At 38.1% G+C, this 72,089-nt stretch overlaps 1 protein-coding gene across 2 annotated transcripts; it reads right to left on the reverse strand.

Annotated features, from left to right (window-relative positions):
• Positions 1–20,580: 20,580 nt before the first annotated feature.
• On the reverse strand, positions 20,581–53,008 carry BEND3 (BEN domain containing 3). 2 transcript variants are annotated; one of them, XM_053710595.1, is made up of 4 exons: positions 52,761–53,008; positions 38,220–38,271; positions 32,345–32,547; positions 20,581–24,194 (listed from the first exon to the last, which is right to left on the reverse strand). In XM_053710595.1, exons 2-4 carry the CDS (start codon positions 38,257–38,259, stop codon positions 21,954–21,956), a joined length of 2,484 nt encoding a protein of 827 aa, XP_053566570.1. In that variant the 5' UTR covers positions 38,260–38,271; positions 52,761–53,008; the 3' UTR covers positions 20,581–21,953. The 2 variants fall into 2 exon arrangements, with proteins under 2 accessions (XP_053566570.1, XP_053566571.1); XM_053710596.1 differs by lacking the exons at positions 38,220–38,271; positions 52,761–53,008 and having other exon boundaries at positions 32,316–32,446.
• Between the last annotated feature and the right edge of the window lie 19,081 nt (positions 53,009–72,089).

Consider the following 72,089-nt stretch of genomic DNA (forward strand, 5'->3'; position numbering starts at 1 on the left):
TTTGTCCACCCCCGGAATGTAGATCGAAGACAGAGAGCAGTTGTGAGCCTCCGCCCACTGAATGATCCTGGCTACCTCTGTCATGGCCAAGGAACTCTGAGTTCCTCCCTGATGATTGATATAAGCCACTGACGTTATGTTGTCCGACTGAAACCTGATAAACTGGGCTGCAGCTAGCTGAGGCCAGGCCAGGCGAGCATCGAAGATTGCCCTCAGCTCTAAAATATTTATGGGAAGAATCGACTCCTCCCGAGTACATAGACCCTAAACCTTTAAAGAGCCGCAGACAGCTCCCCATCCCAGCAGACTGGCATCTGTGGTCACAATCACCCAGGTAGGTCTGCGAAAGCAGGTTCCCTGGGAGAGAAGATCCTGAGACAACCACCACGAAAGAGAATCTCTTGTCTCCTGATCCAGAACAATCTTTGGAGACAGATCCACATAATTTCCGTTCCATTGTCTGAGCATGCAGAAGCCTGAGATGAAACCAAGCAAACAGAATGATGTCCATGACTGACACCATCAGACCAATTACCTCCATACACTGAGCCACTGACGGCAGCGAAGAGGCCTGAAGAGCAAAACCTGAGTTGAAGATCTTTGTTCTTCTTGCTTCTGTCAGAAAAATCTTCATTTATAGATAATCTATAATGGATCCCAAGAATACCACCCTTGTAGCTGGAATCAAGAAACTTTTTCCTATATTCACCTTCCAACCGTGGGAGCACACAAAAGACAACAACTCAGTTTGGGAGTTTTCTAGTTAAAAAGATGGCGCCTGAACCAGAATGTCGTCCAGATAAGGCGCCACTGCAACACCCCTCAACCGGTGCACTGCCAACAACGTTCCCAGGACCTTTGAGAAAATTCTGGGAGCTGTTGCAAGACCGAATGGAAGAGCCACAAACTGAAAATGTTTGTCTAGAAATGCAAACCTCAGAAACCTGTGATGGTCCCTGTGAATGGGAATATGCAGATACGCATCTTTTAGATCCAGTGTGGTCATGAACTGACCCTCCTGAACCAAAGGAAGAATGGAACGAATAGTTTCCATCTTGAAAGACGGAACTCTGAGAAACTTGTTTACACTCTTGAGATCTAGAATAGGTCTGAAAGTTCCCTCTTTTTTGGGAAAAACTAACAGATTGGTATAGAATCCCAGACCCTGCTCCTGAACTGGAACAGGAACTATCACTCCCATGTTGGAAAGATCCTGAACACAATGTAAGAACGCCTCTCTTTTTATCTGCTCTACAGATAACCTGGAGAAAAGGAACCTTGAACTCTAGACTGTATCCCTGGGTCACAATGTCTACCGCCCAGGGAGCTGGAACATCCCGATCCCAAGCCTGTATGAAAAAAGAAAGTCTGCCCCCACAAGATCCATTCCCGGATCGGGGGCAGACCCTTCATGCTGACTTTGAGTCAGCAACAGGCTTCTTAGACTGTTCCTGCTTGGAGGAGGAGGAAGACTTACTAGAGTAGTTACGAAAGGAATGAAAATTACTCTGACGACGTTTCTGTTTATTTCTCTTATCCTGAGGGAGGGAATGCCCCTTCCCTCCCGTAATATCAGAAATAATCTCAGCCAAACCCGGCCCAAACAAGGTCTTACCCTTGTAAGGAATGGACAAAAGCTTAGATTTAGAGGATACATCCGCAGACCAGGACTTCAACCATAAGGCTCTGCGCGCCAGAACAGCAAAGCCAGAAATCTTTGCTCCCAACTTGATGACCTGTAAAGAAGCATCCGCAATAAAAGAATTGGCCAACTTCAGAGCCTTGATTCTATACTGAATCTCAAGGGGAGTATCCTGATGAATAGAATCAGACAACGCATCAAACCAATATTCTGCCGCACTGGTAACAGTAGCAATACACACAGCAGGCTGCCATTGGAACCCCTGGTGAGCATACATCCTTTTAAGCAAAGCCTTCAACTTCTTATTCATAGGATCCTTAAAAGAACAACTATCCTCAATAGGAATAGTGGTTCTCTTAGCCAAGGTGGAAATTGCTCCCTCCACCTTAGGAACCGACTGCCAAGATTCCTTGATAGAATCAGCAATAGGAAACATTTTCCTAAAAATTGGAGAAAGGGAAAAAGGAATCCCAGGCTTCTCCCATTTCCGTGCAATAATCTCTGAAACACGATCTGGAACAGGAAAAACTTCCGCCATGGAAGGAACTTAAAAAAATCTATTAAGCCTACTAGACTTCTTAGGAGTAACTATGACAGTCGCGTCAGAATTATCCAAGGTAGCCAAAACCTCCTTGAGTAACAAACGGAGGTGCTCAAGCTTAAAGTGAATGTAAATTTTGATGCTAAAGTGCCCGGTTTTTAAAAATTCGATTAAAAACAGGGGCACTTTAATTCATCAAAATTTACATTTCACTCCTGTTGTTTACATTTCACTCCTTTTTATCTTGACAGCAGCTCCAGCTTCCTCCACCCGTCGCAAAGCCTCTTCCTGGGTCTAAAATGAGGATTCAGGCTTCCTCCAATCACGGCTTTGAATCAGACACTGATTCCCCCGGGGGGAAGCCTTGATTGGAGGATGACCTATCCATCATTTCTGACATCAGAAATGGCTTGCGACGACCGGAGGAATCTGGAGCTGCTGTCAAGTTTAAAAGTTAAGTTTTTTTTCACAAAAGGAGTGAAATGTAAATTTTGATGAATTAAAGTGCCCCTGTTTTTAATCAGATTTTTAAAAACCGGGCACTTTAGCATCAAAATTTACATTCACTTTAAACCTGAAAGAAACAACCTCAGAATCAGAAGAATTAATTACACTGTCAGAATCTGAAATTTCACCCTCAGATGCCATAGAAGTATCTTCCTCCTCAGACCTATGGGAAGAAACATTTGACATAACTGCAACAGAGTCAGAAACCTTACACTTCCTTTTGCGCTTCCCCTGCAACACAGGAAAAGCAGACAAAGCCTCAGATACTGCAGAAGATATATGGGTAGCCATATCCTGCAAAGAAAAACTAACCTGAGACAAAACGCAGGGCACTGCATGAGAAGAGGATAAGGAATGAGATGATTGGGGAGAAAGCTGCGATATAGCTTGAACAAGAGACTCCTGAACAACATCCGCCCTAGACAATGAAGGCTTCCTATCCCTGTAATGCAATGTTCTCTCAATACATGAGGAACAAAAAGGGATAGGTGGCTCCACATTTGCATCTAAACATAAAGAGCAAGTAACAGCTTGCAGGTCCTCTTGGTCCATCTTCCACAATAATTCAGAAAAAAATGCATAAAAAATGATCCCAAAATAAAACATTACTATCCCTTTAAGCAATAACGTTAACAAAAAAATGCCCAATATTAAAACGAACCCTGAGCCCTAATTAAGCACCTCTACACTTCAATAAGCCCTGCTGAGGTGCTTACCTAACCTCCTAAAGACCGGAGGATAAACCGAAGCCAAAAACAATCCGGACTCCACGCTCTCAGAAACCGCTCTGATCGTAACTCCAGAGAAGAAGCCGACAACTTCTTACTTCCGCTATTATGAAGCCACTGAAGTAAACTCCGCCCATCGTGGGCGTACACAACCACCTCCCGGCCGGCATGACACTAAACTCAGCAGTCGCCGGGAGTAAAAGAAACTGCGAGCATCATGCGGATTCAAAAGTATATATGTAAAAAAAAAAAAAAAAAAAAAAACACCACACACCTTCATAGAGCCGTAACAAGGAGTAAAAATGAACACTCCTAAACAAAAAGACAGAGCCATACAACTAAATCCTCTAACAGTGCCCCACAAAAACTGCCAAAGTAAAAACCTGCACACAAGCAGGAATAATATCCCAAGAAATTATTCCAATAAGTGCCAAACTTTCTGCTACCAGAAAATAAAAACAGCACTTAGCTCCATAACAATCTGCCTGGCAGCAGGGCAGCTCACAAAGTTTGAAAGGCATCACTCCTCACATGGACCTGTGGAAACAAAAAAGACTGAGTAATCTACTCAGGCTTTTAAAGATGGGCAGCACAAACTACTTGGGAGGCACAGTGGGGATTATAACCCACAAGTTCCTAAATGCTTAAAAGCCACCACTGCTCTACTGAAGAGACTGACATGGACTACGGCTAAACCCCAAAAGACCAGAGCAAACCTGCTCTGCCTAACAAAAAAACACAATTTATACTTACCTGATAAATTTATTTCTCTTGTGGTGTATCCAGTCCACGGATCATCCATTACTTGTGGGATATTCTCATTCCCAACAGGAAGTTGCAAGAAGAAACCCACAGCAGAGCTGTAATATAGCTCCTCCCCTAACTGTCATAGCCAGTCATTCGACCGAAAACAAGCCGAGAAAGGAGGGGTGCAGTGGTTACTGTAGTTTAAATTTAAAAATTACCTGCCTTAAAATGACAGGGCGGGCCGTGGACTGGATACACCACAAGATAAATAAATTTATCAGGTAAGTATAAATTGTGTTTTCTCTTGTAAGGTGTATCCAGTCCACGGATCATCCATTACTTGTGGGATACCAATACCAAAGCTAAAGTACACGGATGAAGGGAGGGACAAGGCAGGAACTTAAATGGAAGGAAACCCTGCCTGTAAAACCTTTCTCCCAAATATAGCCTCCGAAGAAGCAAAAGTATCAAATTTGCAAAATTTTGAAAGAGTATGAAGCGAAGACCAAGTCACCGCCTTGCAAATCTGTTCAAAAGAAGCCTCATTTTTAAAGGCCCAAATGGAAGCCACAGCTCTAGTGGAATGAGCTGTAATCCTTTCAGGAGGCTGCTGTCCAGCAGTCTCATAGGCTAAGCGGATTAAGCTTCCTAGCCAAAAAGAAGGAGAGGTTGCCGAAGCCTTTTGACCTCTCCTCTGTCCAGAGTAGACAACAAACCAAGCAGATGTTTGACGAAAATCTTTAGTAGCTTGTAAGTAAAACTTTAAAGCACGGACCACGTCCAGATTGTGTAACAAGGATGGAACAACAATCTCTTGATTGATATTCTTATTAGATACCACCTTAGGTAAGAACCCAGATTTGGTACGCAGGACTACCTTATCCGTATGAAAAATCAGATAAGGAGAATCACATTGTAAGGCAGATAACTCGGAGACTCTACGAGCCGAGGAAATTGCTACCAAAAAAAAAAAGGACTTTCCAAGATAAAAGTTTGATATCTATGGAATGAAGAGGTTCAAACGGAACTTCTTGAAGAACCTTAAGAACCAAGTTTAAGCTCCATGGTGGAGCAACCGGTTTAAACACAGGCTTGATTCTAACTAAAACCTGACAAAAAGCCTGAACGTCTGGAACATCTACTAGACGCTTAACTAGCTGACAATCCTTTTTCCAAACCTTCTTGGAGAAAAGATAATATCCTAGGAATCCTGACCTTACTCCATGAGTAACCCTTGGATTCACACCAATAAAGATATCCACGCCATACCTTATGGTAAATTTTCCTGGTGACAGGCTTTCGTGCCTGTATTAAGGTATCAATAACTGACTCGGATAAGCCACGCTTTGATAAAATCAAGCGTTCAATCTCTAGGCAGTCAGCAGCAGAGAAATTAGATTTGGATGGTTGGAAGGACCCTGAAGTAGAAGGTCCTGTCTCAGAAGCAGAGACCATGGTGGAAAGGATGACATGTCCACTAGATCTGCATACCAGGTCCTGCGTGGCCACGCAGGTGCTATCAGAATCACCGATGCTCTCTCCTGCTTGATCTTGGCAATCAGTCTAGGGAGCAGAGGAAACGGTGGAAACACAGAAGCCAGGTTGAAAGACCAGGGCGCTGCTAGAGCATCTATCAGTATCGCCTTGGGATCCCTGGACCTGGATCCGTAACACGGAAGCTTGGCGTTCTGGCGAGACGCCATGAGATCCAGTTCTGGTTTTCCCCAACGATGAAATAGTTGTGCAAATACCTCCGGATGGAGTTCTCACTCTCCCGGATGAAAAGTCTGACGACTTAGAAAATCCGCCTCCCAGTGCTCTACACCTGGGATATGGATAGCTGATAGGTGGCAAGAGTGAATCTCTGCCCAGCAAATTATTTTTGAAACTTCTAACATCTCTAGGGAACTTCTTGTTCCCCCTTGATGGTTGATGTAAGCTACAGTCGTGATGTTGTCCGACTGAAATCTGATGTACCTCAGAGTTGCTAACTGAGGCCAAGCCTGAAGAGCCTTGAATATCGCTCTTAGTTCCAGAATATTTATTGGAAGGAGAGACTCCTCCTGAGTCCACGATCCCTGAGCCTTCAGGGAGTTCCAGACTGCACCCCAACCTAGAAGGCTGGCATTTGTTGTTACAATTGTCCAATCTGGCCTGCGAAAGGTCATACCTTTGGACAGATGGACCCGAGATAGCTACCAGGGAAAAGAATCCCTGGTCTCTTGGTCCAGATTCAGTTGAGGGGACAAATCTGTGTAATCCCCACTCCACTGACTGAGCATGCATAGTTGCAGCGGTCTGAGATGTAAGCGTGCAGACGGCACTGTCCATTGCCGCTACCATTAAGCCGATAACTTCCATACACTGAGCCACCGAAGGGCGCGGAATGGAAAGAAGAACCCGGCAGGAATTTAGAAGCTTTGATAACCCGGACTCCGTCAGGTGAATTTTCATTTCTACAGAACCTATCAGAGTCCCTAGAAAGGAAACTCTTGTGAGTGGGGATAGAGAACTCTTTTCCTCGTTCACTTTCCACCCATGCGACCTTAGAAATGCCAGTACTACGTCCGTATGAGACTTGGCAATTTGGAAGTTTGACGCCTGTATCAGGATGTCGTCTAAATAAGGGGCTACTGCTATGCCCCGCGGCCTTAGGACCGCCATAAGCGATCCTAGAACCTTTGTAAAGATTCTTGGGGCTGTAGCTAATCCAAAGGGAAGAGCTACAACTGGTAATGCCTGTCTTGAAAGGCAAACCTGAGAAACCGATGATGATCTTTGTGTATCGGAATGTGAAGATAAGCATCCTTTAGATCCACTGTAGTCATATATTGACCCTCCTGGATCAGTGGTAGGATGGTACGAATAGTTTCCATCTTGAACGACGGAACTTTGAGGAATTTGTTTAAGATCTTTAGATCCAAAATTGGTCTGAAGGCTCCCACTTTTTTGGGAACCACAAACAGATTTGAGTAAAAACCCTGTTCCTGTTCACTCCCATAACTAGGAGGTCTCGTACACAGTGTAAGAATGCCTCTCTCTTTATCTGGTGTGCAGATAATTGTGAAAGGTGAAATCTCCCTTTTGGGGGGGAAGCTTTGAAGTCCAGAAGATATCCCTGGGATATAATTTCCAATGCCCAGGGATCCTGAACATCACTTGCCCACGCCTGGGCGAAGAGTGAAAGTCTGCCCCCTACTAGATCCGTTACCGGATAGGGGGCCGTTCCTTCATGCTGTCTTAGAGGCAGCAGCAGGCTTTTTTGACCTGCTTACCTTTTTTCCAGGTCTGGTTTGGTCTCCAGACCATCTTGGATTGAGAAAAAGTTCCCTCTTGTTTATTATTAGAGGTAGTTGATGCCTTGAAGTTTTGAAAGGCACGAAAATTAGACTGTTTGGCCCTAGATTTGGACCTGTCCTGAGGGAAGGGCATGACCTTTTCCTCCAGTGATATCAGCAATAATCTCCTTCAAACCAGGCCCGAATAGGGTCTGCCCCTTGAAGGGAATGTTAAGTAGCTTAGATTTTGAAGTCACGTCAGCTGACCATGATTTAAGCCATAGCGCTCTGCGCGCCTGTATAGCAAAACCAGAATTCTTAGCCATTAGTTTAGTCAAATGAACAATGGCATCAGAAAGAAAAGAATTGGCTAGCTTAAGTGCTCTAAGTTTGCCAAGTATGTCATCCAATGGAGTCGCTACCTGTAAAGCCTCTTCCAGAGACTCAAACCAGTACGCCGCAGCAGCAGTGACAGGGGCAATGCATGCAAGGGGCTGTAGGATAAAACCTTGTTGAATAAATATTTTCTTAAGGTAACCTTCTAATTTTTTATCCATTGGATCTAAAAAAGCACAACTGTCCTCGACAGGGATAGTAGTACGCTTTGCTAGAGTAGAAACTGTTCCCTCCACCTTAGGGACTGTCTGCCATAAGTCCCGTGTGGTGGCGTCTATTGGAAACATTTTTCTAAAAATAGGAGGGGAAGAGAACGGCACACCTGGTCTATCCCATTCCTTATTAATAATTTTTGTAAACCTTTAAGGTATTGGAAAAACATCAGTACACACCGGCACTGCAAGTATTTATCCAGTCTACACAATTTCCCTGGCACTGCAATGGAATCGCAGTCATTCAGAGCAGCTAAAACCTCCCTAAACAACACGCGGAGGTGTTCAAGCTTAAATTTAAATGTAGAAATATTAGAATCAGGTATCTCCCTGAGTCATTAACATCACCCACTGACTGAAGCTCTCTTTCCTCAGCTTCTGCATATTGTGAGGCAGTATCAGACATGGTTCTTAAAGCGTCAGTATGCTCTGCATTTTGTCTCACCCCAGAGCTATCTCGCTTACCTCTAAGTTCAGGTAGTCTGGCTAATACCGCTGACAGTGTATTATCCATGACTGCCGCCATGTCTTGTAAAGTAAACGCTATGGGCGCCCTAGATGTACTTGGCGCCATTTGAGCGGGAGTCCCTTAAGCGGCAGTCAAAGGGTCTGATACGTGGGGAAAGTTAGTCGGCATAACTTCCCCCTCGTCAGATTCCTCTGGTGATAACATTTTTTAAAAGACAGAAAATGATCTTTATTGCCTAAAATTAAATCAGTACATTTGGTACACATTCTAAGAGGGGGTTCCACCATGGCTTTTAAACATAATGAACAAGGAGTTTCTTCTATGTCAGACATGTTTATACAGACTAGCAATGAGACTAGCAAGCTTGGAAAACACTTTAAATCAAGTTAACAAGCAAATATAAAAAACGGTACTGTGCCTTTAAGAGAAACAAATTTTGTCAGAATTTGAAAAACAGTGAAAAAATGCAGTAAATCAAACGAAATTTTTACAGTGTATGTAATAGACTAGCAGAGCATTGCACCCACTTGCAAATGGATGATTAACCCCTTAGTGCAAAAACGGATCAAAAAAACGAAAGACGTTTTTTAACAGTCACAACCAACTGCCACAGCAAGCTGTAGCCCTACCTTCCCCAATAAACAACTTTGGAAAGCCTTTGGGCCCTTTAGAGATGTCCTATAGCATACAGGGGACTCCTGAGGGAAGCTGGATGTCACAGTTTGTAATTTTAACTGCACAAAAAAAAACGTTAAAATAGGCCCCTCCCACTCATAGTAACACAGTGGAAAGCCTCAGGAAACTGTTTCTAGGCAAAATTTAAGCCAGCCATGTGGAAAAAACTAGGCCCCAATAAAGTTTTATCACCAAAGCATATATAAAAACGATTAAACATGCCAGCAAACGTTTTATATTGCAATATCATAAGGGTATTACCCCTGAGAGTAAGCATGATACCAGTCGTTATTAAATCACTGTATTCAGGCTTAACTTAGCAGCATTTTCTAGTGTTTTCCATCTCTAGAAAAAATTATAACTGCACATACCTGATAGCAGAATAAACTGCACGCCATTCTCTCGCTGAAGTTTTACCTCATCTGTGTAATCCCCTCAGACATATGTGAGAACAGCAATGGATCTTAGTTACAACCTGCTAAGATCATAGAAACCTCAGGCAAATTCTTCTTCTATTTACTGCCTGGGGAAAAAAAGCACAACTCCGGTACTATTTAAAAATAAACTTTTGATTGAAGAAAATAAACTAGCTATATTTAACCACTCTCTCCTACAACGTCCTTGCTTGTTGAGAGTTGCAAGAGAATGACTGGCTATGACAGTTAGGGGAGGAGCTATATTACAGCTCTGCTGTGGGTTTCCTCTTGCAACTTCCTGTTGGGAATGAGAATATCCCACAAGTAATGGATGATCTGTGGACTGGATACACCTTACAAGAGAAATAACAAACTCTTGATTGAAGAATCAGACACCTAACTGTACCCCTCCTTGCAATTGATACAAGCAAAGAGAATGACTGGGGATTGTGGGTAGGGGGGTGGTATTTAACAGCTTTGCTGTGGTACTCTTTGCCTCCTCCTGCTGGTCAGGAGTGATATTCCCAACAGTAATTATGATGATCCGTGGACTCACCGTGTCATTAGAAAGAAAGATACATCCTGAAGAGCAGCTCCGATATCTTTCAAGGGTTCTGGTGCCTATAAAATTCTTGCTGGCCAGCAGATTTACTGTCTGCATAATGCAGAGTTGCAGTGCTGTCATTGTCTGGGCTAACCAGAATTTAGATCTTAGAAAATCTGGGCAAAAGAGGAAGGTTAAAATGTTTAGATTTTTATTTACATTTTCTGGGGACTTGGGTATCAGACTGAACAGAAGACATAAAAGATGACATTGTATTGTCCATTATAGTCATAAAATGTAATGAGGTATTAATCATATTATTGACAGATTGTTCTTTCAAAGAATGACTATTACCATCAGTATTTTGCATAATAGGATTTATTTAAGTGGTGAAAATAAAGTATATGGGCAAAATATAAAAGAAGAAAAAATATATTTAGTGTAGAAAAAGTATGTCAAATGAACTTTAAAAAGTGGGCAGTCTGCAGAGGCTTAGATACAATGTAACCACAGAGGTAAAAGGGTATATGAAAATATCATTGTTAGTTATTCAAAACTAGATAATGGGTAATAAAGGTGTTATCTATCTTTTTTAAACAATACACATTCTGGAGTAGTCTGTCCCTTTAAGATTGTATTTTGTCCCTGAAGCCACAGATTTCAGCTGGGACACACCATTTATATAAAATACAGACATTTCTCTAATCAGTGAGAGTGATTTTCTCTTGGAATAGTTCAAGAGGATGTTTTGGTTGAAAAAAAATATTAAGGATACACTATGCTGTCACAGGTGTTGTAATATAGCTAATCATTGTACTCTCATAGGTAAGATATGAAATCTCAAATAAAGATTATTATAAAGATTTACAAATCTCTAAAAACAAAGATAGATGTTAAAAGAAAAGTTGATAACTGTATTTAAAAGTATTTTGTCCTGAATTTACTTCAGTTCTGTGGCTAATTGATCAATTTGGAGAAAAGTCATGTCTCTAAAGTAGGTTAGTTATTTTGGTCTTTTGGAAGGAAGGAATTATTTCTATTGCCAGAATGTTCCACAAATTCATGACAGACAATGTCTGAATTTGCTAAGAAAGATGTGATTACTCATGTATGTATGGGTGTAGTGGTTTAAGATTTATTTCTTAAAGGTATACTAAACCCAATTTTTTTCTTTCATGATTCAGATAGAGCATGCAATTTTAAGCAACTAAGTTATTATTATTATTTATTTATAAAGCGCCAACAGATTCGGCAGCGCTGTCCATGGGTAACAAAGATAAAAGGACAGTACAAAATGAGACACAAGACAAAATTTAACAAACAAATACAGGGGGAATTGGGAGCCCTGTTCCCGTGGGATCTTACAATCTAAATGGGTAGGAGGGTGAGAAACAGTAGGTGGGGACTGCAAAGGTGGTAATGATGTTAGTGTGGAGTTAGATGAGGGCAACTATTAGGCAAGTGGAATTCATTAGTTACTGATTTGGTGTTAGGCTTCCCTGAACCAGAAGGTATTTAGGAATTTACTCCTATTATTAATTTTTCTTCATTCTCTTGCTATCTTTATTTGAAAAAGAAGGCATCTAAGCTAAGGAGCCAGCCAATTTTTGGTTCAGACAACTGGACCGTATTTGCTTATTGGTGAGTGCATTTAGCCACAAATCAGCAAGCACAACCCAGGTTGTGAACCAAGAATGGGACGGCTTCTAAACTTACAGTCTTGCTTTTCAAATAAAGATAGCAAGAGAATGAAGAAAAATTGACAATAGGAGTAAATTAGAAAGTTGCTTAAAATTGCATGCTGTATCTAAATCACGAAAGAAAAAAATTTCCTCTGCTTTATTAGTTCACATAGATGACTGCGCTAAATATTATTTGTAACATGTAAATAATAAATTTACATTTAAAAAAATATTATTTTAATTGGGGTTAAGATTATATTTATTTTATCCACTTGATTTTTTATTGCACTAAAGTTTGCATATGTGTTTAATTCATGCAACAGTGTTAAACACATAGTGAAAGTGCTAGAGCAGCAATGCTGTACTGGTGAGCAAATGACAAAAAGAATATGAGTTGGGCAACTAATCACCAGCTAGCTCCCAGTAGTGCAGTGCTGCTCCTGAGCCCATGCTTTTTCAACAAAGGATACATTTGATAATAGAAAAAAAAAGTACATTTGATAATAGAAGTCATTTAAAGTCTCATATGTTAAACAAATTGTATATGAATATTTTTTCAGAAGTATTTTTCTTACCCAAACTTCAAAGAAAAACATGAATTCAAAATAATTTTCATAAAAAAAACTTTTATTTAATTAACCCTAATTTAGGTTGATAAGATTTTAGCTCTAAGGTGACAAAAGGAGCTTTGTAAAAATGATTCTAATAATAAAGACAAAGTCATGAAATTACACACTAAAACATTTTACAAAAATAATAGTGTCAACCACCTAACCTGAGATGTAAAATAGTATTTTATACACAATGTAAGTACATTAAATATTGCCAATTTTAAAACAAGTGCCCATTTATATTGGATATCCAATAGGCAGTAAACGTCATGCAGCTGCGAAAATTCAGTAATCGAAATGTTTTATTTAAATAATAATAATATTTTCCTTTCTTTTTTCACTAGAAACTATGGCTAATTTATGACATGTTAAATAGAAATAGTTTAATAGCTGTGACAACTTAAAAATGGTATTTAACATACAGGTGAGTTGTTCTTTTCCAATTAAAACATTTTTTCCTTCAAAATTCTCCACTTAATTATTTGGGTATAAAATCTATTGTATTTTTTTTCTCCCTGGAATAAATAGTACACTGTCGGATAGGGAAGCAATTAGTTAAACATTTTGAATTATAAAATTACACAATATTTACCTATATTTGAATCATTCATATTTTAGGCTAAAATTAAAACTAAGACATGTATTTAAGTAGTAACAAAATATCTTAATATAAAATAACATTATATAACAATACATATGTCAGTTTCAATTAAAATACAGTGTCCAGAGATTATCTTAATACTTAAAGGGACATAAAACCTTTTTCTTTATTTTTTCAATAAAATGTTTGATACACAACACAAAAACGTTTGTCTTCTTGTATTGTAATTAAACTCTCATGAGAACTGGAAGTGCGCATATATATATATATATATATATATATATATATATATATATATATATATATATATATATATACATATATATATATACATACACATACATATATTTATGCCTCTAATATTTTCAGTAAAAGAAAACCTACAACAAATGCCAGGTTATTTCTGTACCACAATGACTGATAAATTTAGAGTTATCCATAAACTATTGTTTGTGTAATGTTAAATGCAGTAGTGTTAAAGCTTAAAAACTACAATTTAACCCGCTGTGGCTTCACTATGAAGCAAGTGTGTTTCCACTATGCACTTTACTTTTAACTTGACTTGAAGTTCAGTTAAAGTTCAATCTTTTTTTAGATACAAGAAGTTAAAAAAAAAAAAAAAATCCTATATATTAACTCATTCTGTTGCAGTGTGTGGTGGGACCATGCTTATCACTAAAACAGTAGTGCAAAGTACACTTTAACTGTGGATAGTTCTCACTTCTCATGTAGATTTCAGAAGAATTAAAGCACACATTAAATATACAAAATGACCAGTAACTCAGTATGCACCCTACTTAACTGGTATGATAGTATCAACCGCTCGAGCGGTAGCGTTAATTTGTGCTCCACTTGTAATCTGGCCCTTAATGTGCAGAATTGAACATAAGAAAAATACGCAGAAATGCTGGAGAAACTATAGTTACAATACCAACTAGGGACTAGATCTCATGTGAGCCATTATACAAACGTAGTAACAACAGTTTTGCATATTGGCTCCATTTCAACAGCACCTTCATTGGCTCTAAGACAGACAGGCACATTTTCAGCAACACCAAGCTGTGCCCTGGTTATTAAAACGTGAATGCTACTTATAAAGAGCTACTGTCCCTCTCCCATTATAATGATGATACCTATTTTATATATAGCCCTGTATCCTTATCCACAACCACAATTACAGATGATGTAGACCATTAAACCGGCATTTACTCAATCACTGACATGTACCCCACTTCTATAAACCAACTGAAATGATCCCCCAAACAAAATTAACCTTAAAGGTAACCAGCCTGACCCACCCCACTACATGATCCTTCTTTCATAGGTAAACACTCATTACACCCAAATGAACATGTGAAGGGAAAAAAAACAACAACTTTTAAATGGCCTTACCTGATTTATACACACACACAGATGTGGAAACATAATGGTGGCCCAAACCGTGTGAGGGACCAATGACAATGGAATTGTTACTTATGATAAAGCTGAGTAAAGAAGATTCTTCAATTGGACTTGAGTTAATGCCATTTAAAGTTTTTTATTTGTTTTCATAATTTTGTAATATGTAGGTTTAGTGGTATATACCTGTGAAAGGATGTTGCACAGGGGTAAATGTGTAGAGAGGTTTACTACAGGAAGGCATTGTATAGAGTTGTATCAGGAGTTTTTGTTGGGTTGAGTCATATAGGAGAGCCAAGGGTGATGTAATCTTAATACTGGTGGATTGGATCACACTTAAAATAGATTGAGGATTGATGGGTCAGGTTAACCTGGATTACAATTTATTGAGGTGTAAGGTAAACTCAATTTTGCTGATCACTTATTTTCTATTGCCTGCATTATGAGTTTGAGGCAGCCTTGTGCCCGCTGTAAATTTATGTCAGATCAAGGCAGTCACATAGTAGTGATAGGTATAGGATATTACTATGTTGTAGCAGATCCCTTACAAAATTTTACTTGGGAGCTGTCATAATGTTGGAGCAAACTTAGATTTATCCATATTGCTCTGAGTCACCTGGGGCTAGATCTCATTTGATTTGCACTTTACTAGTGACAGCCCGGTCACTACAATGTGCAGCCTACAAGTGAAACAAAAGAGATCACAACAGAATTTTATATGACAGTTCTAAAAACTCATCTTTACATCATAAAGTGATAGCAAATCCTAGCATTTCTGAAAAGCTAGGATTTACCAGTGCAACAAATAAAGGGGGCTTTCAGTCATGAAGTATTTAATACTTCATGCTGAAATTTCCTTTATTTGTCTCCAGAGTTCGCAATGCTGAGCTCCTCAGGCCGCCTGCACCAGAACGCTATTTTTCAACGAGGTGACGTCTACACCTCTTAGCAAATAGCCAGGTGGGCCAGATGGCATTATGCCAGATAGCTAGCACGTTATTGGCTAAGGTCATCTCGGTGATAAAATAGCGTTCTGAAGTGGGCGGGCCTGAGGCACTCAGCGCGGCGAATGCTGCAGAGTGCAGACAAATAAAGAAACTTTCAGCATGAAGTATTTTATACTTGCCTGAATGTCCCCTCTATTTGTTGCATTGGTAAATCCTAACGTTTCACAAACGCTAGAATTTACTATCACTTTAACAAAGATTACAGAAGGATAAAATAAAAGTAAATAAAAAAAATATATATATATATAAATAACATCTTTAGATGGTCTAAGGCAGCGGTTCCCAACCTGGGGTATGTGTACCCCTGGGGGTACTTGGCAGGCCGGTTGGGGGTACGCAAAAATATTGTTGGTAATGGCGGAAGAGGAGAGGGTCGGGGGGGGGGGGCACTCTCAATAGGTCATCAACTAATAAGCATCGTGGAACTGTGGACGGAAGGAGCATTTAACCGGAAAGTGACAAATGAAGTCCTGGCCTGGCATATAGGCAGATGGGAGCCCCTGCACCTGAAATATGTGGACCGGGTGTGGATGACTCCGGTCCACATATTAATGATCACCCTGTGTCGCCAGACAGCTTAGCCTCCTGCTCCACCCACCTCTGTCCCATGCACACAATTTTGACTGCAAGCGCTCAAATAGAAGCGGCACTGCAGCAGCATAGCTACGTGGACACGTGTGATAGAGCCGTTGAGATTGCGAGTCACACAGGCGAGGCAGGTCTAAGTCAGTGCCGGTAAGTAAAGTACTGCTTCTAGTGCTTGCTTGATTCAGATTGCTTCACTTCCAACTAAAAACGTTCATAGTGGCTGGGTGGTTAATATCGATCTGATCTCACAAATTTAAATATTTATTTTTATGATCATTACACTTTGACTCCCCCCCAGGGCCTTGTTTAGGAGCAACCAGGCAGCTGCCAGGGGCACCAGCCACACAGCAGGACTCCTGAGAATAAGATCTGAGCTTTAATCCTGTTGATACACGTACAGTCGTATGCAATTCAGGTATAGCTTACCTCCCCTATAAAAAAGTACTTCCTTTATTTTGAGGGATGGGTGGGGGTAATGAAGAGAGGGGGTACTCATAAATGAAAAGCCTAATCAAGGGGTACAGGAGAGAAAAAAGGTTGGGAACCGCTGGTCTAAGGTATTGCAACAAAATTACATCTATAGATTATTGCAACAAAACGTTTGTCAAAGTAAACTTTCTAAACAAAGTTTCAAAATGTTGAAACTTAAATGTGTTTAAATTGCTTGGTATGGTGCTTTTTGGGTACAATTACTCATAAAATATGTTTTAGTCAAGCCCTGTGCTATACTTCCCTATAAGAATAAGGTAAAATGTATAAATATAACTCAAAAGAATGTCTAAAATTTGAGATCTAAAAATAGAGTTGCATCTCAGTAGACGTGTACCAGATTTGAGTACATTTCAGATTCTAAAACCCAGAATGAATTATAAGAATGGAGCATAAGTTTAAAATGGTGGCACTTTGGCTGGGATGTTCTCTACAAGTCATAATTTAAGTGGGGTTCTAAGCAGATGTGTTTATTGGGTTCAAATAGGGGTAAATTAGCACTAAAACAGCAAAGGCATGTTCCTATGCTATTTACTCCTAAGGCTATTTGCATGCCAGGACAGCAGAGGAGAGCTCAGACCAGAAATAAAGAGGCTCTAATTCAGTAAATGATAAATTATGTAAATTTTAACAGCTTTCAACAAACACTAAACATACGAAGCAAGATTTCCCGACATTAAAAGGATATGAAACCCAATTTTTTTCTTTCACGATTCAGATAGAGCATGCAATTTTAAACAACTTTCTTATTTACTCCCATTATGAATTTTTCTTCGTTCTCTTAATATCTTTATGTGAAAAGCAGGAATGTAAGCTTAGGAGCCGCCCCATTTTTGGTTCAGAACCTGGGAGCGCTTTCTGATTGGTGGCTAAATGTAGCCACCAATCAGCAAGCTTTATCGAGGGTGTTGAACCAAAAACCGACCAGCTCCTACGCTTACATGCCTGCTTTTTCAAATAAAAATACCAAGAGAATAAAAAAAAAAAGATAAAAGGAGTAAATAAGAAAGTTGCTTAAAATTACATGCTCTATCTGAACCGTGAAAGTTTAATTTTGACTTTAGTGTCTCTTTAAAGGGACAGTATACTCAAAAAATGTCTCCCCTTTAATTTGTTTCCAATGATCCACTTTACCTGCTGGAGTGTTTCCATTAACCTTATATTGGCATTTGGCACAGCCAGTAGAATAAATTACACTCCCAGTGGGGTATAGAATAGATAAGGCAATAAAATGTTAATTTTCCATTGTTCTCTCCAAGTATTGATTGGTTTATGGACTGATATAAGATAAAGAAGCAGGCATATTTACACAATGTGAAAGTCATGAGATCAAATTATACCTACAAGCTCAACCCATTTTATTAGGTTGTGGCTTCAAAACACAAAATCAGCTAATTCAAACCTGATCGCATTTTCTCAAGTGCGCTATCCGTATTTTTAAATATCTATTTACAAATACTTAGAAAATATTCCCCTGTGTGAAGAACATTTGCAGTACAAACACAAACACTTATTAAATATGAATATTGCATAAAAATGATTTCATATGTTATCAGTTACTTAATTGCAAAGGGCTATTAATTTGACTGTATGGATAGTGCTGGCATAGGGGATACTGATTTTTTCATTTCTGTCCGTTTTCTTTCTGCACTTCTTCTAATTAACTATATTGATTCAATTAGACCATATATGCACCCTTGGATACACCGCTTCTAGCTATCCTGGGTTATCTACAATCAAATATTAGATTGGATTAGATTACATTTTGTCTTGAATCTCTCTCTCTCTCTATATATATATATATATAAATAAAAAAAATATATATTTTAAAGCCTTTTGTATGCAATTTTTAAAAGAATTATTATTCGTTATTATGAGTATAACTGTACTTTTAAATGTTTATTTTTTCATGTTTTTTGTGCAACTTTTTATTTGAGCACAACAGTTAACTATAGCTCTGAAGTCGCAGTTACCAGAGGTGTGTTAAATACAATTGCGCTTGAGCTAATGCGTTAACTTTAAACGTGTAATACGAGCGCTACTTCTGATATATGCTAGAAGCAGCGATAAACCTGATAAGGCTTGTGCACAACTGTTAGCATGCCACTCGGAATCTAGCGCTTAATTGCATAAAATTTGGTCATATGTACAAGTATATTGTTGAAAACCTATAAACCTGGAAAATATCTTAACTGTAAAAAAATCTCTAATGAAAATATAGGGCCAGATTACGAGTAGAGTGCTTAAAGTTATGCGCAAGCAAAAAGAGGTTTATCGCAGGCGTTTGCGTGCTTCAGGTTTTTGGCTTGTATTACAAGTTGAAAGTCATCGCGATTGCTTGAGCGCATTTGAAGTTAACGCTCGCTGGGATAACGCATCCTCAAAGCTCTAGTTAACTGTTCCGTGAAAAAAAAGTATCACAAAACACGAGAAATACATTACAAAGTACAATTACACTCATAACAACACTAACTAATACAAAAAACTTTGTAAAAAAAATTGCACAAAAAAATTATGAGGGTTCAAATATATGAGGTCTCAGATGTTAGAATAAAAAAGGCAGGCAAAAAACTTTAATATAGAGATACATACATATACATGTCTAAATATGAATATGTATGTGTATATGTGAGTACATATGTATTTACAGACATATATACACATATTAACACATAAATACATATGTACACATATATAGACATATATAAGTGCATTGGAGCCTTTTGCAGTTAAGTAGATGAAAACATGTAAGAACATATTTATGCAATTTTCATATTTAATAGTGTTATACTGTGTATTTACTGTAAATATTGTACATTTCAATGTTCTGCACATAGTAGGATATGTTCTATGTATTTTTAAATAGAAGGTATTTTTAAATTTAAATATATATATATATATATATATATATATATATACACATATACATACACACACACACAAATATATCAATATATATATATAGATATATATATATTCCATTTACTTTTATGGGGGAATACGTTATCGCATGTGCAATATTCTAAGCTCGGCTTTTTACAAGAGGCGGGTTAGCACGCAATCGAAAACATTTTACTTTCAACTTGTAATACAAGCATTAAATAGCGCTCCACTTGTAATCTGGCCCTGAGTGTTTAATTACAGTAAAAGGCAAATGCCTAAAGAAATGTTTTCCAAACTGCCTTGTGTTTGTATTGGGAAATGGTGTACCTGCAGTTGTAAGTGTACCGGTTTGGGTATATTAAAGGGATGGGTTTTTTTGTGAAGTACTGGATGTCATTAATAAGAAAATTCTGGTACTTGGATGCTGGTTTGGGGTTTTAGAGACCCATTTAACTTGTGTTGCCCTAAATGTTTCTAAAACTGAATTAGTCTTAGCCAACAGTAGTCAAAGTGGAGGAAAAAAAAAGGTTTATCCAAGTAAGCTACAAAATGTCACTTTTTAGTTTAAAACTATGAAGACAAAATATTAAAGCAAAACAGTATTGGCCACAAGTAAATTCATATAAAAATGAGCAATGTACTGCACAATTATGATCACTGTGAACTATACAACTTACCCCAGGGTGCGACAAATTTCTAAGAAATCTGGAAATTATCCAGGCATAAAAATAAGGAGGTAGCTTCATCACAAAAATAATGACAAGCTGCACTTTACTATACAGGTGACCTTGTATAAATAAACAAACAATCACCCTTTACATTGTACAGTTCAGCGAGACCTATTCTTAATGCAAAACAAACCCATGAGTTAATAGGCACAAATCTAAGCCAAAAAGTCTAAAAATAAGACAACATAAATACAGCAGGGTTTGGAACTTTACTAGGAAAAAAAACTATTTATTGCCCTGAGCTATATTTTCATGGTAAGATTCAAATTTTAAGAAGCCTCCTTTGATTTTAAGTAAACAGTTAAAACTATACATTTGTTTTTAGAGACTTCCTGACCTGCACTAATATATTTGTTTTTAGCGCAACAGAAAAACAAACAAAGCTAAATACATAGAAATTGCTCTGCAATAAACGTAGCTTATAGGGAAATTACCATGTACCTTTAACATGTACTTTATTTTTTCTTGCATAGTTAAAATATTTCTGACCACCTAAAAAATACTTGATTAACCATTTTTTTTTTCCTATAGCTAGGAGAGGTTGTATTTATATTTATAAATATGTGAATAACAACAAGTAAAAACCAAAATGTAACATTTAGAAGCTGTGGGTACCCTGGTATATAAAATTTGATTAAACATGCTGTGCTAGACAACTTTGTATTATCATCCACTAGCAGCATTTTTTAATTCAAGACCTCACGTCACTCCCTGGGCTGTTCAGTAGCTCTGACATTGTGACTGACTTACCCACTTGACTTTCTGGTAGTGAAATCTTTTATCTGTCTGCTAGGTTTTTCTGAGAACATGAATTGAAGCATAGCAGCATGGACATACTATTTTGTGGAATATCAATTTATTTAGTACTGTGTGGTGATTTTCTCAACATTGGAAAAGAAATAAAATGTCTACACCAATGTATAATCTATGACACAAAGACATGGCAGAATCTTCCTACCATCTTAACACCAGTAAATATACTGGGATATGGTAAGTGCATAAACTAGGGAGTCTCAGTTAGCTCAAGATGCCCTTCAAATTTAGCACCAAGGGTAAAGGTTTAAAAACAAAAAAACATATCATAACACTAATATTACCTATATTTGAGAAAGGTTCTAGTGGATATTGTCTATAGACAGACATCTTAGCCCATATTATATTCATCAATCAAGGACACGATGGGGTCTCAAAGGCATATGAATCTAGTGTCATACACGGTATGTCGTTTTAATTGACTGGATAAACTTGTTACTATGGACAAAGCTGTATTAAAGAAAAAGAAATTCCACAAGATAATGCACCCAATGTTGCTCAGAACTGCTGAAAAGACAACATATTCTGAAAATCCTATACAAGCAGCACATAAACTGTACACTTGTTAAAGACATGTTAGAGTGCCTTTAATGCAGAAATAAAGGTGTGTTTTATAATATGATATCCATCACATAACACTAACTCTGTTTGTTTTTATACTGTATAACTCAAAACATTTTTATAAGATAAGGAAAACATTAATTATATATTAACACTGACAAACTGAGAACATGGTCAATTAATAGTTTAAAAACAAATAAAACACATAACAGTGTCCAAGATAAAAAAGTAATAATACAGTTACTACCAGTGAATAAAAACAGGTTTGTTTCCCAGGTGAGTGCAAATCTGCTATCATTCTAACATTCCTGAATACTATTCATACAGACTTCATATGCAAGTAATAATCATTAAAAACAGATAAAGCAGCTCTATAAAAAAATCTCTCTCTAAATTATACAAATAATTTACTAACCAAAAAGTTTTTTCAGCAGGTTCTACTTTTTTGCTTTCTTTGCTTTTTTAAGTATATCACATTTTTTTCTATTTGGGCGCCTACACCTTTCATCAATGCTAGGAATACATTCGTAATGCCACACTTCTTCCATTTTATCAACTGGATAGACTGCCTCCACGTAATGCCGAATCAGCCTTAGCCGTACAGGATCGAGCTGCTTCTTGTTGCAAGCACCTGAGTGGTTGTATTGAAGACGAAGGTTTTCTTGGGTAAACAGCTCTGGGAAGAGTCTTACTAGCAGCCTGGCTGCAAAATTACCAACGGAGAGACTCTGTTGTACAATGTCCCTCACTTCTTTGTCACTCAGCACATACATTGAAGGCACTGGGAAGTCAGGAGGTGGAACTACAATCTTATCCAGGGGTATTTTGCAGAAGTCCTTTGTACTACGTTCTGGAGGCAGTGGTGGTCCTTCTATTAACTCTCTAAATCTCTCTGGATTCATTTCAAAAGACATAAAGTCTCTTTTTTCAGGTACAAAAACTTTTCGTTGTTGCTGATAGGAGCGTCTCTGCTCTGTATCCCTACGTCGACACCTCTCATCTAACTTCCCCACAAATTCTAGGGTCCATACTCTGTCATTCTTTGCCCTTGGATATAACATTTGCACATAGTGCCGAATAAGTTTTAACCGGACAGGATCTAGAGGTTTCTTGCCAAGAGAACCACTACAGTTGAATTGTTTCCTCAAATTTTCATGAGTGAACAGTTCTGGAAATAAGTGAACTAAAAGACGTGAGGCAAAATTTCCAATGGACAAACTGCTTTCATAAATATTTTTAATTTGTTCCTTGCTCAAAAGGAAGTGTGGAAAAGGGACCTCAAAGTCAGGCGCAGGAATGTCAAATTTTTCAAAGTCAAATGGAACAAGCCATACTTTTTTGGACCTTCTTCCTGATTTATCAAGATCAGTGGAATCTTCCACCTTTACAACAGATAGATCATCTGGCAGGCTACATGAGTCATAACAGTCATCCCTCATGTCATCGCACTCACTACCATCCATAAACACACTTTCCAACTCATCATTAATCTTTTGCACACACTGCTCCAACCAAGCCTCATCTTCTTGTACATCTGGAAAATAAATCTCTGTGTACTGTCGGATCAGTTGTAGTCGATGTGGGTCCAAAGCAATGGTCTCAGGTTCTACAGTTCTAGTGCATCTTTCAGCAAGCTTTCTTTGGTCAAATATTTCTGGAAATAACTTGTGCAGAAGAAAAACAGCAAATTCACCTGGAGAAGAAGCTTCATCTAAAAATTCATTAAGATCATTTGAATTAAGTGCATATTCTGAGACAACAGGGTTGGTTCTATCAAGAGAAATGTCATCTTCATCCTCCTTGCTTTCTTCAAAATTAGAATTCTGCTCTGATTGAGTTTCAAAGAAACTAGATGACTGAATACCTTGGTGGCTACTTTCCATCTCTCTCTGAGCCCAAAATCGATTAAAAAAGTCATTTATTTGAGGCAGGCACTCAACTTGCCAGATAGCAGTGTTCTTGACAGAAGGATAGCAAACTTCCACATAGTTTCGTATAAGCTGTAGATGAAGAGACTCAAGTTTATTTTTGTTGAAGAATCCACAGGTGCTACAGTTTCTCGAAAACTCATCTCTTCCAAAAAGCTCAGGAAAAAGTTGAACTAACAACCGGCATGACATGTCACCAGCAGAAGAGCTCTGATCCATCACCTGCTTTAATTCTGCACTAGTAAGCTGATATTCAGGGGGTGGCTGAAACTCAGCCACCAACTCAGAAGGACTGACCTTTTTCTTTATTCTACTTACCTCAAGAGACAAGAGATCAACTTTACTATGCAGCTGTGACATGTTAGAATTAAGTGTGTTGAGGGTGAAAAACATTTTTTGTATCAAAGAGTAAATGTTTGAGTCATCACTGACTGATGATAATATGGAGCTTACCGAAGATTCACGTTTGCGCGAGTCATTAAACATATGCAAACTTGCTGAACTGCCCTGATTTGTTTTGTCATAATGCTCAAAAGAAGCAAGAAGATCTGACGCAATGGGATTTTTCTTCTCTGTTATCTTGTGGGAAATTCCATATAATGGTTTCTTATAAGAGGTAGCATATTCATTAACCTTTTCATCTTCTTCACATGAAGATATTTTGTTGTAGTCTGAGTTTATGTTTGATAACTCCATATTCATCAGAGCAGATGTTCCAGAATCTCTGTTTCTCGTGCATACAGACAGGTTCTGAAAAACAAAATGTATAGGATGCTTATAAATATAATATGCATCACTATAAATACATTAATATATCACAAACTGTTACAATATTTCTAGGGAACATAAAAAAAACAATTGCCATTGTATGGCTTTGTTGGTTCAACTAGCAAATAAATACAGAAATCTATCTTTTCTTAGTTCTGTGTCTCGATATTGGACTATCAAATATAGTCATTCAGGGTCACAAACCAGGATTTCATGATCACACTGCCTTTATAACTGCATTTGCTCACATGCTAATGATTCTACAGTCCTGATAAATAACATACTCTCTAGTTTTGCTTTGTTTTTAGTTGTTTTTTTTTTGGAGGTTTAAGCGGAAGAAAAAGCAAGAAATGCAAACAACATACAGGGGATATAAAAAGTCTACACACCCCTGTTAAAATGTCATGTTTCTGTGATGTAAAAAAATGAGACAAAGATAAATCATTTCAGAACTTTTCCCACCTTTAATGTGACCTATAAACTGTACAACTAAATTGAATAACAAACTGAAATCTTTTAGGTGGAGGGAAGTAAAAATAAAAACTAAAATAATATGGTTGCATAAGTGTGCACACCCTTAAACTAATACTTTGTTGAAGCACCTTTTGATTTTATTACAGCACTCAGTCTTTTTGGGTATGATATTTTCAGCATGGCACATCTTGACTTGCCAAGATTTGCCCACTTTTCTTTGCAAAAACACTCCAAATATGTCAGATTGCGAGGGCATCTCCTGTGCACAGCCCTCTTTAGATCACCCCACAGATTTTCGATTGGATTCAGGTCTGGGCTCTGGCTGGGCCATTCCAAAACTTTAATCTTCTCCTAGTGAAGCCATTCCTTTGTTGATTTGGATGTATGCTTTGGGTCGTTGTCATGCTGAAAGATGAAGTTCCTCTTCATGTTCAGCTTTCTAGCAGAAGCCTAAAGGTTTTGTGCCAATATTGTCTGGTATTTGGAACTGTTCATAATTCCCTCTACCTTGACTAAGGCTCCAGATGAAGAGAAACAGTCCCAAAGCATGATGCTGCCACCACAATGCTTCACTGTGGGTTTGGTGTTCTTTTGGTGAATTGCAGTGTTGTTTTTGCGCCAAACATATCTTTTGGAATTATGGCCAAAAAGTTCAATCATGGTTTCATCAGACCAGAAGACCTTCTGTGACATGCTTTTGGGAGACTTCAGATGTGTTTTTGCAAAATTTAGCCGGGCTTAAGAATAGGCTTCCATCTTGCCACTCTACCCCATAACCCAGACATATGAAGAATACGGGCGATTGTTGTCACATGTACCACACAGCCAGTACTTGGCAGATATTCCTGCAGCTCCTTTAATAGTGCTGTAGGCCTCTTGGCAGCCTCCCAGACTAGTTTTCTTCTCGTCTTTTCATCAATTTTAGAGGGATGTCCAGTTCTTGGTAATGTCACTGTTGCGCCATATTTTCTCCACTTGATGATGACCGTCTTCACTGTGTTCCATGGTATATCTAATGCCTTGGAAATTCTTTTGTACCCTTCTCTTGACTAATACCTTTTAACAATGAGATCCCTCTGATGCTTTGGAAGCTCTCTGCGGACCATGACTTTTGCTGTAGGATACAACTAAGAAAATGTCAGGAAAGATCTACTAGAACAGCTGAACTTTATTTGGGGTTAATCAGAGGCACTTTAAACGATGGCAGGTGTGTACTGACTCCTATTTAACATGATTTTGAATATGACTGCTTAATTCTGAACATAGCTACAACCCCAGTTATAAGGTGTGCACACTTATGCAACCATATTGTTTTTTTTATTTTTTTACTTCCCTCCACCTAGAAGATTTCAGTTTGTTTTTCAATTGAGTTGTACAGTTTATAGGTCACATTAAATGTAGAAAAAGTTTTGAAATTATTTATCTTTGTCTCATTTTTTTATATCACAGAAACCTGACATTTTAACAGGGGTGTGTAGACTTTATGGACCATATTTATCAAGCTCCAAACGGAGCTTGAAGGGCCGTGTTTCTGGCGAGTCTTCAGACTCGCCAGAAACACGTTATGAAACAGCGGTCTAAAGACCGCTGCTCCATAACCCTGTCCGCCTGTTCTGATGAGGCGGACAGGAATCGCCGGAAATCAACCCGACCGAGTACGATCGGGTTGACACCTCCCTGCTCGTGGCCCATTGGCCGCGAGTCAGCAGGGGGCGGTGTTGCACCAGCAGCTCTTGTGAGCTGCTGGTGCAATGTTAAATGCGGAGAGCGTATTGCTCTCCGCATTTAGCGAGGTCTTGCGGACCTGATCCGCACTGTCGGATCAGGTCCGCAAGACCTTTGATAAATATGGGCCTTTATATCCACTGTATGTCACAAGCGATCAGTCAAATAGTTACAGAAAGTTAAATAAATAATGATCCAAACATTTTGTTATCATCAAGACAAAAAACTACAACATAAAGAGATAGAAAAAAACAACATAATTACCTGGTCATATGTATCATGTCAACAATATTATACAGAATTTTCAGTTGTTATGCTATAAATGAGCATATGATTTCCATCTATCTGTAACCGGTCTCTTTTGCACCATGTACTTTATACTAAATTTAACCAAAAAAAGATCGAAATATATAAAGCCCATCAGAATCTTATAGAACTATAACAAGCCAAATGGACAATTACCCCACTAGGAAGGGTGGATAAAAAAAAAAATCAATCTAAAAAAATCTAAAGGTTATTCATCCTGAAAAGTAGATTATTTTTTTTAATAATATGACATGTTGTATATCAATGGCTGTAATTTTTAAAGTGATGGTAAATCCAAGCATATAACAAACGCTAGGATTTAATTCACTGAAAATCAAGTGGAGTTTAAAACTAATCGTCATAATCGATAATCGATTATGAAAATAGTTGTCAACGAATCTTATAATCGATTAGTTGGTTTACAATTAGTTGGTCTGTGCACAACCCAGCTGCTTCACTCCACTGAGTTCCTGCACTTGGTATTGTGTTTTATGGTTATGTCCTTAGCCTAAAGGACGTCTACAGATGTATACTTTTCACTTTTTCAGAACAGTTTAAGTACCCCTGGCTTATGTGCAACCCAGAAATAATAGTCATCATTTGGATTGTTTATATTAAATCAGGTGATTTGGAACTATGCTTTGCATGATATAGTGCCAAGCTTGTTATTTACACCTAGCCCCTAGATTGATGGAAGTTATTTAAATTGACGTGCACTATTATCTGTTTGCACAATTATTAGCGGATTGCTTGCTATTGCTGATTATATGTATTGTATAAATAAATGTGTAAGGCTTTGTCCTGTTATTGATAGTCTTTAGCACTTTTGATTTTGTTTTTTATAGTTTTTTTTATATTTTTAATCAATATGTACCAGATTCATCCTTTAAAAGTATATATCTGTTATTTTTAGAGCGGACTAGATATTTTCCCCTAACCTTATAGCTGGTTATTTACCATTGCATATAGATATTCAAGATATGTTTTATGTTAGAATGAAGTCAAGGGTTACTTTATTGAGAGGCCCCTTGCCAAGCTGGAAGTTCTACCTCTTTTCAAACAGTTTTTGTTTTGCTTAATTATAAAACTGTGCTCTGCTGCTTAAACATTGAACAAACAGTTGTGCTAATGTAAAGTTTTAGTCTGAAGTTTATATTTGTAACACTCAGAATGTGGATTCTATTTAAAATAAAGGAAACAATGATTGATTCTTTTTTTATCAGATTAGTCGATTAATCGAAAAAATAATCGTCCGATTAATCGATTATGAAAATAATCGTTAGTTGCAGCCCTAATCATATATGAAAACAAGGGTGCTAAACTCACCTGAATGTGCCGTTGAACAATTGCTAAACCGCCTACGGCACATCACTCTCCTTCAATGAGGTGACGTTTGCACCTCTAAACCAATAGCCGTGTGTGTCAACTGACAGTGTTCTGTATGCACGCACTGCTATTGGTTTAGAGGTGGAAGCGTCACCTCATTGGTAGAAGAGCGATGGTCCGTGAGTGGCCGGAGCCGCTGAGTTTAGCACATTCAGGGTGAGTTAAGCACCCTTTTTTTTACATATATGATCACTAAAAGGGATACTAAACTCAATGTTTTCTTTCATGATTTGGATAGAGCATGCAATTTTAAGCAACTTTCTAATTTACTCCTATTATAAATTTTTCTTTGCTCTCTTGGTATCTTTATTTGAAAAGCAGGGAATGAAAGCTTAGGAGCCAACACATTTTAGGTTCAGCACCTGGGTAGCTCTTGCTGATTGGTGACTAAATGTAGCCACCAATCAAGCAAGCACTATCCAGGGTGCTGAACTAAAAATGGGTCGACTCCTAAGCTTACATGCCTGCTTTTTCAAATAAAGATACCAAGAGAACAAAGGGGAAAAAAAATCGATAATAGGAGTAGATTAGAAAGTTGTTCAAAATTGCATTTTCTATCTGAATCATGAAAGAAAATATTTGGGTTTAGTATCCCTTTAAACTCCACTTGATTTTTAGTGATAGTAAATCCTAGCGTTTGTTAAACCCTCGGCTTACCATCACTTTAATTGCTTTGGTAAATTAATTATATTAATTTATTCACAATGTCATGCTCTTCCAGAGGTTTCTGTCAAATTATTTTGGGCAAATATCACATATTATTGGTTTTGTAGTTCTCAGAACTGTGAATCTGTGTATACAGAAATAACATGCACCTTCTTCACAGCAAAATTTTTTATAAAATAAACATACAAAAGTTGAGAAATAGACCTTAAAGGGACATAATTATATAAGAAAACTTTTAAGTTTCAGATAGAGCATACAATTTTACGATTTCTTTCTATTATCAAATGTGCTTCATTTTCTTGATATCCTTTGTTGAAGGAGAACAATGCTCTACTGGGGCCTAGTTGAATACATCAGGTGAGACAGTGACAAGCAGCTAGCTCACATTAGTGCATTGCTTTTGAACCTACCTATGTATGCTTTTCAACAATAGATACCAAGAGAACAAAGCAAATTAGATAATAGAAGTAAATTGGAAAATTGTTACAAATTGCATGTTCTTTCTGAATCATGAAAGATTAATTTTGACTTTACTGTCTCATTAATGCAATTGCTCCTCTGCAAATCTATGTATACAAAATCAACCCATACTAAGTTCCAAGATGCTCACTGAGGAGGGAGAAGCAATACAAATGAAATATGTTATTTTTTTAAATAAATAAAACTACTTAAATTGTTATTAAGGTAATGGATATTTTTCTTAAGTTAAATAAAACTATTTAAATTGTTAAAGGTAATCATTATTTTTCTCCTTCCAATAAAGTACAGCTGAAAAGTTGATCAAATATGAATGAATAACCTATTAAACTGGAGATAGTTCAGCTCCCAATAATTTCATTAATTTCAATGATCTATCTATGGATATCTAATGATATATTTACCAAATCAGTAATGGTATGATATAACCTGACAAATAGTCTGAAAAGTTACATAAAGTTCATAAAACTATGAGTATATAGTGACTCTAGAGTCCCCTTTTAAAAAAAATCACATAATAATAATAATAATAATAATAATAATAATAATATCTCTCAATAAACTAGATCCTTAACAATTGTTGTGGTCTCCAAATGTTCTAAGCATTTGAAGCAATGCCCAAAGTAGGGCCGAAAATACAATAAGCATATAAAATTAAGAAGAGACAAGGCATCTCTAGGAGATCATATTATATATTATAATAGGAAAGTGGTGCCCATAATACTAATATGTTGGGAATTAATATATGTCTACATATGAGATTGATGTATAGTTCTCAGAATATGACAATACTTTTGATGATTAAAATGGGCCCATACAGAGATACAGCAATTCCATATAATTTTTCAATGATTTAAGCAAAAACTAAACAGGAATGAGATGCTTCTCACCTACAGTTGGAGATCCTATCGAGGGATAAGATATAAGTAGGGGTAAACACTTCTCAGTTAGTATGTAGTATCACAGGGCAACACCACCTGATCTAATTTATTACACCATAAACTGTTGGTACCATAGCCAACAAAATCTGAGGCTGAGAGAAATTTTCACATGAAGAATAAAATGATAAAACCAAAAAGGACATATTTTAAACTGTCTTCTACATTAAGAAATACTACTAGAGATTATGGAAGGCTTATTACGAGAACATGCATAAACAGCAAGTGGGAATATGTTCATACAGCAGTAACAATTGTGATGATCTCAAGACGGAGAGCACAGTATTCAAGAAATAAAATATTTATATAGCACGAGTATGTATAACCGAAACACACTGGTAACAATTATAACTCTACCTGGCATGTCAATAAAATAAAGCAGTTTGTACCATGTCTTACAGGTTATCATCCTGCTAAAAACAATTTAAACACTAATGCAGAGTATCTACAACATCACAAGGGCTTCCTAAATGGCAATATTCTTCTAGTAACAAGTCCCTTCAGCCGATCCCTCGCTTTCCTAGCAGTGACAATATCTCAAGATGAATCCCCTCCATCGTAGAATGTTCACGGATCCTTGGCCTGGCATCGTTAGTCTCACCTGCCCATGTGATGTCTTGCAGTGAGACCAGAGTCAGCCACTCTCACTCTGATATTGGCTAAATATCAGAGACAATACAAAATGAGGCAACAATATCTGTGCCAGTCTTGAGCATGGGTCCCTTGTTCACATGGGGCAGTGAATCAGAAGTGAGATCCTGCTGTGCCTGGCGCCTTGTAAAATATAAGCAGGACTTATCTGAGCTTGGTGATAGCGGTGCAAGCTCGGCTAGCTCTCCCTGTACATTGACAAGGGTTAACTTCTCTCTGTGATTGATGCAGATTCCCTCCATAACGATGCAGGGAGCCAATTGCCAACTTAATTATATCCAAACACATGTATGTAGTATCTGTAGTAAAATATTTATACATAAGCTGACTTCCAAGCCTGGGAGGTGGGGTTGAAGTCTTGTGGAAGGCCGCTGCCAAAACTTCAACGGTCCAGACCAGTGTGCAAGTGAATGAAGTGCAGACATTTTCATATAAATCGGCTCAGCAAGATCTCATGAAATCAAAATGGACACTATCATGGTCGATATTATAAGTTCCTTTTGCTACTTTTCATTGCCTCTACCCAGACGCGCTCCTCATAATCAAAAAAGTACAATGAGAGAGGATGCACTGTAACCTGAACGTCAAACACTGTGTTCTTGATCATTAGCTGCTAATAAGCACAATACTATCTGCTCTATGAATCCAATACATATTGGAGGTGAACGGGTATGAGATTTTTCTGCAGGGCTCAGATTTGTAAGTGGAAAAGGATCACTTTCTTGTGGCATTAATTAAATTACTGGATTTAGGAAGTTAATGAATAATTTACATTCCTGCATAATTTTTACCCATAATCAACATGAATAATAGCAGCAACTTAAAGTGCTGGGCTCTCCCTCTCTCTCTCCCCTTTTCATCCACTGGTACAGAAAAAAACTAAAACATCTTCACCTGGAAATACAAATACATTGAGGTATTATTATCACATGCTCCCTTTATATTGTATGCACATAACACTGAACCCACAATTTTTAAAACACAGAATAAGAATTAGAACATGAAAAATATTCAAACGTACAAATATTTATTTTATTTAAGTTTACTTAAAGGGACATTAAATTAATGTATTCTTTGTTGCGTCGCAGAGAGGGCATTGTAAAACCTTTTTTTTTTTCTACAAGAAGTTCCTGTTCTGAGAGGAAAAAAAACATTTGTATTTACTCGTGTGAGCTATGATACTTTCCACCTAGAATACTGCTTACCAGTCGCTTCCTCTAAGCTTCAAAACAAAAATTAAACAGCTTTAACTAAACTTTTTTTTCAGCCAAAAGATTTTTAATATGTTTAAATAGTGTTCATTTATAAAAATGATATCATTTTTTAGACTGATAGACTGATTTTTTAGACTAATAAGAACTCGCACAATGATTGAAAAATGCTTCAGTATGTTATTCTTCAAAGCATCGCTTGCCTTCTGTGATCGAATACGATTATAGGCTCGTACACAGAGCTAAAGAAAAATGAGAACAAAACTTACTTTTGCGATTATTAGCAGATGGTTCTCACCTCTGTAATAAGCCGCCGTTTCTTAAAGGTTGTTATAAATTCCTGTTCCCCGCTTGACCCATTGCATATAAGTGAGTTTTGTTTTCGCTTGTTGGACTCCGGCTGATAAATAAATGTGCAATCTGGCATACGTCTCTCTACAGATCTAGACCTCAAGCAGTTCAATGAATCCTTTTCAAATGACTCTTCATTTTTTACTCTGACTGTAAAAACAAAGCAAAAAATATCTATTCAGACAAATTTAAACCTTAAAAACAGAATTTATGCTTACCTGATAAATTACTTTCTCTTACGGTGTATCCAGTCCACGGATTCATCCTTACTTGTGGGATATTCTCATTCCCTACAGGAAGTGCAAAGAGAGCACACAGCAGAGCTGTCCATATAGCTCCCCCTCAGGCTCCGCCCCCCCCAGTCATTCGACCGACGGTTAGGAGAAAAAGGAGAAACCATAGGGTGCAGTGGTGACTGTAGTTTGACAAGAATAAATTTAAACCTGACTTAATTGCCAGGGCAGGCCGTGGACTGGATACTCTGTAAGAGAAAGTAATTTATCAGGTAAGCATAAATTCTGTTTTCTCTTACATGGTGTATCCAGTCCACGGATTCATCCTTACTTGTGGGATACCAATACCAAAGCTTTAGGAAAAGCTTTACACATGGAACACCAGATAGGGTGAATTACACTGCAAAGCAGACAATTCTGAAACTCTTTGAGCAGAAGAAATAGCTACCAAAAACAAAACTTTCCAAGATAATAACTTAATATCTATGGAATGTAAAGGTTCAAACGGAACCCCTTGAAGAACTGAAAGAACTAAATCTAGACTCCATGGAGGAGCCACAGGTTTATAGACAGGCTTGATTCTAACTAAAGCCTGTGCAAACGCTTGAACGTCTGGTACTTCTGCCAGACGCTTGTGTAACAGGATAGACAGAGCAGATATCTGTCCCTTTAAGAAACTAGCTGACAATCCTTTCTCCAATCCTTCTTGGAGAAAAGACAAAATCCTAGGAATCCTAATCTTACTCCACGAGTAACCCTTGGATTCACACCAACAAAGATATTTCCACCATATCTTATGGTAAATTTTCCTGGTGACAGGCTTTCTAGCCTGGATCAAAGTATCTATAACTGATTCAGAGAACCCACGCTTAGATAGAATTAAGCGTTAAATCTCCAAGCAGTCAGTTGAAGAGAAACTAGATTTGGATGCTTGAATGGACCTTGTATTAGAAGATCCTGCTTCGATGGCAGAGTCCATGGTGGAACAGATGACATGTCCACTTGGTCTGCATACCAAGTCCTGCGTGGCCACGCAGGCGCTATCAAAATTACCGAAGCCTTCTCCTGTTTGATTCTGGTTACCAGACGAGGGAGAAGGGGAAACGGTGGAAAGACATAAGCCAGATTGAAGGACCAAGGCGCTACTAAAGCATCTATCAATGCCGCCTTGGGGTCCCTGGACCTGGATCCATAAAGAGGAAGTTTGGTGTTCTGACGTGACTCCATCAGATCCAACTCTGGAATGCCCCATAGCTGGGTCAGCTGAGCAAAAACCTCCGGATGGAGTTCCCACTCCCCCGGGTGCAAAGTCTGACGACTCAGAAAATCCGCCTCCCAGTTGTCTACTCCTGGGATATGAATTGCAGATAGATGGCAGGAGTGATCCTCCGCCCATTTGATTATCTTGGATACTTCCTTCATCGCTAGGGAACTCTTTGTTCCTCCCTGATGATTGATGTACGCTACAGTCGTGATGTTGTCCGACTGAAATCTGATGAACTTGGCCGCCGCTAGTTGAGGCCATGCCTGGAGCGTGTTGAATATCGCTCTCAGTTCCAAAATGTTTATCGAGAGAAGAGACTCTTCCCGAGACCATAGGCCCTGAGCTTTCAGGGAGTCCCAGACCGCACCCCAGCCTAACAGACTGGCATTGGTCGTGACAATGATCCACTCTGGTCTGCAGAAGCACATTCCCTGAGACAGGTAATCCTGAGACAACCACCAGAGAAGAGAATCTCTGGTTTTCTGGTCCATTTGTATTTGAGGAGACAAATCTGCATAATCCCCATTCCACTGTTTGAGCATGAACAGTTGCAGTGGTCTGAGATGAATTCGGGCAAAGGGGACAACGTCCATTGCCGCAACCATTAACCCGATTACCTCCATGCACTGAGCTACAGAAGGCCGAAGGAATGGAATGAAGAACTCGGCAAGTAGTTAAAAGTTTTAACTTCCTGACCTCCGTCAGAAATATTTTCATTTCTACCGAGTCTATTAGCGTTCCCAGGAAAGGAACCCTTGTGAGCGGAGACAGAGAATTTTTTTCGACGTTCACCTTCCACCCGTGAGATCTTAGAAAGGCCAGAACGATTTCTGTATGAGCCTTGGCTCCTTGAAAAGACGACGCCTGAATTAATATGTCGTCCAGGTAAGGTGCTACTGCAATGCCCCGCGGTCTTAGTACCGCTAGAAGGGACCATAGCACCTTTGTGAAAATTCTTTGAGCAGTGGCCAACCCTAAAGGAAGGGCCACGAACTGGTAATGCTTGTCCAGAAAGGCGAACCTTAGGAACTGATGGTGATCTTTGTGAATATGAATATGAAGGTACGCATCCTTTAAATCCACGGTAGTCATATATTGACCTTCCTGGATCATCGGTAAGATTGTCCGAATGGTTTCCATCTTGAATGATGGAACTCTGAGGAATTTGTTTAGAATTTTTCAATCCAGGATTGGCCTGAAAGTTCCTTCCTTTTTGGGAACTACAAACAGGTTTGAGTAAAAACCCAGTCCTTGATCTGCAATTGGAACTGGGTGTATCACTCCCATCTTTAGAAGATCTTCAACACAGCCTAAGAACGTCTGTTTTTTTGTCTGGTCTGAAGACAAACGAGAAATGTGGAACCTTCCCCTTGGAGGAGAGTCCTTGAATTCTAGAAGCAACAATTTCTAATGCCCAAGGATCTGGAACATCTCTTGCCCAAGCCTGAGCAAAGAGAGAAATTCTGCCCCCTACTAGATCCGGTCCCGGATCGGGGGTTACCCTTTCATGCTGTCTTGGTAGCAGCAGTAGGCTTCTTGGCCTGTTTACCGTTGTTCCAGCCCTGCAAAGGCTTCCATGTTGCTTTGGGCTGGGAAGCGTTACCCTCTTGCTTTGCTGTTTCAGAGGTTGAAGCAGGTCCGCTCCTGAAGTTGCAAAAGGAGCGAAATTAGCCTTGTTTTTAAGCCTTAAAAGGTCTATCTTGTGGGAGGGCATGGCCCTTTCCCCCAGTGATATCTGAAATAATTTCTTTAAACTCTGGCCCGAATAGGGTCTTTCCCTTGAAAGGAATATTAAGTAATTTTGTTTTGGACGACACGTCAGCCGACCATGATTTGAGCCAAAGCGCTCTTCGCGTCACAATGGCAAAACCAGAATTTTTCGCCGCTAACTTAGCTAATTGTAAAGCGGCATCTGTGATGAAGAATTAGCCAGCTTTAGAGCATGAATTCGATCCAAGACTTCGTCATATAAAGTCTCCCTCTGGAGCGACTCCTCCAGCGCCTCAAACCAAAAAGCCGCTGCAGTAGTTACAGGAATAATGCAGGCAATTGGTTGAAGAAGGAAACCTTGTTGAACAAATATTTTCTTTAGTAAACCTAATTTTTTATCCATAGGATCTTTGAAAACACAACTGTCTTCTATTGGTATAGTTGTGCGCTTAGCTGGTGTTGAAACTGCTCCCTCTACCTTAGGGACCGCCTGCCACTCGTCCCGCCTGGGGTCAGTTATGGGGAACATTTTCTTAAAGATAGGGGGGGGAACAAAAGGTACGCCTGGTCTCTCCCACTCCCTAGTCACATATATCCGCCACCCTCTTCGGGGTCGGAAACGCATCAGTGTATACAGGGACTTCTAGAAACTTGTCCATTTTACACAATTTTTCTGGGACCACCATGGGGTCACAATCATCTAGCGTAGCTAAAACCTCCTTAAGCAGTACGCTGAGGTGTTCCAGCTTAAATTTAAACGCTAAGGAATCTGATTCTGCCCGCTGAGAAATTTTACCTGCGTCAGAAATTTCTCCCTCAGACAGTACATCCCTCACCGCCACGTCAGAGGGTTGTGAGGGTACAACAGATAAATCATCCAACACTTCTGATTGCTCATCCTCTGTTCTTACTGAGCTATCACGTTTTTTAGGAAAAAACTGGCAGTTTGGATAGAAATGCCGTAAGGGAATTATCCATGACTGCTGCCAATTGTTGTAATATAATAGGGGCCAATGCGCTAGAGGTACTAGGCATCGCTTGCACGGGCGTAACTGGTGTCGACACATGGGGAGAGGAAGGAGGACTATCCTCGTTACCTTCCGTTAAAGAATCATCTTGGGCTACATTTTTAAGTGTCACTGCATGGTCTTTAAAATGTTTAGATACCTTAGTACACTTTAAACACAAATGTAAAAGGGGGTACCGGCATGGCTATTAAACTCATAGAACAAGGTCTATCTGTAGGCTCAGACATGTTAAACAGACTTAGACAGCACTCAAATACAGTAAAATACAATTTTTGAAAAAACGGTACTGTGCCTTTAAATAATAAAAAGCGCACACTTTTTTACTAAACCTCCAAAAATCATCCAATCTTTATGAAATTTTCACCATATGATCCTAATGCTTTGAAATGATTGCACAGTAAATTTCAAGTCAATTAACCCCTACTGCACAAACCGGAACAAATTAACCATGCCACAGCCTTAGCTGTGGTCCTACCTTCCTTGGGGATTAGTTTTGATCGAAAATAAGCCTCTCTGAAGTCCTTAAGTAATCTTTGGACCCTTCACATGGATCTGCATGAAGCTGTTTGTAAAATCAACTGCGCAACAGAGGCACGAAATTCAGGCCCCCTCCATCTTCACTCTGGAGTTGTGGGGCCTACCCAAGCCAAAATAGGTGTCTAAATATATGCCATGCGGAATAAACCCCCCAAAAAAGTGTTTAAAATGTAATATAAACTTGTATAAATATCAGATTTTTGTAAAAAAATTATCGATTGCCCCTTAACAGTGTCCACCAGTGTTTTGAGCCCTTACAAATAAGCCTTCCTTCTATACTAAGTCTCAGAATATGGCTTACCTTTCCCACATGGGGATTCTTGTCAGTCTTCTAGCATTACTAAGTCTTGACTAGAAAAAAAAATGACTGAAACATACCTTAAAGCAGTTAAGCCTGCAAACTGTTCCCCCCAACTGAAGTTTTCCGGTACTCAACAGTCCTGCGTGGGAACAGCAATGGATTTTAGTTACAAGGTGCTAAAATCATTTTCCTCTCAGCAGAAATCTTCATCATTTTCTGCCTCAGAGTAAATAGTACAAACCGGCACTATTTTAAAATAACAAACTTTTGATTGAAGAAATAAAAAACTACAAACTAACACCACATTCCCTTTACACTCCCGTGGAGATGCTACTTGTTAGAGCAGCAAAGAGAATGACTGGGGGGGCGGAGCCTGAGGGGGAGCTATATGGACAGCTCTGCTGTGTGCTCTCTTTGCACTTCCTGTAGGGAATGAGAATATCCCACAAGTAAGGATGAATCCGTGGTCTGGATATACCATGTAAGAGAAATGACAATTTAAAAATACACATGCAATACATTAAATCTATGTGCCTAAAAATGAATGTTTGGCTTATAAGACTTTTTCAAAATGTATTATTAAGTGTCTCTACATGGGACTCTTTCCCTGGTTTCTAAAAATTCTATTTGCCAAAAAAAAAAATCTGATTCCTAACAGGACTAAACAATTACAATATTTGTGTTTGTGAAGAAGTTGGTCAGTCCATATCAGTGACAGCTCAATAGAACATACATATGGCGAACAGTACCTTCTTTATAATCATTTTCTCTCAGGTCAGTTGGGTTCATTTTTTGATCCACCTACAAGCAAAAGAAAACAACATACAAAAAAATCAAAGCTATTAAAAAAAACTGTTTTGTTTTCAAATAATGATAATTAAGATATTAATGAGGATTTCCTCACTAATTAACACATTTATATGAAGCGTAAGAGCCAGAAAGAATATTGTTGAACCAGACATGTATTTTTTTACAAGATATGAAGGAAATTTGTATATAGTAATAATTTATATATACTCTTAGGTCATGTACATTACATCAATGGCAGGCAGTAAAATGAAAAGCATCAAAAACCAAAGTTTGGGAAAACTTTTAAGATGTGGATTACTGTAACAGCTAAGTAGATAAGTAGTTCCAACACAACACCAAAAATGCCAAGAAACCTAGAAACAGATTTTTTTGGCCTGACTGCATTCTAAATGAACAAAATTTGTGATAAGACAGCTCATTTTAATGTATTCATGGCACAATGGAAATTGTAGCTCCTGTGCACATACTGCACATTATTCTAACAGTGATGCCAGAAGCCAGAGGAAACCATATCAACACAAATTCTGTGAGGTCACATTCACATAAGTCACTGATCTTATGCATTTCTGGCAGTCAAGGGGATAAATCATTGCTGCATGTCTAAAATTCAGCAGTGATTTCATCCTTTGCTTGCCGGTGCACCTTTGGTAATCAATGTGTTAATGCACCACTCTGAAATACTTTATTTTTTATTATTTATGTATATAATATGTGACAGAATGAAGACTGAAAATGTTATAACTGTTGAAATGCTGTATTTTTTGACAAAAATGTATATGATGGAAACATCATTAAAGGCTTAAATGAATCATTAGTACATAAAGTATAAGGATCTACATTTTTACCTCTCATCATTCTAAAAAAAAGATTTAAAACAGTTTGTTTCATCAATAAAAAAGCGCTAAACAGTGGGTTATACTTGATAGAAAATAGAAATCATTGCAATACGTATTATTCATCACTTTAAAAGATGTTACATTTCTTTTTTTTACTTCATTTGTTCAGGGTCCAGTACTTCCTGCCTTAGCTGTAACCTCTACAGGAAGGCAATGGTGTAGCTTTATCTTTTATGTGGTTGCTAGGAGACACCTGCACTAGTTTGTCAGTTTTTTGCCCATGCTCAGTAGAGGAATTTTTTTTTAAATACATTTTTATTTGTTTTTTTCAAGATATATCATATACGAAAAGCAAGAGAAAAAATAAGGAGGAGCTCATCCTCTAGCATAAGCCAAGGAAAACAACAAAATAGATGCACATATATGTTCTATTGAAACATAAACATATGATATTAATTGTAACTCTAAAGAAAATACATAAATATATATATATATATATATATCTCTTATATTGCAAAAATTGTATCAAATTATTGTGTGTGAAAATTCTTATAAAAAGGCAAAAATGACTAATAATTAATTTTCCTACTCAAGAGAAAGGGAGGGAGAAGAAAAAAAAAAGGGGGGGGACTGGAGGGGATGTGAAAGGGAGGTCCTCCTCTCGTCCCCCCCTTCCCTCTACCCACTTCCTTCCATTGTATTTCTTACACCTCTATCCAACATTCTGGGAAATGGCCTGCGAAAACGTTTTGTAATACGTATTCGTTATTGCTAAATGGTTTAACTAATTGGTATTGTATATTTTCTGGGAGGACTTTTATAACTGTTGTCCACTTATTAAAAAAACGATTGATCTGTAAATTAGTGGGGTATTCTGAGGACAGTTGTTCCATAGTGCATTGTGTTATCAGATAGTAGAGAAATTTCACTGCAAAAATCATATCACGGTACAACTTAAGTTTTATAATGGTAGCCTGCTTATCTCACAAAAACCGGTGACTACAATGATTATTTCTAAGTGCTCGTTTTGCAAGAAAACAAGTAATTTGTTTGCTGTTTATAACATAATTTGTCTTTTTAGTATGTTTACTTTGATTTAACATTTTTTTTTTTTAACTAAACGAACACTGTTTTATATAGCTTTAAGAAAGAGACTGACAGTCTAGAAATTTCTGGGTGCCACTCTATAGTATTATATAATTATATATTATGGCTGCACGGTGGATGCAACCATCATTTTGGTTCAAACAAGCATTCTATGTTAAACATGGCAGCATAACGATTTCAATGAAAAACCCATACTAATGTCAGAAGTATGAGATGCCTCATTGACAAAATTAGATTTTTGAGTTTTGCTGCTTTTTTTATTTTTAAACTTAGCATCTTTCTTATTTGAGAACCATTTTTGAAGGAATGCATCTTTGTGTTCCATTCAATTGATTAGGTTTATCTTAAAGGGACAGTCTAGTCAAAATTAAACTTTCATGATTCAGATAGGTCATTCAATTTTAAACAACTTTCCAATTTACTTCTATTATCTAATTTGCTTAATTCTTTAGATATCCTTTGTTGAAGAAATAGCAATGCACATGTGTGAGCCAATCACACAAGGCCTCTGTGCAGCAACCAATCAGCAGCTACTGAGCATATCTAGATATGCTTTTCAGCAAGTGATATCAAGAGAATGAAGCAAATTAGATAATAGAAGTAAATTAGAAAGTTGTTTAAAATGGCATGCTCTTTCTAAATCATGAAAGAAACAAATTGGGTTTCATGTCCCTTTAAGACACCATTTGTCATGGAACACATTTTTGTGTTACATATGATTGATTAGGTCTTTTTTCAGACATTTTGTGTTCCATTCAAATGATTAGGTCTATTTTAGATGCCAAATATTTTTTTTTATACCTGATGGTCAGCCAGTAAACACATGGAATTGTGGGCATCTGTATGTTGTATATATAGAGGGTAAGTGGGCTTAATTTGCCTGATAAAACAGTCTGTATACTGTGAAACGTCTTGCAATAAAATTTGATTTTACACTTATCCTTTTAAGTGTTAGTGTGCCATATCCATTCTATTTGTTGAAAGCGTTTAGTAACTGATTTGTTGGTTCTCCTAGGTGTTAAACTATTATTCAGTGAGAATATCTCTTGTATGGTTGCTACTGTTATACAGTATTAAGGGGAACTTTGATTTTGTGCCATATTTTTAGAATTCTTCCTCGATAAACCAGAGGATTTTGAAAACCAGCAGACTAGATCTGGAACTTTTTCGTATAATAATTTGTACTCTGTCACTGAACGCTACCGGTTTGGCACTTTTTATTTTGACTTTTTTTATTTATTGGAAATGTATACATTTATATTGCTTTAATCATTTATGCACTTCTTGTATTGTAAATTTTATGTTCATGTTATTCACAAATCTATGCAATTGCTTGCCTTTTATATTAGCTTACTGCTAGTTTTGAGACATAATTATTTTATTTATTTTTGGAAAATACAGCTCTGAGGTGTATTGTTATTGTCACAGTATTATTGTTTAGTTAAAGGGACAGTTTACTCAAAAATTGTCTCCCCTTTAATTAGTTCCCAATGATCCACTTCACATGCTGGAGTGTTAAATTGTTTACTAGTATTTCCTTTACCCTTATATTGGCATTTGAAATAATTTATTTAGCCTGTGGTATCCCCACCTATTCTGAAAGTTTCTGGCCTTAGGTCCAACCTATAGATAAGCTGTGTAAGCACAACCAGCAGAAGAAATTACACTTCCAGTGGGGTATAAGAGGAAAAGGTAATAAAATGATAATTTTCCATTGTTTGCTCCAAGAATTGGTGTTTGGTTTACGAACGGATTTAAGATAAGAAGCATGTATATGTACACAATGTGATAAAAGAGATCTGATTATACCTACAAGCTCAACCCATTTTATTAGGTTGTGGCTTTAAAACACAAAATCAGGCAGTTTGTATCTATACTATAAAAGCGTTTGTAAAGCTTCCGTCGCCGTTGTCAGTTGTGCGCGCAGCGGCGGAGATGTGGCCGGATGGGAGAGGTTGTGACCAGGCAGGAGCGCAGGCGGGACCACTGCACTACAGAAAATGACCCGTGTACACGGGCGTGTGCATGTAGAGACGGGGCGTGGCCGGCAGGAGTGGGCATGACCGACTAGAGCGGGCGTGGTCTGGCAGAAGCAAATTATCATACATTTATACAGTTGGTAAGAAAAAAGTAATTGGAAACACATTAAGGGAAAAACTATTTTATAGTATACTGTCCTTTTAAGTTTTTCCCCCTTTTTTAAGGATGTAATTACATTAGCACTTTCACATTGAGACATTTTCATCACACTATTTTAGTGGACACTATTTAGTGGCACCTATAGTTCTTTATATATTTTTTAACTTTTTGATTAAATGTACACAAATTATTATTATTATTATTTGTTTGTTTTTTAAACAAACACATCATACTGGAAACCAGATTTTTGCATAAAAAACGATCTTAACTAGACTGACTTATTTTTACACAAATAAACGAAGACCGTGCTGGATCCATGTCTAATTTACAAATGAGTTTCTGGATCAAAGATTTTTTTTTTTTAATTTACAAAAAAAAAACATCAATGTCCTCCTAGATCCACTAAGAGCAAAATATTTTTCACATAAACACAATAGGAAACTGTTATATTATAAGTCTGTTTTAAACAAAGCCTGTCAAATCCTATGGAATGCAAGCATAATATACTAAGACTAAGTCTTTAAATGGACATTAAACACAAATTGTAACCTGAATGGTATAGCGCTGCAGAATCTTTTGGCGCTCAACAAATAACCGATAATAATAATGATGATGTACGTTTATATTTGAAACTAGTTTTGTTATGAATAATGCAATTTTATTTATTTATTTTATCAAATGGGCATATTGATTTATGTTTTTTCTTTTCACAGATTTCCCTGTCCCCCAGAAGAAATGAACCCTTGTTAACCAATCACAAACGGATACACATATATAGCATGAACTGTTGTTCGCACATGTGCAGTTAAAGGGACAGTATGTACCTTAGTCATCTTAAAGTCTAACCTTAGAATAAGCTGCAAATAGCCTCCAGCACCTTTTCTATATCATGCAGCAGGAATAGTAAAAAAGTTATTTTAAAATGTGTATTGTTTCTGACCACTTTGAAATGGCTGCCAAGCTCTACCCACTGACATCACAATCTGGGCTGCACATGGTGTCCAATCACAAAAAGCTCACTAGTTGGATTTAACATACTGGCAATGCTATTCAGCAGAGTGCCCAGGCGCAGCCCAGATCGTGATGTTATCACTGGGTGAAGCTTGGCAGCCATTTTAAAGTGGCCAGAAACAATATTCATTTTAAAATAAACTTTTTTTAATGTTCCTGCTGCAAGATATAGAAAGGGGTGCAGGAGGATATTTGCAGCTTAATCTAAGGTAAGACTTTAAAATGACTAAGGTGTAGAGACTGTCCCTTTAAAGGGATACTAACCCCTAATTTTTTCTTTAATGATTCAGATAGAGCATGCAATTTTAAGCAACTTTCTAATTTACTCCTATTATCAATTTTTTTTTTGTTCTCATGTTATCTTGATTTGAAAAAGCAGTAATAAAAGGTTAGGAGCCGGCCCATTTTTTAGTTCAGCACCTTGGTAGAGCTGCTGATTGGTTTGCTACATTTAGCCACAAATCAGCAAGTGCTACCCATGTGCCAAACAAAAAATGGTCTGGCTCTAAAGCTTACAGTACTGCTTTTTCAAATCAAGATAGCATAAGAACAAAGAAAAATTGATAATAGGAGTAAATTAGAAATATGCTTAAAATCTCATGCTCTATCTGAATCATGAAATAAAAAAATGGGTTTAGTATCCCTTTAAGGAAATAATAATAATAATAATAATTAATAATAATAATTTATTAAAAGGACATAAAACAGGTTGACATCTGAATATCCTAAAAGGGCTAATTAATTAAAAATAGTTTGCATAAAAAATTTGTTTAAAAATTGCTGGCAAGTATTTTAAAATAATTTTCAAAAATAAGAAAAATGAATTACATAGCTAAGCTGCCTGGAGCAGCCAACTCCACCCACCCTTATCAGTGTTTAGACACAGGCATTGTATTTCAACTGTGTTCACAGCTTCTAGGCATGCTCCAGCAGATAATCCCTATAAATGTATTGTATTCTACCAAACGCAACAATAGACATAGATACAACCATAAAAGGAATTATGTGGGGGGAGTTAGAGCTTTACAATGAAGAACTAAAAAGAAAGGGTTAATGGCGAAGGCACTGCAGTATAAATTTGCAGGTAAAGTAATTAAAGTACATATTATTATAATTTGTCTCTATCCAACTTGTTTTATGTCCCTTTAAGCAGGTATTTAAAGAAACATACATATATTAATTTGTAATCTCCATCTAAAAGCTAAATAGAACTATATATTTTATAAACACACACAATAATACTCAATTATTCACAGCTAAAACTACCTAGTATGTCATCTGTTATTGCAAACAATTTGACCCCCTAAAAGATTAAAAGCTGTATGCCCATTAGTCTCAAACAGATGGATGAAATGTAAAAAAGGATCTTTGCACCATATCTGGTGGACATGGCTTAAAATCAAACTATTTAAGGGACAAATCAGCCTTTGGGATTGCAATATCCCCATTGACCCACTTATAATGTTACTCCTACTTTTAAATCCACACTAAAATTCTAAAATTAACACTTAATTGGGCCAAATAACTAATCCACAGGTTTTGGAAACAAGACATGGTTCCCACCTTACAAGCTTGGATATCACAGTTATCCCTTTACTTTTCTTTGGAAAGATACTTTTAATTTTCTATAAAAAAAGTTGGACTTTTACTAAGGCATTATGTTTATTTGGGAGTCAAGAACAAAATCCCCTCTCTTACCATACTTGGACCTCCTTCTTGTCTTTCTCACCACTGATTATACTCTATATTACAACTGATAGCCACAGCTGTCTTTTCCTTTTATCAATTCCCCTTTAAAAGTCAATTACGTCTTTATTTTTTGTATAGTGTATGTTACCTATATCTACAGTAGTGCGTGAATATTATTAGATAGTTTTCTATTGTCTCAGTTTTATCTATTCTCAGAACTATTATCATGATCTTGCATAATTACATAATGTCAAAATGTGTTCTTTATCCGACTGACTTACTTGTGATCTATTGCTTTTCTTTAAAACAAAATGTAGAGAAAAAAAAGAAAAGAAAATGGGATAACAGTAATATTAACCCTAGCCTCCCCTGAGGAAATGGAACAAACACACTTTTCAGATGTATTTTACAAAGGCAGCTAAATGAATAACATGTATATTACAATAGTATGTGATCGATCATAATCTTATGATTTTTCTACAAAAATCACATTAATAAATATATATATATATTTTTATTTATTTATTTATTAGGGCTGGGCGATATGGGCAAAAAAAATTCTTAGAAATGACTATAATGCCTTAATTTTATATACATACATACACACACACACATATATATATTCTATATACACACACATTATATATATATATATATATATATACACACATACATACATACATACTACACACACACATATATATATATATATACACCCATATACATATATTTATATATATATATATATATATATATATATATATATATATATATATATATATATACATACATACACACACACACACACATCTTATATGCTCCAATAAAATGTATATTATGATCCAAGCTTTTGCTCTTTTTAATGCACAAATCCATTTAAAAATGCATTGGTATCTGCAGTGATTGCTTGAAACTAGGGGCATCTTCAACATTTGATCCCATAATTTTCTGTGTGACAGGCATATCCTCAGACCCATGTAACAGCTCATTTCCATGCCCTGCTTCCACTCATGACATGTCACTGAGACCTCTCCTATCCTCACGCTGCCGCTGCCTGTAAATGGTGTGAGCCCCATTGAATGTGGTGCAGCTCCTGTACCTGGCCTCAGTTCAAAGTACATCAGGAGAGGTGTCTAGTGATGCGAAAATGCCGACCGCCAACACAATGTTATGACAGTTCGGCAGGTTACTACCCCACTCGTGGGGGCAAGTTACACTGATGAGGTGGCTCACACTTACAGACAGCGGCTGCGTGTTGAGAGGTCTCAGTGAGATGTGTGTGTTCAGGATGAAAACAAGTTGTTACATGGAACAGAGATATGCCTGTCACATCTGTGAAATGTATTTTCCATTAAGAGGCTGGCCGCCCGCTATCTGCAACCACTTGCACATTTAAATGTGTGGCGGTAGCAGTTCATCAATGTGAGGATTTTATATACATCTCAAAAAAGGAGCGCACTCCCACTCAAGCAGCGTTCCCCAGGGTGAAAGCAAATAAATACAAAATTCAAAACAGGCATGCACTCACTGGATTTGTGAAATAGGGTGCTTTTATTAGCACATCAAAAAACAGGTAACGTTTCGGGGATAAATCACCCCTTCATCAGACCAAGTCTTTGTCTGATGAAGGGGTGATTGATCCCCGAAACGTTACCTGTTTTTGATGTGCTAATAAAAGCACCCTATTTCACAAATCCAGTGAGTGCATGCCTGTTTTGAATTTTTATATATATATATAAAATATATATATTACCTGTTTTGTTGTGCATTACTAGGTCCCTGCAAACTTCCAATGGGAGTCCCAGGAGATCAAGCAGAAACGGGGAAAAAATGCTCCTCTCTACTCCCCCCACTCCTCCTCCTTTCTCTACAGAAGCCCGCCAGCAATGAACTGTTACAGCCAGCCCTCTACGTCATAGGTGGGGCTAAAAATCGCACACTCTCGCCGTTTTTAAATCGTGACGATTAATCACGGTTTTAAATCTCATATGCGATTAATCATGCAGCCCTAATATATATATATATATATATATATATATATATATATATATATATATTTTGTATATACACATACATAAACACCCAAAAAAAGTCTAGAACTCACTAGCAAGCTCTCAGCTAAAATTAAAAGCAAAACTGGAAGAGTTAATTACCACATCTGGCCAAATGGGACAAGCCCAGGTACCACCTCAAGGTCTCTCCCAAAACCAGGGTCCCTAATACAGCCATACAAATGCAAGCTCTCAATTAAACAAACTGGGAACAAGTGAAGGGTTCACAGGCTTATGTAATCACCCTAGACATACAGGGAGTGCAGAATTATTAGGCAAATTAGTATTTTGACCACATCATCCTCTTTATGCATGTTGTCTTACTCCAAGCTGTATAGGCTCGAAAGCCTACTACCAATTAAGCATATTAGGTGATGTGCATCTCTGTACTGAGAAGGGGTGTGGTCTAATGACATTAACACCCTATATCAGGTGTGCATAATTATTAGGCAAAATGGGTCAAAAGAAGGACTTGACAGTCTCAGAAAAGTCAAAAATAGTGAGATATCTTGCAGAGGGATGCAGCACTCTTAAAATTGCAAAGCTTCTGAAGCGTGATCATCGAACAATCAAGCGTTTCATTCAAAATAGTCAACAGGGTCGCAAGAAGCGTGTGGAAAAACCAAGGCGCAAAATAACTGCCCATGAACTGAGAAAAGTCAAGCGTGCAGCTGCCAAGATGCCACTTGCCACCAGTTTGGCCATATTTCAGAGCTGCAACATCACTGGAGTGCCCAAAACACAAGGTGTGCAATACTCAGAGACATGGCCAAGGTAAGAAAGGCTGAAAGACGACCACCACTGAACAAGACACACAAGCTGAAACGTCAACACTGGGCCAAGAAATATCTCAAGACTGATTTTTCTAAGGTTTTATGGACTGATGAAATGAGAGTGAGTCTTGATGGGCCAGATGGATGGGCCCGTGGCTGGATTGGTAAAGGGCAGAGAGCTCCAGTCCGACTCAGACGCCAGCAAGGTGGATTTGGAGTACTGGTTTGGGCTGGTATCATCAAAGATGAGCTTGTGGGGCCTTTTCGGGTTGAGGATGGAGTCAAGCTCAACTCCCAGTCCTACTGCCAGTTTCTGGAAGACACCTTCTTCAAGCAGTGGTACAGGAAGAAGTCTGCATCCTTCAAGAAAAACATGATTTTCATGCAGGACAATGCTCCATCACACGCGTCCAAGTACTCCACAGCGTGGCTGGCAAGAAAGGGTATAAAAGAAGAAAATCTAATGACATGGCCTCCTTGTTCACCTGATCTGAATCCCATTGAGAACCTATGGTCCATCATCAAATGTGAGATTTACAAGGAGGGAAAACAGTACACCTCTCTGAACAGTGTCTGGGAGGCTGTGGTTGCTGCTGCACGCAATGTTGATGGTGAACAGATCAAAACACTGACAGAATCCATGGATGGCAGGCTTTTGAGTGTCCTTGCAAAGAAAGGTGGCTATATTGGTCACTGATTTGTTTTTGTTTTGTTTTTGAATGTCAGAAATGTATATTTGTGAATGTTGAGATGTTATATTGGTTTCACTGGTAAAAATAAATAATTGAAATGGGTATATATTTGTTTTTTGTTAAGTTGCCTAATAATTATGCACAGTAATAGTCACCTGCACACACAGATATCCCCCTAAAATAGCTATAACTAAAAACAAACTAAAAACTACTTCCAAAACTATTCAGCTTTGATATTAATGAGTTTTTTGGGTTCATTGAGAACATGGTTGTTGTTCAATAATAAAATTAATCCTCAAAAATACAACTTGCCTAATAATTCTGCACTCCCTGTATACAAAACACGGAAGGGGACTACACTCTCTGACTGGACAGGGTACACATCCAATGACCCTGAAACATGCTGAGCCCAAGGTGCTCAATAGCACTCTCAGGGAGCTGTGCTGTCCCCAGAGTCCCAGGCAGTTAACCCCAGATCAGTCTGGGTGCAAGTCCCATAGGGAAAATGTCAAAATAAATTAATACAACACAAAGAAAAAGTCTAGCACTCACTTGCAAACTCTCAGCTAATATTAAAAGCAAAACTGGAAGCGTTAGTTACCGCATCTGGCCAAATGGGAAAAGCCCAGGTACCATGTCAACGTCTCTCCCAAAACCTGGGTCCCTAATATAGCTATACAAATGCAAGCTCTCAATCAAACAAACTGGGAACTAGTCAAGGGTTCACAGTCCTATGTAATCACCCTAGACATATACAAAACATGTTTTTTTTATCGCTCAGTATAACAGACAGAGGCAATACTTTATAACAAGTTGATACTTACATTGCCATCTGACAGCAACCATATTGTGTATTATTACTCTGACTCATCATTGTGACCATTTAAATATCATGAACTCTCTGGGTTCAAGCAAATATTTATTTCTTTATGCACAATAAAGTTATCTTGTACGTATGTTGACAATAAGAATTTTTTTTTCTTTTTTGATACCTTACCTTTTCAATAAAATTGACTTGGAGTCTGGCAATCTGTCTTTTATGCAACCCTTGTTGCATTTCTTTGTACATAATTTGTATATATTATTGCCTGAAACTCCAAAAATTCTAAGGTTTGCAAATATATGCACTGATACTAAACCATTAGAATTTTTCTGATCAAATCTAAGGTAATATTATCCCTCACCTCTCCTTATTAAATGAAATTCAAATACCCTGCGCACTGGCTGCCCACTTCAAAACAAATCTTTTTTGTGAGCTAACGGTTTGAACTGTTCTCCAATCAGTGCTCTAGCTACAACAAAAGTGCCATATGGCTAAAGCGCTGATTGGAGAACAGTTCAAACCGTTAGCAAACAAAAAAGATTTGTTTTGAAGTGGGCGGCCAGTGCACAGGGTATTTGAATTTAGTTAGCAAACAAAAAAATTCTTTTGAAGCAAGCGTCCGGAGTGCGGGGTATTTGAATTTAATTTCTACATTAAAAAGTAAGTTATAGAGCATCTTCATTACAACTGAATTAAACTCCATCTAAAATATCACGAACATTCCGGGCCTGATTATCCAAAGGGGAGAGTTTGCTATTTGCATACACTCTGCACAATTATATATAATATATAAGCCTGCCCAGAGGGCAGTCTATGTTTAAAAAATATAAACCCCCAAGCTAAAGTTACAAAAATAAAAAAAAGTAAAATTACAGAAAAAAAATAAACAAAGCTATCCAAAATAAAAAATGTAAACCTAAACTAATACCCCTATAAAAACAAAAAAATCCCCCCAAAATAAACCCCCCCAATACAATATTAAACTACCAATAGCCCTTAAAAGGGCCTTTTGTAGGACACTGCCCTAAGTTAAACAGTTTTTTTACTTACAAAAATTACCAATTAACCCCTAACAGTAAAACCCCCCACCCACCCAACCCCCCAAAATAAAAAACCTAAACTACCCATTGCCCCTAAAGGGGCATTTGTATGGGCATTGCCCTTAAAAGGGCATTCGGCTCTTTTACTGCCCTTAAAAGGGCAATCAGCTCTTTTCTAGCCCAAAAAACCCTAATCTAAAAATAAAAAAAAGCCTAAAACTAAGCCCCAAATAGGTACTCACCGTTCCTGAAGTCCGGCTTTCAGATACTTTTACTACCCTTAAAAGGGCAATTAGCTCTTTTTCAAGTCCATTAAATCCCTAATCTTAAAAATTAAAAAAAAAAAAACATCCTAAGACTAAGCCCCAAATAGGTACTCACAGTTCCTGGAGAAGGTCTTCTTCCAGGCAGTTACATCATCTTCTATCTTCATCCGGAATGAAGACGGCACGGAGTGGAGGTGCTGAGCTGTCTTCCCCGATGCGTGGCCCGCTGCTGAGGATCTGTGCATCGGGGAAGCCAGCTCCGCACCTCGGCTCCGTGCCGCCTTCGCTCTGGATGAAGATAGAAGATGATGTAGGCGCATGGAAGACTTTCTCCGCCGGACTTCAGGAACGGTGAGTACCAATTTGGGGCTTAGTTTTAGGATGGTTTTTTTTTTTTTTTTTTTTTTGAGATTAGGGATTAAATGGGCTTGAAAAAGAGCTGAATGCTTTTTTAAGGGCAATGCCCAGCCAAATGCCCCTTTAGGGACAATGGGTAGTTTACGTTTTTTTAGTGTTAGGTTTTTTTTATTTGGGGGTTTTGGTGGGTGGATGTTTTTTTTTACTGATAGGGGGGATTTAGTATTTTTTAAATGTAAAAGAGCTGTTTAACTTAGGGTAATGCCCTACAAAATGCCCTTTAAAGGGCTATTGGTAGTTTAGATTAGGGGGTGTTTTTATTATGGGGGGCTTTTTTATTGTTATAGGGAATAGGTATAATTTTTTTTAGTTATGATAAATTTTTTCAGTAATGTTAGACTTTTTTATTTTTTGTAATTTAATGTTAGGATTTTTTATTGAATTGTAATTTAGTAGTAATTGGGGTTAATTTAGGGGGTGTTAGTTTAGGGGGCTTAGTTATTAAATTAGTTATTTGCGTTATGGGGGGTTGTCGATATAGGGGTTAATATATCATGTTTATTGCAATATGGGGGGTTGGCAGTTTAGTGGTTAATTAGGTTTCTTGCAATGTGGGAGTTGGCGGTTTAAGAGTTAATAGGTTAAATAGGTTTATTGCGATGTGGGGGGTTGGCGGTTTAGGGGTTAATATTTTAATTATTTTATTTGCGGATTAGGGGTTAATTACTTTATTATTTTGCAATGTGGGGGGTTGGCGGTTTAGGTGTTTGTTAATACTTTGTGCGGGAGGTAAATTTTTTTTGTTATACTTCGTGCCGGCAGTTACATTTTTGTTTTTTCTTGCGGGCGGTTACGTGTTTTTAGTTATTTTGTGTGGGCAGTTGCGTTTTTTTTTTTTTTTTTAAGGCTTCGGGTTTGCCTACACTGCATCCAGGTGGATTCAGAAAATGGCAGGGGGGTGAAAGAATCCGCAGGTGGAGTCTTTCACCACCCTGCCATTTTCAGAATCCACCTGGATTCTTTTGGCTGCATGCTCAGCCAACATTCCTTTGAGGATGCGTGCGCAACTGGCGACGGACGCGTTACAAACGTGATTATATAGATATATATTTATATAGTTTTGTTTCCTATGAAACAGTGATGGGACAGGTATCTAGCCTGTTATCAGTTAATCAACTATAAAAGAGATGTTAACTTTATCTTTTAGCGTTAAACTGTACTGATTATTTCACACTTAAAAATCACTTCTTGACTCTTCTATGACTTTAGCTTAGCAAACGCGATTTAAGAGAAATTTGCAGTACTGTATATATATAAAATTAATTTATTGTGGATAAAAAAAAAGGAGGAAATCACTACTTGAGAGTTGTCAAACACCGCCCCTTCTCCGTATCCACTTTACTGCGGTTCGCGGGCTGTGACGTCACGAAGTAGATTTAGCACGAACCCGCAGGACAATGGGAAACATTCAAGCAGTAGCACGGGATAGACAACGGACACATACTGGTCTGCATTTTAGTTGCGTTGAAAACCGAGTCACTGGTTTCTAATATAAAATATGAGTGGAAATAACAGTTATAATAACAACTCTATCTTGCTTTGGATAGCATGGTAACTCAAGCACTTGATAAGTTTGCTTTTCCTACACGCAATTATGTAAAGTGCGTGGCAGGCATGGGTAAATGTCCCCGCTTACCTCGGATTAGATTCACCCTTTTATCTAATCCGGATCCTCCAGTGTTTGCAGTGTTCCTGAGTGGGCGCAGCAGCAGATAAGCTGCTAACGGTCCAGTATTGAAGGGGTCCACTCAACTCCGTGTCGTGTTTTTTCCCCCTCCTTCCCCAACGTGTCTTTGTGCGCTGCGTGTCCGTGTGCTCTCGCGTGACGTGACGGGGCTCCGTGTGTGTCATTTCCGCAGAAGGACACAGGGAGACAGAGGCTGCAGTGGGAACAGCCCCCTGCCCTCTTGCCACTCACACACACATAGCCAGGACACGGCAAGGGGGAGGATCTGATCAAGGACACAACACAGTCACTTCATGTGTTAGTCAGTGGAGATTGAAAGGCAGCTGACTCAACAAAAAGCAGTGCCAGGGATCTACATAGGATGTCTCATGATATGACAGACTTTTAGCTAAGTTCAGTTTCTATAAGGCTTCAAATAAAATGCTTTATGCCAGCATAAGTGATTTTCATTTAACAACTTAAAGTGCATAGCAATACACTGAAGTACATTAAAGGGACATTAAACACTAAATGCATGCTAGATAGAATGATGCATTCAAAGAAAAGATTAGTCCATGACGAACATGTAGATGTATTTTTTAAAGTTTCATTAGTTGTTTAACCCCTTAGTGACCAGAGCACTTTTCCATTTTCTGTCCGTTTGGGACCAAGGCTATTTTTACATTTCTGCAGTGTTTGTGTTTAGCTGAAATTTTCCTCTTACTCATTTACTGTACCCACACATATTATATACCGTTTTTCTCGCCATTAAATGGACTTTCTAAAAATACCATTATTTTCATCATATCTTATCATTTACTATAAAAAAAATTATAAAATATGAGGAAAAATGGAAAAAAAAACACTTTTTCTAACTTTGAACCCCAAAATCTGTTACATATCTACAACCACCAAAAAACACCCATGCTAAATAGTTTCTAAATTTTGTCCTGAGTTTAGAAATACCCAATGTTTACATCTTCTTTGCTTTTTTTGTAACTTATAGGGCCATAAATACAAGTAGCACTTTGCTATTTTCAAAACATATTTTTTTCAAAATTAGCGCTAGTTACATTGGGACACTGATATCTTTCAGGAATCCCTGAATATCCCTTGACATGTATATATATTTTTTTTTAGAAGACATCCCAAAGTATTGATCTAGGCCCATTTTGGTATATTTCATGCCACCATTTCACCACCAAATGCGATCAAATACAAAAAATTGTTCACTTTTTCACAAATTTTTTCACAAACTTTCAGTTTCTCACTGAAAATATTTACAAACTGCTTGTGCAATTATGGCATAAATGGTTGTAAATTCTTCTCTGGGATCCCCTTTGTTCAGAAATAGCAGACATATATGGCTTTGGCATTGCTTTTTGGTAATTAGAAGGCCGCTAAATGCCACTGCGCACCACACGTGTATTATGCCCAGCAGTGAAGGGGTTAATTAGGGAGCATGTAAGGAGCTTTTTGGGGTATTTTTAGCTTTAGTGTAGTGTAGTAGACAACCCCAAGTATTGATCTAGGCCCATTTTGGTATATTTCATGCCACCATTTCACCGCCAAATGCGATCAAATTAAAAAAAACATTACATTTTTCACAATTTTAGGTTTGTCACTGAAATCATTTACAAACAGCTTGTGCAATTATGGCACAAATGGTTGTAAATGCTTCTCTGGGATCCCCTTTGTTCAGAAATAGCAGACATATATGACTTTGGCGTTGCTTTTTGGTAATTAGAATGCTGCTAAATGGCGCTGCGCATCACACGTGTATTATGGCTAGCAGTGAAGGGGTTAATTAGGTAGCTTGTAGGGAGCTTGCAGGGTTAATTTTAGCTTTAGTGTAGAGATCAGCCTCCCACCTGAAACATCAGACCCCCTGATCCCTCCCAAACATCTCTCTTCCCTCCCCTACCCCACAAATGTCCCCGCCATCTTAAGTACTGGCAGAAACTCTGCCAGTACTAAAATAAAAGGAAAATTTGTGCATTTTTGTGCATTTTGTTTTAGCATATTTACATATGCTTCTGTGTAGGATCCCCCTTAGCCCCCAACCTCACTGATCCCCCACCCAACAGCTCTCTAACCCTCCCCCTCTGACTTAATGTGCGCCATCTTGGGTACTGGCAGCTGTCTGCCAGTACCCATTTTAGTGAAAATATGTGTTTTTATTAAAAAAAATTCCTTTTTCTGTAGTGTAGCTTCCCCCCCCCCAATACCAACCCCCCATCCCTTCCAGATCGCTTAAATGCTTTTTTTTTTAAATGTTTATTTAATTTTTTAATACCCTTTACTCTTTACTTTTTTTCTGTAGTGTAGCGGTTCCCACCCGCTCCCGCCCCGTGCACGCGCCCGCCCGCCACCCACCGTGCACGCGCGCGCGCCCGTGCGCGCCCCCGAAGGCTCCGCCCCCGATCCCGCCCCCCTCCACCTTCCAGATCACACCGATGGCCGCCCACCCCGCCTCCCAAGTCGGCTCCCACCCACCAACGATACCGGCCATCGATGTCCGGTGCAGAGAGGGCCACAGAGTGGCTCTCTCTGCATCGGATGGCCAGAAAGTGTTATTGCAGGATGCCTCGATGTCGAGGCATCACTGCAATAACCGGAAAGCAGCTGGAAGCGAGCAGGATCGCTTCCAGCTGCTTTCCAGACTGAGGACGTGCAGGGTACGTTCTCAGGCGTTAACTGCCTTTTTTTAGAGGACGTACCCTGCACGTCCTCGGTCATTAAGGGGTTAAAAAGTGACAAAATAAGAGTAAAGTTTTAGTGTCTATAAAACACTGGGAGCTGCCATGTTGTAACTTGTGTTACCTTCTCTGCTGTGGCCAATTAGGGACAGTCAGAGGCGTAACTAGAAACCACAGGGCCCAGGTGCAAGAATCTAAGAAGGGGCCCCCCACCGCCCCTCCCCCCTCCAAAAAAAGGTGAATTTAATACATATCATTTTTAATTTTCTTTTACATTTAACACAGAAAAAAAATGTGAATCAGATTACGTCTGCAAAAGGAGGTACCCTGTGCCCACAGTCTGTGAGATGGTCTGACCCCCTATTACTGTATATAGTGACACTATTTAACCCCCAGTACTGTATATAGTAAGTTAGTGACACAGTCTGTAATCTGCCGGTGAGATGGTTGGCCTGACCCTACCCGCCCAGTACTTTATAAAGTGACCACAGTAGTCAGTGGCATGGTCCACCCCCCATACTGTATATAGTGATACTGTATAGTGACACTGTTTACCCCCTGCCCCCCCCCATGCTGTAGTAACAAGATCTGTAATTTGCTGGTTCCACAAACATACACACACACACACACACACACACACATACATGCATAAATACACACACAGTCACATACATACACACACACACACACACATAAACACCAATGGATAAAACAGAAAACACTAACCCCTGTAGTCATGTCACACTCACATGATATCAGTGCAGGCAGTGGTAGGTTAACGTTTTTTTATATATAAAAAAAAAATGTATAATTTTTTTTTTTTTTAAGCTGGGCCCCCAATTTCAGGGGCCCAGTCGCACCTGCGTCCTCTGCACCCCCTGTAGTTTCGCCCCTGGGGACAGTTATACATAGATCATTAGAGTGTGCAGCCAATGGTTGTGCTGGATTTAAGTGTTCTGCACTTCCATTTCTAACAGGAACTGAAAAGCTCACAAATTCAGAATGGAATTAAAGGCAAAGGGGACAAATTAAGTAATGAAAGTATATTACAGAGTTGTTTTATATATACAATTTATCATTTTATATTACCTTCTCAAAGTGTTTAATGTCCCTTTAATATACAGAAGGCTAATGTGTGTTTTTTTATCAGCTTGGAAAGGGTTTACTTTTCCTCATTTATTTTTATATAAAATCTTTTGCAAGTTTTCAAATGTGAGTGTGCGGGCAGTTGTGTAGCACTATGGGACCAAATAACCTTAGAACAATTTCAAAATTGTCAGTTGTTCAATTATGTTTCTAGTTGGGTTTATATGAACACTGTTCTGCTGGTTCAACATTTTTCACTGTACCTGTTCTAATCTTCTAGTCCTGGTGTTATTGTCTCTGCTTAGTAGCTACTGTTCCTTTGTACTAATAAACTAGTCTTTTAGCACCTGATAAAACCTCCAACTAATGTCCCTTTATGAAATTGCAAGGAATCAGTAAAAAAAAAATAGGCTTTTCCCTACCTTTTGAGTGGACAGTTATTTTAATTTAACACTCCTTTCTCTTGTTAAGTGTATCCAGTCCACGGATCATCCATTACTTATGGGATATTAACTCCTCCCCAACAGGAAGTGCAAGAGGATTCACCCAGCAGAGCTGCTATATAGCTCCTCCCCTAACTGCCATTACCAGTCATTCTCTTGCACCCAACGAATAGATAGGATGTGTGAGAGGACTGTGGTGATTATACTTAGTTTCATACCTTCAATCAAAAGTTTGTTATTTTATAATAGCACCGGAGTGTGTTATTCCTTCTCTGGTAGAATTTGAAGAAGAATCTACCTGAGTTTTTCTATGATTTTAGCCGGAGTAGTTAAGATCATATTGCTGTTTCTCGGCCATCTGAGGAGAGGTAAACTTCAGATCAGGGGACAGCGGGCAGATTAATCTGCAAAGAGGTATGTAGCAGCTTATTATTTTCTGACAATGGAATTGATGAGAAAATTCTGCCATACCGATATAATGTAAACTCAGCCTTAAATGCAGTAGCAGCAACTGGTATCAGGCTGTCATGTATGTATATTTTACACTTCAGTATTCTGGGGAATGGCACTTCACTGGAATTATACTGTATGCATAAAACTTTAGCCTAATTTGCAGGGACTAGCAACAGGCTTTTTAATAACACTCAATTTATTAATGTTAAACGTTTTTTGCTGGCATGTAAAATCGTTTAATTTTCTGAGGTACTGGGTGAAAAAATGTTTTGGGCACTATTTTTTTCCACTTGGCAGTCGTTTTATTTAATTTATGACAGTTTACTGATCTCTCTCACTGTTATGTGTGAGGGGGAGGGACCTTTTTTGGTGCTTTTGCTACGCATCAAAAAATTCAGTCAGAAGTTTATTGTCTTCCCTGCATGATCCGGTTCATCTCTACAGAACTCAGGGGTCTTCAAAACTTGTTTTGAGGGAGGTAATCACTCACAGCAGAGCTGTGAGATTGTAGTTGACTGTGATAAAAAAAAAAAAAAACGTTTATTTCTGTATTTTTTTTTTTTTTTCTGCTATCAGGGTTAGTTATCCTTTGCTAATGGGAGCAATCCTTTGCTAAAATTGTGTTTTTTACAAAGATTTGATGCTATAACTTTTCAGTTTATTAATTTTCAACTGTCATAACTTTTTCTGTGCTTCTTATAGGCACAGTACATTTTCATATTATAGTAAATTACTTGAAAAGTATTTCCAAGTTGCTAGTTTATTTGCTAGTGTGTTAAACATGTCTGATTCAGAGGAAGATATCTGTGCTATATGTGCTAAAGCCAAAGTGGAGCCCAATAGAAATTTATGTACTAACTGTATTGATGCTACTTTAAATAAAAGTCAATCTGTACAAATTGAACATATTTCACCAAACAACGAGGGGAGAGTTATGCCGACTAACTCGCCTCACGTGTCAGTACCTGCATCTCCCGCTCGGGAGGTGCGTGATATTGTAGCGCCGAGTACATCTGGGCGGCCATTACAAATCACATTACAGGATATGGCTACTGTTATGACTGAAGTTTTGGCTAAATTACCAGAACTAAGAGGTAAGCGTGATCACTCTGGGGTGAGAACAGAGTGCGCTGATAATATTAGGGCCATGTCAGACACTGCGTCACAATTTGCAGAACATGAGGACGGAGAGCTTCATTCTGCGGGTGACGGTTCTGATCCAAACAAACTGGATTCAGATATTTCAAATTTTAAATTTAAGCTGGAAAACCTCCGTGTATTACTAGGGGAGGTGTTAGCGGCTCTGAATGATTGTAACACAGTTGCAATACCAGAGAAAATGTGTAGGTTGGATAAATATTTTGCGGTACCGGCGAGTACTGACGTTTTTCCTATACCTAAGAGACTTACTGAAATTGTTACTAAGGAGTGGGATAGACCCGGTGTGCCGTTCTCACCCCCTCCGATATTTAGAAAGATGTTTCCAATAGACGCCACCACACGGGACTTATGGCAAACGGTCCCTAAGGTGGAGGGAGCAGTTTCTACTTTAGCTAAGCGTACCACTATCCCGGTGGAGGATAGCTGTGCCTTTTCAGATCCAATGGATAAAAAGTTAGAGGGTTACCTTAAGAAAATGTTTGTTCAACAAGGTTTTATATTGCAACCTCTTGCATGCATTGCGCCTGTCACGGCTGCAGCAGCATTTTGGTTTGAGTCTCTGGAAGAGACACTTGAATCAGCTCCATTAGATGAGATTACACACAAGCTTAAAGCCCTTAAGTTAGCTAACTCATTTATTTCAGATGCCGTAGTACATTTAACTAAACTTACGGCTAAGAATTCCGGATTCGCCATTCAGGCACGCAGAGCACTGTGGCTAAAATCCTGGTCAGCTGACGTTACTTCTAAATCTAAATTGCTTAATATACCTTTCAAAGGGCAGACCTTATTCGGGCCCGGGTTGAAAGAAATTATCGCTGACATTACAGGAGGTAAAGGCCATGCCCTGCCTCAAGACAGAGCCAAACCTAAGGCTAGACAGTCTAATTTTCGTTCCTTTCGTAATTTCAAAGCAGGAGCAGCATCAACTTCCTCTGCACCAAAACAGGAAGGAGCTGTTGCTCGCTACAGACAAGGCTGGAGACCTAACCAGTCCTGGAACAAGGGCAAGCAGGCCAGGAAACCTGCTGCTGCCCCTAAGACAGCATGAATCGAGGGCCCCCGATCCGGGAACGGATCTAGTGGGGGGCAGACTTTCTCTCTTCGCCCAGGCTTGGGCAAGAGATGTCCAGGATCCCTGGGCGTTAGAGATCATATCTCAGGGATACCTTCTAGACTTCAAATTCTCTCCCCCAAGAGGGAGATTTCATCTGTCAAGGTTGTCAACAAACCAAATAAAGAAAGAGGCGTTTCTACGCTGCGTACAAGATCTTTTATTAATGGGAGTGATCCATCCGGTTCCGCGGTCGGAACAAGGACAAGGGTTTTACTCAAATCTGTTTGTGGTTCCCAAAAAAGAGGGAACTTTCAGGCCAATCTTGGATTTAAAGATCCTAAACAAATTCCTAAGAGTTCCATCGTTCAAAATGGAAACTATTCGGACAATTTTACCCATGATCCAAAAGGGTCAGTACATGACCACAGTGGATTTAAAGGATGCTTACCTTCACATACCGATTCACAAAGATCATTACCGGTATCTAAGGTTTGCCTTTCTAGACAGGCATTACCAGTTTGTAGCTCTTCCATTCGGATTGGCTACGGCTCCGAGAATCTTCACAAAGGTTCTGTGTGCTCTTCTGGCGGTACTAAGACCGCGAGGAATTGCGGTAGCTCCGTACCTAGACGACATTCTGATACAAGCTTCAAGCTTTCAAACTGCCAAGTCTCATACAGAGTTAGTACTGGCATTTCTAAGGTCGCATGGATGGAAGGTGAACGAAAAGAAGAGTTCTCTCTTTCCACTCACAAGAGTTCCCTTCTTGGGGACTCTTATAGATTCTGTAGAAATGAAGATTTACCTGACAGAAGACAGGTTAACAAAGCTTCAAAATGCATGCCGTGTCCTTCATTCCATTCAACACCCGTCAGTAGCTCAATGCATGGAGGTGATCGGCTTAATGGTAGCAGCAATGGACATAGTACCCTTTGCACGTCTACATCTCAGACCGCTGCAATTGTGCATGCTAAGTCAGTGGAATGGGGATTACTCAGACTTGTCCCCTACTCTGAATCTGGATCAAGAGACCAGAAATTCTCTTCTATGGTGGCTTTCTCGGCCACATCTGTCCAGGGGGATGCCATTCAGCAGGCCGGACTGGACAATTGTAACAACAGACGCCAGCCTACTAGGTTGGGGCGCTGTCTGGAATTCTCTGAAGGCTCAGGGACAATGGAATCAGGAGGAGAGTCTCCTACCAATAAACATTCTGGAATTGAGAGCAGTTCTCAATGCCCTTCTGGCTTGGCCCCAGTTAACAACTCGGGGGTTCATCAGGTTTCAGTCGGACAACATCACGACTGTAGCTTACATCAACTATCAGGGAGGGACAAGAAGCTCCCTAGCAATGATGGAAGTATCAAAGATAATTCGCTGGGCAGAGTCTCACTCTTGCCACCTGTCAGCAATCCACATCCCGGGAGTGGAGAACTGGGAGGCGGATTTCTTAAGTCGTCAGACTTTTCATCCGGGGGAGTGGGAAATTCATCCGGAGGTCTTTGCCCAAATACTTCGACGTTGGGGCAAACCAGAGATAGATCTCATGGCGTCTCGACAGAATGCCAAGCTTCCTCGTTACGGGTCCAGATCCAGGGATCCGGGAGCGGTTCTGATAGATGCTTTGACAGCACCTTGGACCTTCGGGATGGCTTATGTGTTTCCACCCTTCCCGATGCTTCCTCGATTGATTGCCAGAATCAAACAGGAGAGAGCATCAGTGATTCTAATAACGCCTGCATGGCCACGCAGGACTTGGTATGCAGATCTAGTGGACATGTCATCCTGTCCACCTTGGTCGCTACCTCTGAAACAGGACCTTCTGATCCAGGGTCCCTTCAAACATCAAAATCTAATTTCTCTGAAGCTGACTGCTTGGAAATTGAACGCTTGATTTTATCAAAACGTGGTTTTTTTGAGTCAGTTATTGATACCTTAATACAGGCTAGGAAGCCTGTTACCAGAAAGATTTACCATAAGATATGGCGCAAATACTTATATTGGTGCGAATCCAAGAGTTACTCATGGAGTAAGGTTAGGATTCCGAGGATATTGTCTTTTCTACAAGAAGGTTTAGAAAAGGGTTTATCCGCTAGTTCCTTAAAGGGACAGATTTCAGCTCTGTCCATTCTTTTACACAAACGTCTGTCAGAAGTTCCGGACGTTCAAGCTTTTTGTCAGGCTTTAGCTAGGATCAAGCCTGTGTTTAAAACTGTTGCTCCACCATGGAGTTTGAACTTAGTTCTTAATGTTTTACAGGGGGTTCCGTTTGAACCCCTTCATTCCATTGATATCAAGTTGTTATCTTGGAAAGTTCTGTTTTTAATGGCGATTTCCTCGGCTCGAAGAGTCTCTGAGTTATCTGCCTTACATTGTGATTCTCCTTATCTGATTTTTCATTCAGACAAGGTAGTTCTGCGTACTAAACCTGGGTTCCTACCTAAGGTGGTCACTAACAGGAATATCAATCAAGAGATTGTGGTTACATCTTTGTGTCCTAATCCTTCTTCGAAAAAGGAACGTCTGCTACACAATCTAGATGTAGTCCGTGCCCTGAAATTTTATCTACAGGCAACTAAGGATTTTCGACAAACGTCTTCCCTGTTTGTCGTTTATTCTGGTCAGAGGAGAGGTCAAAAAGCTTCGGCTACCTCTCTCTCCTTTTGGCTTCGTAGCATAATACGGTTAGCCTATGAGACTGCTGGACAGCAGCCTCCTGAAAGAATTACAGCACATTCTACTAGAGCTGTGGCTTCCACTTGGGCCTTTAAGAATGAGGCTTCTGTTGAACAGATTTGCAAGGCTGCAAATTGGTCTTCTCTTCATACTTTTTCCAAATTTTACAAATTTGACACTTTTGCTTCTTCGGAGGCTGTTTTTGGGAGAAAGGTTCTTCAGGCAGTGGTTCCTTCCGTATAAAGAGCCTGCCTGTCCCTCCCGTCATCCGTGTACTTTAGCTTTGGTATTGGTATCCCATAAGTAATGGATGATCCGTGGACTGGATACACTTAACAAGAGAAAACATAATTTATGCTTACCTGATAAATTTATTTCTCTTGTAGTGTATCCAGTCCACGGCCCGCCCTGTCACTTTAAGGCAGGTAATTTTTCCATTAAACTACAGTCACCACTGTACCCTATGGTTTTCCTTTCTCTGCATGTTTTCGGTCGAATGACTGGTAATGGCAGTTAGGGGAGGAGCTATATAGCAGCTCTGCTGGGTGAATCCTCTTGCACTTCCTGTTGGGGAGGAGTTAATATCCCATAAGTAATGGATGATCCGTGGACTGGATACACTACAAGAGAAATAAATTTATCAGGTAAGCATAAATTATGTTTTTTCTAACTGACAACCCTTTCCACTGCTAAGTTGGGTTGTCAGGTGTCCAGTATTCAACTGGACAGTCCAGTATTTTAGCAGGCTGTCCAGTAAAATGTGTACAATAATACTGGATACTTCAAGACCCCTGTCAGCTAAATGTAAAGGGCATTCTAGACCTTTATGCATCATAAATGTGTCTCAAAAAGAAGTTAAACTGTGCATTTTCTATTATATGTGTTACCGGCAACCATGCAGGTGTTCAATCATTGCTGGGTGTGTACCTCTAGCAGCCAAGGGGGTCCCATCACTGCTCTGTACACGTGTTACTGGTAACCAAGGGAATAAAATGACTGCTTAGTTGGGAAAAATACATGTGGTGGGATCAAGGGTGGGGCCTAAGGTTGAGTTTTTGTTGAGCCATTGTGTGAACCCAGCTACGTCCCCTATCCAATCTATAGGTTGTCCTGTAGTTTTAAGAAGCATAGCTAACAACCCTACATACAAATACCCGTTATGGGCTAGATTACTAGTGGAGCAGTAGTTTGCACTCGCATTAAAGCATTAAAACTGCTAGAAGTAATTTTTTGCGCTCAGAGATTCTCGCTTGTATTAAGAGTTGAGTAAAAAGTTTACTCTCATGTTTGTAATGTCAATGTAAAAAATAGACTTTGAGAAGTTGCGAATGCAAAATCGCATTCCCCTATACAATGGAGCCGAAAAAGTTGAAAAAACACCTATCACCCACAAGTCGCACAAACACAATTGCAGTTATTTAAAAGCGTAACATAAGAAGATACTATTTCATCTTTCATAATCTAATGTTCTGTGCATAGCAGAATATGTTCCATTTATTCTTGAGATATTTAAATATATATCTGATGAATATTTGCACAAATATATAGTTTATACATATATATATATACACACACACTGGATAGGTGCACTCTCACAAACCAATTCAATGATGGCCAGGGTGCTGTAGTAGAATCCAATATAAACAAGTAAATCAGCACTCTCTGGACTTATAATATAGTGAATATTTATTCCATAGAAAGTGACGTTTCGGGGCATTCACCCATTCAAAAGACCAACAATATGTATACTGTGTATATATATATATATATATATATATATATATATATATATATATATATATATATATATACTTGATTATATTTAGGTCTAGATATATACAGATATATATATAGGAATATCTATTTTAAAAATACATAGAACCTTTCCTGTGAACGGTGATAATGGGTTTTACAAAATTGACTCGTGCTAAAAAAGCTGGAGTAGACAATATTCTACACACATGTACAATTTATTCTCACTGTGTATAAATAAGAGATCTCACAATCTCAAATACACTTTAGATATCTGATATAAAACCCTTATAAAACACAAAAAGTAAAAAAGCATCCTAGGATACATGTGACAGGTAAAACAGTTTACACCTATGTGGAAATAAGTCAATACTGATAAAGGAGATAAAGATGACCCATTTCCAAATGAGTTAATGTGTAAAGATGTCTAAAAGAACCAAACTAAAAACTGTTCACAATATGATATCTCCTACCGTTTAGAAACAAGCAGGGTACGTGCGTGTCTCACCCAGATGGCTCCAATTCTAGGCAGATTAGGTGATCCTGACGTCAAAGGTGTTGAGGACTGTTGCAGGTCACGTGACTTCGGAACTAATGTCACCGATGTTTGAACTAGGAATTCCCTGTTAGCCAGACAATGTGAGAAATAATGCCAATCCCAATGGCAGAAAACAAAGTGTCTTTGTTAGCTTTAAATCTTGAGCCTTCGAAAGTGAATGTTTCATCTAGGCTAAAGTAGTGTTGGTGTTGTCTCTCCACACAGAAGAGCTTCTTAGTAGATGGTTGTTTGCACAACTCCTTCAATCAACACGTTTTATACGTAAGGGCTTTTTCAAGTTATGAAGGAGACAGGTTGCTGTGGCTTTTTTAAATACCCTCCCTTGTTTATTGATTGGAGGGATTGGAATTCAATTTGTCTTTTTAAAGTGATATCACCCTATTCAAATGTACATACGTCCAGGTCAAATAAATTAGTAAAAAATTATAAAATCCAGTCCAGCAGTGGGTATCATTTGGTGGAAGTATGTGTTTAGGATCACAAATAAATGTAACATAAATAAATATCAAAAGGAAATTTCTAACTGGATGTCAGTGGTACAATCGGAAAAAAAAATCAGATAAAACTATTAAAATGCATCAAGTGAGACATATACTGACACGTAAAGGACATATAATATTACAACATCAGTAATATGTGTGAGTAGAGGTGTGTTATATATGTGTAATTAAAACAAAAAATTATACAAGTATATATAAATAATATATATAAAAAAATATACATATATATATATATATATATATATATATATATATATATATATATATATATATATATATATATATATATATATACAGTATATATATATATAAAAGTGAATCACCAAAAAACATAATAAACAAATAACCCACAAATTGTTATGGGTTCCATACAACATGAAGTGGCTTTTATCCATACATAAAAGGTGTTATGTCTAGTTCAGAGTTACCGGTAAATTCCTCTGGAAAAAGTGTTTTCATTTTATATATAAACTCAGCTTCTTTTTTAAGTAATTTAGTGCCAAAGTTTCCCCCCTCCATTCAGGTTTTACTTTGCAGATTCTCAACAAAAGAGAGATTATTTAGTCTATTCTCGTGTACTTCATTTAAGTGTTTATAAAGATGTATTTCCTTTAGTGATGCACCGAAATGGAAATTCTGGACCAAAACCGAATCCGAAAATCCGGGATGCACTTGGCCGAAAACCGAAACTGATACCGAAAATGTATTTTTTCAAATTTATTTATTTATTTTTGCATAATTAGAGGCAATAAAAAAGCCCACACTTTTATTGAAAGTAACACACTAAAATTGGACAAAAAGATCTTAAAACAATAATAAGCTACACAATAATTTTACCAAGAAAAAAAAAAAAACAGGCAAAAAATGCCATTTTCGGCCAAAATGTTTCTGGAACCAAAATTTTGGTGCATCCCTACTTAAAACAATTATAAATATCAATATACTGTATTATTCTTTATTTAGTTCTATGTAACAGGATCATATTTAACAGGTTTGTTTTTACCAATTATCCAAATAAAGTATAGTCCTAGAAAACTCATTATATGCAGAACAGTAAGTCAAGTAATGAACTTAAACAGCAGCTCTAGGCTAGCATCAAATTTGAAACATACTACACAATAATTTTTCCGAAAATAACAGGCAAAAAAAACGAAAACCGAAATAGCCAAAAATGCCATTTTCGGCCGAAACTTTCTGCGGCCGAAATTTCGGTGCATCCCTAATTTCTTTATTACCTTTTTCTATAATGCAAAGGTGTTCCCTAATTCTCCCAGAGTTCTGGAGGTCTCGCCAATATATTGTTTTTTGCATTTACATTTGATCAAGTATATGACCCCCTTATCCGTGCATCTAATAGTATCTCTAATCCTGAATCTTTCTCCTGTTGTAATAGATGTAAACTCTGACTTTCTTGCTGAAATGGCAAGATCTACAGCAGACACAAGGGTAGAACCCTTGTACTTCTTTAAAAAATAGATCTTACTGATTGGTTTGATTCCTGCTACTTCTAAACTCACTGGGGCAAGTAACGTTTTGATTCCTGCTACTTCTAAACTCACTGGGGCAAGTAACTTAAGATTTCTAGATTTCTTATAAATAAACACAGGGTTCATAGTTAATTTATCCCCTATTAAGGGGTCTTCTCTGGTTATGTACCAATGTATCTTTATAATTCTATTTTCTTATGTTGGCTATAATAATTTGTGATGAAAGGTACTTGGATAGTGTCTCCTATTTCTACTTAATTTCTTTTACTTGTATCCTTATATTGTAATAACTCCTTTCTATCTACTGTTTAAGCTCCCATATAAGCATCCTCAATTGTTTTCTGTTCATAACCTCTTTCACTGAATCATTTCCTCAAGATCCTTGCTTGTTCCTCATATCCTATAAGTGTTGAGCCCTCAAAAATTGTCCCTTTTGGGATATTAGTTTTCCCTCTTTCTAGATGGCGGCTTTTGAGTGTATAAAGTTATTCGCAGCAACTTTTTTGAAAAATGTTTTAGTCTCAATTACTCTGCCTAAATTCTATTATATTTTGATCACTAATTCATCTACTTAACTGCTAAGGGCTTTAATGCACATATATATATGTCTATATAAGTATGCATATGTATTTACGTGTTTATATGTCTGTAAATACATAAATATACATATAAATACATATGTACACAAATATAAATATATATATACAGTATATATACATATTTAGACGTGTATGTATGTATCTCTATGTTAAACCCCTATGCAGTCTTTTTTTTATAACACTTGAGACACCTCATATCTTTGAGCCCTTATAACTTTTTATACCAATATTTTTTATTTATTATTTTTTTAGCAGATAGTGTTATTATGAGTGTAACTGTACTTTTAAATGTTGATTTTTTTGTGACTTCGGCAAAGTATATCAAGGGAATTAAGCACATTTGATAATAGGAGTAAATTGGAAAATTGTTTAAAATTGCCTGTAATGTTCTATCTGAATCCTAAAAGAACAAAAATCCCTTTAGTAGGTCACATAGAATGTAACTTGTAGTATACTGCCAACATTTAACAATACATGCTCTTAAAAATTAGAACATTATATTTTTTATCAAGGCATAAAAAATTTACTAGACATGTGCAACAATTCATACTTTATTATTCAGTTTGTAAACAAATAGTGTAGTTATCCTATTTTTTGGCAATTACTTTGATCTCACACCAGATATTTGATATCAAAAGTGCAATTTAAAATATCTAAATAGTTTTCACTATACTATAATTAAGCCTTCTTTACTAGGTGCATTACAGTATGATGAGTTTGTTTTTTACTTCATATATAAAAATGTGAGGATTTTGAAGTTTACATTTATACAGCGTGGCTTACATTTTCTAAGGGAGGCGTGTTTGTTTATCCAAGTAGTGGTTGTATTATAGATAGCTAGACCATTATGGCACCTTGGGAAATGGAGGCCTGCACTGAAATAAGCATGGGCATAACTGCTAGGGGTTTTAGGGTGATGCAGTTGCTGCTATCATTGACAGATATTTTTTGTGCCCTCATATATAAATATACAAACATATTTATTGCAGATATGTGCAGTACATCTGACCATTTAATAGTTTTAGGTAGAAACCCTTTTAATATGTTAAGGGCACTGGGAAATCAGGCAAAATCTTGAAACGTATGATATATGGATGCCTTATTATTCTGTAGTAGTTCTGTATACATACAAACCCAGTACAAAAAGAGTGCTGTTTTGGGAATAATATGCTGTCTTGGGAATAATATACTGTAATACTACAAATGTATAGTGTATTTTCACTATAGGCAGGTTGTTTCGCCCTCTTTGGGGCTCATCAGTATGATGTAGGTCCTATGTTATTGTACTCAAGCATTGATTTTAGATTTACAGCTATATGACAGTTTTGCTGATGATTACATTCATTTTCGGAACCACACTTTTAAAATGTGAAATTAATGCTTGAGCATAACAGCAGCACCAACCATAGACAGCCTGTTTGGCCCATTTGGGGCTCATCCCACCATTGTATTAATCTTAGCAAAAAACAAATATACTTATCTGTGCAAAATTGCAACACTTATAATTCAAAATCCATTTTAATATAATGTGCAGCCCTACAGCAAAGGGTGGAATGCTCGAGGACATCAGCATCAACCATAATGACTTGAGTAAGAAAGAGTCCCAAAGTAGCGAAACAGGCTGTGTTATTGAAGCCTCATGTATTTCACAGTTTGCTACACTACTGGTTTAAACTGAAAGGAGCATAAGGGATGCCATATTAAAAATGCATTTTGAATTAGTAATACACTCTGTGGGATAATTTGTATATTCTATCCATTGTATATTTATTCCTTGCTGAACTAATTAAATAGAGGGTTTATCTCACTCTTTTAATAACAATACATTTATTTGGAACAGTGGGAGTCCCTGCTCTAAAGGATTGGTGTAAGTGCAGACCCTGTTCCAATGAGCTTACAATCTAGTGTTTCAGCGCTTTGCTCAAAGAGCTTACAATTTTGTATTTAAGGAAAACCTACCTCTGGGTACTTACAGTGTAGAGAAATAAAATAAATCCCTGATGTAAGACTGCACTCGGCATGTGACATAACACTAGTCCCTATGAAATCTTCAATCTTACTGCCACTGTCATAGAGTATTCCAGTCTTCGTTATACTGCTTGCCAGATGAATCAGTCTTTGCACATCTTGTAAGGATTTTTCATCCAATGCAAGAGCATAGGTGCATGACACACTGTACCTTATAATGCAGTATTGTTTTCAGTTTCTAATCCGAGGTATAACATACAGGACATCACATGACGTATTAAATTTTGTGCTTCACTAGGAACCTCTGCTTCACAAATCCAACAGTAGTACTTGTCCCACAGTAACTGTAGACATTCAAGTTTAGTTTCACAGACATGGTAGTCCTTGTTCCAGGGTGCTGCAGTTCTCAGATACAATTGTAAACCAGTTGCAGTTTGCTTATAACCTAGTAGTATTATTTGTGTCCCTAGGTCAAGGCATTGCATTGAGGATATAAGTGCAAACATATATCATTGCAATCTCTTCCCCATGATCCTTAACATTATATAGATATGTGCAGTGAGAGTGGACTTAAAGCCATTCAAATTGATTTAATATCAGTTTATTAAAGTAATATCTGTGTAAGTGAAATTATGCTTTATTTTTGGTGTTATGATTCAAGTTCTAGTATCACAGAGATGATTTGTATATCTTATATCAATAAGCTTACAAATTCTAATAATTCTACCCTCTAATTCTACCCTGTTTTCTAACTTTTCAATCAGTGTTGGTGACACCACTATGTCCCCATCACCTATCTAGGAGTTACCCTTGACTCCAATCTGTCCTTCATACCCCACATCCAATTGCTCTCTTCATCCTGTTGCAACCACCTACGCAATATCTCCAAAATTCGCGCGTTTCTGAATGCTGAAGATACTAAACAGCTAATCTACTCCCTGGTAATTTCCCGACTTGACTACTGTAATAAGCTACTAATTGGCCTCCCTCTCTCCCTATTACAACTCTGTTTCAATATTCAAGGATTTCTTGTAAGCAGTTACAGAAAAGATTACTTAAATTGTTAAGTGAATAATTTAAACAAAGGGGTAGATGTGACAGGAAGGTTAACAACAATCTGAATTTGTCATAGTATTAATATTTGCCTAAATAAACTATTACTTCGGAGTCACTGAAGACAGGAAGAGTATAGTTTTAAGCATGAACAAGAGACACAGAACCAAATACGAATAAGCCACAGGTTTAAATGCAGGTGAAAGTTTGGATGCAACCGGAACAGGGAAAACAGTCTAAGCACAAATTGTATAATACATACAACCTGTTTAGGAGCTGTGCAGATGGAGTTTGGAGCGGCAGCAGAGTTCCCTGGGTTCTGCACTAAGTTCTGCGTGTAGTACTAAGCCATCATGCAAGTAGAAAGCTTGCATGTGTGAGGAGAGAGAAGCGGCAGTAGCTGATGATGTCACTCTGCTTGCTAGTGGTTCTGTGTGAATGCAGCTGTGAGCTGCAACTCAGGAGGAGATCGTGCTGTGTGAAAGGTGAGAGAATCTTCAGCAGCAACTTGCTAATTGGCTCAGGTGGTTTCTCACGCAGAGATGAGAAACAATAATCCAGCAATGGTTCAGATAAGAGGTGGGGTTTTATAGGGAGGTAAGGATAATATTTAAAGGAACAGTAGAGTTACAGTAAAAGTCTGACATAGCCCCCCCAAAAAGGAACCCACCACGAGGGTTCATGGAGCAGGACGATCAGGGTTCCGGCGATGAAACAAAGAAACACATCTCGGGGCAGATACGGATGTAGCAGGCTCCCAAGAGTCCTCAGAATGATCAAAGTCCTTCCAATGAATCAGGTATTCGAGACTTCCGCGTCTATGTCTTGAGTCAATGATAGATTGCACCTCATATTCCTGATCTTGTGAGACAGAATGCGAGACTGTGTTTGCAGGTACTTTGTCAGATAGACACGGTTTCACCAGAGATACGTGAAATGTACATCAGGAAGACGAAGAGTAACAGTCGCAGGATTTTTAATATCTCCTTAGTCAGGTCAGTTAGAGGTTTAGCTGTGTGTGTGAAATTAAGTATACATTTTCGGTAGAAGTTGGCAAAGCCAAGAAACCTCTGTACTTGTTTCTTGGACTTTGGGGTTGGCCATTGTGTTATAGCATGGATTTTTGAATCATCCATAGTAATACCTGTGTTTGAGATAACATATCCCAGAAAAGATACCTTAGATTTGTTGAACTCACATTTTTACAATTTGGCATACAATTTATGATGCCGTAAATGTGCTAGTACTGTTCTAACATGTGTAAGATGTTGTTGTTGGGAATCAGAGAAAATAAGTATATCATCTAGATACACAACTACAAAGTTATCTAGAATGTCATGGAATATATAATTTATAAAACATTGAAATGTTGCTGGAGCATTGCAAAGGCCGAATGGCATGACAGTATATTCGTAAAGGCCATACCGGGTTCTAAAAGCTGTCAACCATTCATCTCCAGCCCTCATTCGTATGAGGTTGTATGCACCCCTGAGATCCAATTTGGTAAAGATCTTGGCAGTGCGTAACCTCTCAATGAGTTCAGGAATTAACGGGAGTGGGTATCGATTTTTCTTTGTTCTTTTGTTTAGCTCTCTGTAATCTATTATGGGCCTAAGAGACTGGTCCTTATTTTTAACAAAAAAGATTCCAGCCCCAGCTGGGGATTTGGATGGTCTAATAAAACCTTTAGCTAGGTTTTCTTGTAGGTATAACTTTAAGTGATCTAATTCAGGTTTTGATAAAGGATAGATGTGTCCAACGGGGATTTTTGCACCAGGTAGGTCAATAGGACAGTCGTATGACCTA

This window comes from Bombina bombina, chromosome 4 (assembly GCF_027579735.1).
Source record: "Bombina bombina isolate aBomBom1 chromosome 4, aBomBom1.pri, whole genome shotgun sequence".
In the NCBI taxonomy this organism is placed as follows: domain Eukaryota; kingdom Metazoa; phylum Chordata; class Amphibia; order Anura; family Bombinatoridae; genus Bombina; species Bombina bombina.

What these genes read in the sequence shown, in the direction of transcription:
- BEND3 (XM_053710595.1), bottom strand. Translation starts at nt 38,259, where the DNA reads ATGAACCCAACTGACCTGAGAGAAAATGATTATAAAGAAG. An exon ending in AGAAAATGATTATAAAGAAG is followed by an intron (nt 32,548 to 38,219) that starts GTACTGTTCGCC and finishes TTGTTTTTACAG; the next exon opens with TCAGAGTAAAAAATGAAGAG. An exon ending in AACGGCGGCTTATTACAGAG is followed by an intron (nt 24,195 to 32,344) that starts GTGAGAACCATC and finishes TTTGTTTTTCAG; the next exon opens with AACCTGTCTGTATGCACGAG.